Below are 72,089 nucleotides of genomic sequence, written 5' to 3' on the forward strand. Positions count from 1 at the left end.
TTAAATGTTTATAATAAACTATATTTAAGTTATAACTAGAAGCTTAGTTGCTTTGAAAAACAAAATTTCTTGTTTTTCTTAAAATTTTGTTGATAAAAGATTAAAAGTGTAAAGTTCAGATATAGATATAAAATCTAATAAGTTATTTTCTTCTTTTTCTAAAGTATTTAAACATTACTCAAGTACTATATTTGGTAAAATATTTAAAGCATTAATCAGGCTTTTATATATATCATTCACCTGAAGTAAAGATTAACTGAGTTTTATTATTTACTTAAACTTGTAACACATTAATCTAATAGGTTTTGAATTCTTCTTTTACTACTATAATCGCTTCATAAACTAGATGTCATACCAGTAAAATGCTTTAAATTTCGCTATTACAGCTAGTCGTATAAATTAGTTGTTTAAGCTTTACGTATTAAAAAAAACTATTGTATCAATGTATAGTGCTTAAGATGTAAAGGAATATCTATATTTGTTTATGTAATTTAATTTTCATTATTCTTGGATTTAATTTACTTTTAAGTTGTTACCAAAACATCTTTTCTTTGTTTTGTACTGAAATGATGACTGTGCTACTGATGTAAAAATATTAACATTAATCGACTCAATATGTGTGTTTTATTTATTTTAATTTTGCTATTTGTTGTTTTATCTCTAGACTAAAAGATTATTATTTCAATAAAACTATTTATACATTTTGAAAAGTAAAAATTTTTTAAAGTTTTAAAAAGTTAGGAGCATTTCCCTTAAAGTTTAAGGTTTAAACTGTTTAATTTAGTTTTTGGTGGAATAATTAAAGAAGACCTATTTGAAAAGTTAAATCAAAGCTTTTTTTCTTATGATATAGAAACAAAACAATAAAAAACAAAATAATAAAATTAAAAATGGCAAATATTCAATGGTCATGTTTTTTACATCAGCGACATTGTCAACAATTTAGTTCAAAATAAAGAAAATATGTTTTGGTTACATCTTAAAACCAAAGAAATCTTAGAAACATCTAAAATGATTAACTTTTTTAAGCGACCCATCTTCAAAAGTAAACCACAAAGTGTGTGTTTTATTAATTACAAAGAAAAAGCTACGTTTTTTAAAACCAAAACATATTTCAATAGCTTTTACAAAAAGAAAAAGATCATTGAAAACGCTGAGATTTTTTTAATGAAAAATATTTTCTTATCAGTTTATTATCGTTTTATGTGCTTGTATTTGAAAAATAAACTATATATACATTTTATTATCATAAAAATTTCAACTACAGATAAATATTTTGTTGGAAACCTTAAGCAAAAGTTTTTTATTTAACCTTAGAATATTTGTCTAGTGTTGTTGTATAAATGTAAAACTAATTTAAGTTTTCCTTTTATAAATTTAACTCAATCAAAAAATACACTTGATTTTAAGTTTTTTATACTGTACTGGAGGCGACATTGCCCACTTTGGTTAAACCTGATGTAGAACAATACCTAAAAGTGATTTAAAAAACTAACTATGAAAACAAAATATTAAAACAGTTTTTCAAATAAAACTAAGTAAACAACTTCGAAATTAAAGAATACCAGTAAGTCTTTGAACAATGATAACTTAAACAAAAAACTGTGATAAGAACTATAAAAAAAAGTAAAAAGGTTAAATTTTTTCTGTTTGTAATAAATAAGGTTGTAAGTTTAAAACTTAGCTCTCCAAACTCAAACATTTAACATTTTCAATACGTCACAATAGCTAGTGTTCATTTTTATGGAATTAGCCGGCTTAAGTACAATTCATACATCAACTTTTTCCTACTACTAAATTTTTTCTTACGAGTCTCGACTGATTTCTTTTAGTAATTTTCAAAAATTTTAACTTTTACAAATTTCATAGATAATACTTATAATCGAACTATGAGGACAGTTTATAAAAAATGAAGATTATCTTGAACATAATTCGTTTCAATGTATAGAAACTTTGGGCATATATAATAATTTTTGAAACTTTTTGTCAGCATTTTGTTATTAATTTAATTTTGTAAAAATTTATTAAACATTTTTCTAAATTAAAAAAAACTTTACACAAAATCTCATTAAGTTTGACAAATGAAAAAATTACAAAGAATGAAATTTTTGAAATACTTTAATACCGATTTTATTTCTAACCAAAAGTATTTTCATGTTCTTAATTTACACTTTAACAAACTTTATACCTTTAAAAGATATGAACTTTACTTATTATTGAAAACAGTTTAGTTTTAAGAAATTTCATCTATGTTGAACAAATAAGGACAAATAAAAAAAAGATATAGTAAATCACTTTACTTGATAACACTAAATCAATCAAAAGTACATTATAATTCAATTACAAAACTGGTCACCAAAATATAAGCATTACAGCAAAAACACAAAGTGACCAAAAATCTTAGTGTGAGGCGACCATTACACACAGAGGCAAGCGTGCAGATTGAAACAAAAAACACCTGCGCGCTGGAAAACACGAGATAAGAAAGTCGAGACAGAGCATCGCTCGCCAGTCGTCTCCAGTCGTTTTGAAGCGCTTCGTGTAAACAAGCTCATCACTGCTTTCATACTCAACTGACAATCAGTTGCGTTTCACGCCTGTTTATGATTATTTAATTTTCTAGCTGTAGCTTTGTGATCTTCGCCGTCCGGCCGACAGATGGCTTAATGCGCGTAGAGATATGTTAAATTTCACAATTCTCTGGTTGTTTAGAATGTAAACACAATAAAGCAAAATATGATATTAGAGCAGAGATGTTTATGCTTTTTTATAAGTAAGTTCTTTCAAGTTTGATTTTGAGACATAAAACAGATTTTGCTGAAATACAAATTTTGTTGAAACAACGTTTTATTAATCTGCTTTTTACTTCAAACATAAATCTTTAACAAAAAAAGTTGTTGGTTACATTAGGTGTATTGTTCTTTAGTTATAAATACTTAATAAATAGTTATTTTCTTTAAATTGCTTACAAAAACAAAAACTCAGTTTAAAACAAAAAATCATCCGTAAATGTATAAGTACACTCAGTCAACAAATGCGTTTTTAAATTCTATTCATATTAATACAAACGTAGTTGGTTGTTTGGATTCACCAGTAAAGCATTTTTTTGTAAAATTAATTCATACATTTTTTAAATAAGAACTTTTTGTATACTAATACAAATAAATAGTTTATATTGTAAAATATCCTTATAGTTCAATGAATATTTTCATCGATTAAAAAGCACTTTATTTTTTATGGAAAAGGAATCTACTATAGTTTATGTTTAAAGTCATAGTTCATTAAAATTTAAATATAGCTAACAGTAACAATTAAATCTTTTAATAGACTGTTGTAGGATTAACTTATTTAAATCATTTTAGATAATTATTTAAAGCTTTTGTTTGGTTAAATAAGCAACTTAGAAATACACTAAAATAGTATTTATCCATATGATATTTATTAAAGCACCATGAAAGTTTTTGCCTGTCACATGAAACGAAATTTGTACGGTTTGTTTTAACTTTGACATAAAACTGTTGTCGAGAAAAAACATCAAAGGTTAAGAAATGGAAAAACACCATGTTTTTAGCGATAACAAGTTCTATTGAAAACAATTCTTTACAAAACTGATTTTTTGGAATTTGCCTACTCATACAACAAAAAGAAACATGCAAAAATATTTCGAGTACTCTTTCAATTCACAACAAAGTGTTCGTGAGTTTCAGTTTTAATACCAACTTCTTTCACAATAGCTTTAGCCCAAACTTCAAAAGATATTTTTGCTAAACTAGGAAAACAATTTTACCCAATATTATAAGATAGTGTATCTAAACTTTTATGTTGAATATTTAAGTATTAATCGGTTACAAACATATTCAAGTTTTTTTACTGATTTAGTAAACTAGTTACTGATACAACAAACTTATTTACATTTCATTTACAATAATTTTGTGTATTATTAAGTGCAAAAAACATTTGTGAAGATACAATTGCATAACAGTGATTTTAATAAATTAATTTATACTGGTATAAGTAAAATTGAATGGTATTTTAAACTCCTATCCTAAAAGTGTTCATTTCTAAACTTATTTTAGAATATGGTTTATTAGTTTTGTATAAAAAAAGACAACTGTTTTTTTTTTTTGTAAGATTAGTTTGTGTTTGTTTATCTAATTTAAGACTTTACTACCCGCTATTTAGCAAATTTTTAAGGAACTCATTAACTAAACTTTGAAAATCTGCTCTTTAAAGGTATAACTAGATCTTTTGTTTCTATAAAACCTTCTAGACAGTTATAATAATGATAGAAATTAAAAAACCTGTAATAAAAGCCTGGTGACAAAACTTTTTTATTAAAATGTACACTCATTTTTATATTAAATGTAAAACAAAAACAGCATATTACATATGTTTCGCATCGTTAGAACTGGATTTATTTTATTTTTAAACTAGAATAAAAATTACAAACTTAGAAAAATTATAAGACATAACAGTTCGTTTACCTGTTAGTCAAGTTTATTAATCACTGTACAATTTTACACTTAGTTACTTTTGAGATATTGTTATCAATATTTCAACTCTAAAGCTACATTTTTAGTTAGGCTTAGAAAATTGGTGAAAGTCTGTAGTATTTCTGAAAAGATAAAAAATCCAAACTTAAAAAAAAAATAATTTAGTAAACATATTAGAACAGCTAACAAAAACCGCTCTTATTCACTGTATGGTTTTGTTTTCAACTTTAGGGCTGGTTGTGTTAAATTTTTTATTAAAAAAAAGTTGTTAGTGCAGGCATACAATTTGTCTTTCTGTTTTTTTGTTTAGAGCTTTAGAATTGTTGAATTTTTTAGAATTCTAAAGCTTTTTCATTAGGGACGTAATCTTCTGTTTATTATTTACGATAAATATAATTTGTTTTACTTCGTTTAAAAATTTTAGAGCTTTTAAAACTATAGTAAATAAAACAACAAATATGCTCTTTTTTTTTTCATGTAATAAACTCTTTTAGTACAAACAAAAATCTGGTTTTATAACATTTAGTCAATAATATTTTTTATACCATATTTCAAGCTTTAATAAATTTATAGAGTTTCTTTTTAATAAGTTTATAGAAATCTTTGAATTTTACAAGTAAAACGTACTTAAGCTGTTCGAAAGTAATTATATAAAACTTATAATCATAACGTTTATAATTTAAGAGGGGAGAGTAAGTACTAATGTATTTTCGGTAAAAAACTAACTCCTTGTAACTTTTGGACTAAAGTTTAACGAAGGCCATAACCGCTACAGTTTGAGTGTCTGTAAATCAAACGTTTTTAGATTTTTTTTAGATAATAATGCGTCTAATCTTGACGAAGTAATTGTAAAATGGTAAAAGTTTTAGAATCACTTTTTTAAAAAAATTATTTACAACAACTATTGTTAAAAAAAAAGAATTATGAAAAGTTTGTATGGTATACTTCATAATAATTATTTTTTTCTAAAATATCAGTAATTAACATTGTTGTTGTTTTAATTTTGGCCTATAAATTGTTTTTGTATAACTATTTATTATAGAAAGTTCAACAATGAATATGTTTATAATAATATTGTTTATTTAATGACAAATAAAAAGCGCTCAAAATATTTGTCCATAGACCTGGTGTACGAAAAAACCTTTCGGTTATCGAGTCACACACCTCGGATACCTTTTTACGTCTTGTCCATGACTACATTAAAGGACTGTGCAGGACTGCAAATATAATGAGTTAAATAATATAACACGTTTAGTTGTTTAATGTAAAAAAATTAAATCAATTTACTGTACACAAGTTTACTTTACAACTTTTTTCATACTAGATTTCTAAACAGGAGCCCTTCTATACTATATGTACTTAAAGTCTGTACTACGCTATGAATAAAAAGGACAACAATTTTAAAGTCAGTTTTATGTCAAATAATTTTAATATAATTTTACTAATTTACTAATTCATATTTTCTGGTATAACAGTTTATACTAATAAAATATAGTAGTTTAATATAACTATAAAATATTAAATTGTAAAAAATGTTTATTATTTTTTAAGTTGAATGCATTAAAGCAATTTTTTACCTTTAAAAGTAAGTTTAAATAGTATAATATGAACATCATACAAAATCAAAACTATTGATAGTAGAGATCGGTAATAAAGTTTAACAAGTTATGTTCTGACTCGAACTGTATGGTGTGTAACTTTGCTAATGCTTAAAAAAAGTGAATACTGAAAAACCTATTTAGTAAATTAAATCTATAAATACTAAAGCTCGCTACATATACTAAATTACCAAAAAGTTATTTTATTAATTTACCTCTTATAAACTCTTATAAATGTCTAGAAAGTATAAGATAAAATTGTTAAGGTTACAAAATTTTATAACATTAGATTAAAATTTTCAAAATATATTTATTTTATACTAGTTAAGCGCTTATTAAACGTTTCTTTATTTTTTTAAAGTTCCATTTATGATACCAAAAAAATAATTTAACTTTTATTTTCACAAAAAAAAAAAGAATATGAAAATATATTTTAAAACTCTATTTGGATATGCCGTTTTTTGTCAGTAATGTCTTAATAAAAGAAGAAAGATTTGAAAACATTGATTGGTTTATTTATTTAGACTGTCTAATTTCAAGTATTAAATGATTTGCTAAAACAAATCATAAAGGTACAAGCTGTCTAAAGTATTGGATTTCATTTTTGACCCCTGCTTTCATAATTCTCGATATTAATCATTAAAAAAAGTTTTCATTTATGTTATAAATAGACAAAGCTTTGTTTAGCCCACCAAGCAGTAATTTCGACTTGCGACGCATTTTTTAGATTAAGATTTTTTTGTAAAACCTAAGTAATATTAATTTAGAGCTTTTAATTTATTTTTTAGTAAACGGTAATTGTTGTTAAATGTTCATTTCATTAAAATTTTGATTAAAAAATGTTTATTTAGTTAGTTTTAAATAAGCTACTCGGGAAGAAATTATTAACATTATACATACAGTCCGCGAGAGAATTTTTTCTAGAAATCTGACAAGCCGACTAAAAAAGTTGCACTACCCTAATGTAGATTGTATAGACAATGTGAAAAATTACCACTGGGTTTGTTACTCTTAAAAATAACTGACGTCCGATTAATATATTAAAAAATAACTCTTTCTAGACTGACTTTACTAAGAGCTTTATTTCGTTTGAAAAAATTAAAATGATGGCTAATGTTGAACCAGGTAAAATCTCATTAGATGGAACTAGTTTACTTTACCTTACAAAAACTTGTAAAAAAGCTATTTTATAACTTTATAGAAAGTTTTTTTATGAAAACACAATAAGTCTAAAATTCTCGAAATACTGAAACTTAAAACTTGATGACAAATACATTCGACTTAAATGATATAACTTTTAGGAGCTGTTTAAAAAGTTTATTTTAACTAAAATTTTTATTTAGTTTTAAAAAACGTTATATATATGTATTGTTTATTTTATGAATGTTTTGAAAAAAAGCTCTCAAAAAGTTTGGTCTTAGGACCTGGTGTACGAAAAATTCTTTCGGCTATCGAGTCATACACCACATGCTTTAATAATTTCTTACGAGCTAAAATTTTTTTTAGTCTGAAATTTTAAATCTTAAGAAATGAAACAATCAATAAAATGAAAGAATAAAAAAAATCAAACAAAAATTAAATAATTTATGTGTTTACTTAAGAAAGTTTTATTCATAATGTACTCAAAAACTTGTCTAATAAGATAAAAATGAAAATACACTCTAAGCCTAAAACTCAAAAGAATAAACATAGAGTAAATAACATTTCTAGACTTTAAAAATTAACTTTAACTTAGTTTATAAAACGAGATATACAATACTAATAGCAGACATGAAAGTACTTGAAAAATAGGTCACGACTTTTTAAATAAGGTAAGATTCTAAAAAGCTGAAATACTTTTACGTTAAATTTTATCAGTATTTTATGCTAAAAGTTTCAATTCTTAAAAAAATAATATTTGAATAAATGAATATTATAGATTTTTATTACTTTATAAAGAAGTGAACTTGACCATAAACTCAATTTAACTTTTATAAATAATAATATAAAAATAAGTAGTCTAATATTTTTACACTATGCATCTAATGAGAAAACAAAAACAAGAAAACAAATAAAATAAAATACAGTAATAACAATGAATAATAATAACAACAAAAAAATTTCTATTAAATCATTTATTTATTTTTTCTTCTGTATACTTTTCTAAGCCCAAAAATGTAACAATAAAGAAGCAAATAATACTCGCAAACATAAAAAAAATAAAAATCTTTTTAGGTTTCTTCAGAAAATTAGATTGATTGATTATAAGTTAACTGAGATAGTAGTGTTACCTTACCATTTATTTACATACTTAAATATCTGTTAAAATGTACATATATCACTAAATTAATAAATTTTTATATGGGCATACTAGAGAAATAGATATACATGTAAAGAATTTTGTAAAATTTCTGAAGTTAGTTAATAATAGTAATCTTAATAAATAATCTAAAGGATAGCCAGATAGAAAATAATGCAATTTAGACTTAACCACTGTTATAGTAACCATACAAATCAACATTTGAACAAATTTTTTTGGGTATTAAATGAAAATTATTTTTAACTCCCTAAACAAAAGTAAATAAACAAGTAGCAATGATCACTTATGACCTCGATAATCACTGTTAAAGAAATAAGTTCATTCATGGAACTTTCCAAAATGACTTAGATTTTTTGATCATAATAGTAGCTCAGTTCATAATTTACTACCTTAGTAAGCTAGCAACTTGTGACCACTCTTGTTGTTGAATAAAGGTAGGAAGTAATTTGTTCCTAAAGACCTCGTATAATAATTATAGATTTTTTTAGAATTTTTAAAGTAATCATTAAAGCTAGTTGGTAACAAATTACTGTAAAATTTAAACATAAATAGGACTAACTCGTATAAATACAGACTTTCAACATTTTATATTTTTTCGGTTTTCAATTATCTAACACTATCATCATATTTCTTATAATGTATGCATCTAAGTGCTCTGTTTAAAAGAACGTTGATACTATTTATAATTTTTTTATTTACTCTTCTCCAGCTCGAAAAACCATATCTAATATTGCTCATAAACAAAGAATTAAAGATTGAGCATAATGATTTTCCATTTAAGAAACGTCTTGTTTTTTATAATACAGCCAATGTTTTTATAGTTTATATATGTTCTGGCCAATTTAAACTTCTGGCTATAAATACTCCCAAATATTTATAACTATTTGTTTTTTTTATAACTCCTTTACCTATTATTACAAAAAGATCTATATTTTTCTAAAAACTATTTTTTGATTGATGTAGAAGTATTCTGGTTTTATCAAGGTTTAGTTTTAGTTTGTTTACCTTAAGCCAATCTGATATCTTAATAAGTTCAATGTTAAAATTTTTACTGTCATTTAGGTATGTGTCGTTTGTGTATATTTTTATAACAATGCATCATCTGCAAGGTTGAGGACGTTAGCACTAGTATCATTCGGGTGGATTGAAAACTCGGGATTTTTTATTGTAATCTTTTCAAACTAACTTTAAAGTAACGTTTTTCAAATTAATATTCATTATAAATTTAACACCACGTCAAAACATCTACATATATAGAGTGCACGACTACTCAAATTCGGATAAAAACTTTTCTTTTTTTAGTTATTCGTTTATTTTTATTATCACTTGTTACCCCTAACCATTACCCTCGAACAGTATTTTTTTTTTATTAATTATCTTTTAGTTTTCTTTTTTTTAACAATTTTTATTAGTTACTTTTTTTGTCACTGTTACCCCTAACCCTTACCCTCGACCGGTAAAATTTTTTATTGTTTATTTACTTTTTAGTTTTATTTTTTTCAATAAATTTTATTAGCTTTTTTTTACTATCACTGTTAGCCTTACCTTTTACCCTCGATCGGTAGCTTTTTTTATTTATTTTTCTTTTAGTTATTTTTTTTCTTTTATTTTTTTTTTATTTAAAACTTCACTCGTGCAAAATTGAACCTACGTGAAAAATTTTCACTCTTTTAATTTTGTCTTCGTGTAATTTTGACCCGTTCCTATTTTTATTATACATGTTTTAATTTGAAATGTAGCTTATCTTGTTTGAATATTTATATAAATTGAATATCAAAACAGAAGCAAAAATTTGTTCTAATGAAAAGATTAAAGCAGCTTTGTTCTGATTGGCTTAATAAAAAAAAAACGAGTTTTGAATCCACCCGTATTATTCTGTAAGTCACGATTAGGAATAACAACGGTCCTAATATTGAAACGGTCCTAATACTTATAGAAAGAACTTATAAGAGTAAAAATACACATACAAATTTTATGTATAAAAATTAGTTAAAAATCCATTGAAAACAGTCTCATCTCAACTCTTTGAAATAAAAAACAGTGAGAAAGAGATCTTTCGTTTATAAAATAAAGAAAATTCAATTCTTTTTCAAATAGAATAAAATTTTATTCAACACATAAGAGCTAATAAAAAAATTTACTGTATAAACACTTATCTACTTAACTTTATTAATATTAAACTAACTACAATATTGCATACGATAGCTGTAACTATTCTTAATTATTTACTTTAAAAAAAAAATTAAAATTTTAATAAGACAAGATCTTTATAGTTTGTAGTTGCAAAATAAAAATGATATTTTCTTTTAATTGTATCTAAATTGAGAATTTTTAAAACAATTAACCAACCTCAACCGAACTATAATATTCTCAAGAAAAATTACCTTCAATCAGTTACTAAACTATATTATCTGTCTATAAACTTTTATAAAAAAATTCGACTTTGCTAAATTTTTAAGGGAAATCACTAATTCAATGATAAATTTATAAAAACAAGAGCGTAAATAGTTAAGCTTTATTTTATTAAAATTTAAACGAAACAACTTAAAACAAAAGCAAGGAATACTTTCATCAACGAAAAAGATGTTTTTTATTTTCAACATAACTGAACACATTTTATCTTGTCCTTGACATAACGTTATAAGGTATCCAAAATGTACAACTCGATAACCGAAAGATTACTCGTACTACAGGTCCTAAGACCAAATAACTTGAGATATTTTTTTGGTTCAATAAACTAATAGTATCAAAGTTAGAAAATATCTTTATTGAAGTCTTCATTTTTAGTGTCGTAGCTAATAGTGTCAATATTTTTATCAGTTTAAAAACACCTTATTACCAACACTAATAGCACCTTTTCCTTTTATATTTTATCTCACTAATTTTGGCGCATTGGTAACGTGAACTTACTACTTATATTCTATCAAGAACTTCCCAGATATATCTCGTATTCCTCAAATTACAAAAATTTTGTATCCTAAATTAACCAATGAATGACCAAATTTTGTTTCTATCATATCATGAAAGTAAGTCCATTTGTCATAATGATGATCATACGCTCTTACTAATCTTAATGTATTGTCCAGTTTTCTTTACTATCTGACACAATAATTTTACCTTTAAAAACTGTACAAGCTGCATAGTTCTTTTTTTTTTGTTTATACATTTTAGGTAACTCCAACACATTTGTGAATAATTAAACACTAAGAAACTTCTTTTCGGTTTTTAAAAATGCCAACCGCCCAATGCATAATACTTTTCCAAAAAACTACAATTACAAAAGTAAGACCGTTAATCCAGAAATTACTCAAGAAAATTATTATAGCTTTAAATATTCAAATTTTTAGATACCAAATAATCAATAATGTTAGCGTCAAAAACTGCATGATTTTTGAATCGGTCAGAAAAATGTTTTCATCTTTTTTAGATTCTACCAACTGATAAGTCCTCAACTTTAAGTCCGGAAATATATATGGTTTTGCTGCCTAGAAAAACAATAATATAACCATCATTGTGATCACATTGTCTGTTTTGTTACAAACCAGGATACTTATTTCTAAACACTTTATAATTTCCTGAAAAAAATATATAAATTAAAAACTGATTGAAGATAAATTTTTTCATCAATAAGGAAGTTAGTACTTTCGAATAAACATCTGCGATAATCGTTATATATACTTGTTAGTTTGTTTTGTTGTAATTAATAGTTTCTAAGCAGTTTAATGGATTTATATATTTAATCAATATCTTTACTGACTAACACATTGAAAGTATGCGGTAATGTTTCAAACATACGATCAAAAAAAACTTTAAAACGTTGTTTTATTATTTGAACGTTCTCAATTATTTTTTTTTTTTAATTAATTAGACCAAACAATAATCTATAGAAAAATGTATACTTAGAATTCAAATATTCGAAAACAAACTTAAAGTTGTTGTTATTGCAATGTCTGTTTTAGTACAAAACATGATACTTATTAAAAAACATTTAAATAGTCTCTGAAAAACTACCAAGAACTTAATTTAATTTTCAATAAATATGTTTCTTTATAATGATTTTCTTTTCTAGTATAGCTACATCAAATATTTAAAAAGAGAACTTAATAATTTTATATGAATATATAAATTTTAAAGTATTAATATTAATGGGAATAACAATTTATTAAAACGTTAGCTGAGCTAACTTTATAAAAACACTAAAAAACCTTTGGTAGAACTCTACATTCTTAGATGTAGCGTTAGATTTAGGAAAGGTTTCAAACTTGCACGAGCGGACAAAGTTGCACGAGGGGACTAAATTGCACGAAGATACATTTGCACGAGGGTACTAATTTGCACGAAGAATTTTTTACACGAGCAGAAAATTTGCACGGAGACATTTTTGCACGGATTGAATTTTTTTTTTTTTTTTTTTCACAGTTACCCTTACCCTTAGTTATTTATTTTTTATTATTATCACTAGTACCCCTAAGGCCCTAACCCTTACCCTCGGTCAATAACTTTTGTTTTCTTTTTGTTTTTGTTGATTTATCTTTTAGTTTTTTTTTTCTGCTTTTTCATATATACAAATTGACCCTTCGTGCAATTTTGTCCCGTTCCCTCAGATTTTATATTAGTCTTTAGTTTCAAAATTTAAATTAAAAGTTTAGTATTGTATAGTTTATTTTAGAGAGTTATAATGAAGTAGAGTTATTAAATTAAATCTATTAAAATAATAAAACTAACTTGAAGTTTAATTAATTTTGTTGTACAAATCTGAATAATGTATAAACAGATTATTTTTAAAAACTATTCTAATTTATTTCTAAACAAAAAACATAAAACGATAGAAAAAAAAATCTATCATCATAGTTTTATTAATCTAGTTCAAAAACAAAAATATTTATAAATAAGGGGGACGGGTCAAATATGCACGAAGACACTTTTGCACGAGGGGTCACTTTTGCACGAGTGAAACTTTTGAATGACATTAAAAAAGAAAAATAACAACGACCATAATTTAAAAAATCTTACCGATCAAAAGTTGGGGCCCCTTCAACTTGGGGGTAACAGTTATAGTAAAAAAAAAAAAAAGAAAAAAGAAAAACAAAATAAACGTTAAAAAAAAAAACAAAAAACCGAACATAGGTAAAAGTTAGGTTAAGGGTAACAGTGATTGTAAAAAAAAAAGAGTAAGTGAAATTAAGATTAAAAATAATTAAAAAAGTTTTTGACCAAGGGTAAGGGTTAGGTTAAGGGTAACAGTGATGATGAAAAAACAAATTATTAAAAAGAATATAAAAAAAGTATTTGATCAAGATTCAGAGTTAGGATAACAGTGATAATAAAAAAAAAGAAAATTAATTAAAAGAAAAATACCGTGCAAAAGTTTCTTTGTGCAAAATTATCTTCGTGCGAAAGTGACGCTGTGCAAAAGTGTTAATTCGTACATTTTAGACACCTACCAATAAATTAAATGCAAGTTGTAAGTTTTCTTGTATATATTTTATTGTCAACTTTATCAGCAGAAGTTTTAAAACTTTTTAGTTATTGCTGGCAAAATGTGTTTTAATAAACCGCCACAAATTACTAGAGCATGAATTTTTAATTTTTTTTTTTCAGTAAGTATTTCTAGAATTAGAGCAACCCTGGTTTGCACACCTGTAAAGTGTTATATAACAACAAAAAAATATTTTAAACTTTTAAAATATATGTCGATTAGTATTTGTAAAACTATCTGATACTATGGAAAAGACATGTAACCTGTCAATCTTACACTACTACAAATATGTACAAGAGTTTTTTGAGTGTAACATTTTAATTTGAAGCAAAAAACTGCTTATAAATATTCAGTCGTCAATTAGCATTGCAACAAAAGTATTCTAGCAACCCTGCTGTTTGAAGTAAATTTGTTTATGTTTATTATGTTATTATATGAATAACGCCTTTTTAGAGTAGTTTTTATAACTAAAATAGTGTGAATGTGTGATCATTTTCTAGATCGAAAATAAACTTTTTGTTTTGAACTACACTTATGCCTTTTCCAATTAAAACGATCTGGCCGGATTCCGCCGTAAACGTAGATCCTTAATCATAACAGAACTGCTGTTTAAAAGTTTAAATCACAGCAAAATGTTATTACATTATATTAGAATATTACTTATAAGTTAGCACCAAACTATTAATGAAATAAATGTAGCTCATTTCATACCTTAATTTAAAAACTTTATTTCAAAAGCAGATAAAAGCAAAAGTCTGTCCTCAGAGTAGAGGATAAAAAAAATAATATAGTTTAAACAAAATTAAAACAACAGCACAAAAGCATGCTCAAATTTAAAAAAAAAATTCAATAATTTTTATAACTTTAAAAAACTTTTTAGACCGTAAAATTTAAATTTACAACTATAAATAATAAGTTTATAAATATGAAAACATAAACCAAACTAAAAATAAACTTTAATACAGGTTTGTAATATCTTTTTTTAGTTACTAAGATTTTTTATAGATACTCAACGTAACAATTTTTTTTACAATTAAATTAAAAATTATTGAAAAGGAAAAATTGTAGAAACTAAAAAGAAATATCAATTTATAACTCGAATATTAAAGTGCGCAGTTTTTGTTTTTAAACTATTATTTTAAAACTATTTTACTTCGTTTTCAAAGAAAATTATTCTAGAAAATTTAATTTATTTATTTAAACTTTTATTTTTGAAGCCTGACTAAAGTTTTACGGACAAAAACGGTAAGTACAGAAGTTTAAGAAAATTAAATCGGATGTAATATACATGAGATTTTGTTTATTTACAAACATACAAACAATAAAAAAATTTGTATGATTGTACTTATTGTTTTTAGAGGTACAAAAAAAAGACTATACTCCCATATAAAAATTTATTTTAAAAATTTAGGATAAGTATGAAGATAACTTAGAAAGTATATTTTTGGTTCTTAGTGTACTTTTGTATTCTATTTAAACTATTTAACGAATTTAATTTACTTTAATAGAACTGTATTGATCAAAAAACAGCAAAGCTAAGTAAAAAAATAATGATAAAGTTTTCAACTGATCGTTGTAAATGTTTAAAACCACTACTGTTTATCTTATAATTTTAATGTTAAAGTTTTGAAAAGAAACATATATAACCTTTACAACAGATCAATTATAAAATGCTTGATTATAACTTTCTACTCTACTATACCTGTCTTGCAACTTGAAGGCTTATTTTATTTTCAACATGCATCTCAAACATTTACCCTGTAAATCGACCACTATGCCCTCTTATTGTTCCCTAATTAATATATGAAATGGCTGAAAAATAAAAACAACAATAGCAAATTGTATGTACTTGGAGTACAAATGCAGCTTGAATAAAAAAAAAAAAATGAAAAAAAGTTAAATTTTTAAAGTGGCCCACTACTAAAGTAAACTCTAATTCGATGGAAATTGTTTTGCAAAGCAAAAGAACGTTATTTAGAATAACAAAAAAATTCCAAGTCAGCATTAAAGAACTTGAAAATCATGGGTTATAAAACTTTATTTAAAAAAAATATGTACTGAAAAAGCTGTTTGAGCCACAGTAATGCTCGTAATTGCTCAATAGCTGATGATTCTACTAAGCCTAAGGTTTCAGAAGTAAAAAGTAGTTTATATTAAAGTTTCCCTTGATAAACGCATGATAAACAAAAAAAAATAAAAGTTATTTTTTAATGTTGTTATACTACTTAGCACAGTTTTTTACCTTAAACTTTAAACTAAAAATAGACCCAAAAGTGTGTACTTTCAAAAACCTGGAAGAAATTTAAAAACATCTAGATAAAGTTTCTCAAAAACTGTAGGCCACCCTGTAATAGATACTATTTCTAAGGTTTTTATTATAGTTTTTCTATTACCAGGGTTGCCAAAAAACCTTTAATTTTGAACAAAAATTGGTAATTACCTAGCATGGTGTTGTACCAATTTAAAACTAAATTATATACAGGGTTCGTGCGCGTCAGGCTAAGTCAGGCTAAATCAGTTTTTTTGAAAAAAGTTGAAAAACGTCAGGCTAAATCAGTTTTTTTATTTAAAAATTTGAAAATTTCAGTTTTTCCTAGTTCAAATGCTTGAAAATTTTTGGTAAGAAAATATTAAGAAATCATTTTTAGACCAAATTGAAGTGTATAAACATTTCTAAATAAAGATTTAGTTAATAAAGACAAAATCAGTCAGTTTTTGTAAAAATAAATGCTTAAAACCTTATGTTGAATCTCTAAAAAACTTTTATGAATCTTCATTGTTTTGTTTTGACTAGATTAAATAAATCAAAATTAAAAAAATTCATAAAAAAAAATACAGTTTAACCATCACAGTTTAGTAAACAACTTAGCTGTTTGTTTGAATTTTAATACTCGTGTAAGCGTTTCATTTAAAATTTTTATAGAACACAACAATGCACTTGTTTTATTATAAATCTTTGGTTATAATGTTTTTACTTAGTACTTCATTAAATTGAATATTGTGTTTAGTAATATATATTGAATTTTTACACTAGTAATAGATTAGATATAACACTTATTTTTAAAGTTATCACTGAATTTGTTATGTTAAGGGCATAGGGGGGGTCAATCACCTTTTTCACAATTTAGTCTTATTTTATTGAGTTGTAACTAAGCTATGGGTTGCTTTCCGCAGACTTTAAAAGCTCAAAATTTTTTTGAGATAAAGCTGGTTGAAGCCTGAGGCTACAATAGTACTAATCAATACCTAAAATGACTTCTAAAAGGGATATTACTTTGAAAAAATGTCAGGCTAAATTGGTCTCAGTCAAGCTAAATGAAAAAATTTTGCGCACAAACCCTGTATATAATATTTGATATCTTTTTTGTGTAATATGTTAAGTCTAAATGATACTATGTTTTTATAAAGCTCTATAAATGCATAAACAGTTATGTACTTATTTAAAAAGTGAACAAGATAATAACTTAAAGTAAGAGATTGTTTTTGTAGATCAAATATTTTTTATGTAAAACTACAAAAAACTTCTAATTATTTTTAACAGGGTTGCCACTTTACCTGGAAACCTGGAAAAACCTTTAAAAACCTGAAATTTGACAATTTAGGCAAAAATAACCTGGAAAACATAAAATTTTAACATATTTCACATGTTCAGTAGTTAAATTTTGATTTGACTCAAAAAATCTATGATATAAAAAAAAATTTTTGTCATCAATTTTTTTTTTAATAAAAAACATATTTAAAGTAGCTTTACATTATCTTTTCAATGTTTTTATGATATTTAACACAGTTTCTTAACTTAGACTAAACTTTAAACTAAAAATAGTCCCAAAAATGTGTATTTTTAAAAACCTGGAAGAAAATTGGAAAACCTGGAAAAATTTTTGAAAAAATAAGTGGCAACTCTGTTTTAAGGTAAAATTAAAGATAGTCTTTCAGATAATAAGTATTAACATACTATATCAATTAAAAAGAAAAACATTTTATTTTTAGCCTAAAATTATGGTTAAAAAAGACTCCGAACATTATATAATTTCAGCTTGATATTGGTGCAACATCATACTTGGTAATTGCCCAAAAGTCACTAAATAGACCTGTGAAAACTTAATTGTTTTATAATTTTTAATTTTAAAGCAGTGAACTTTAAATTTGACACTAAAAATCTATAGTACAGATTGAAAAAAATTGTCATCATCAAAAATCATTTATTAAAAAACAAACTTAAAAAATCTTTAGGATACCTTGTCAATATCAAAACCTTCTAAAGTGTAAACTAAAATTATAAACTGAAATATACTTGATGTTGTGTAGGGAAGGTCCAACATTTTTACTAAAAATAATATAGGCTCTTATATAAAAGCTTTAAGTACAAAATACAAGCCAGTTTTTATAGAATTAAAAATTCTTATTTTAATTTTGAGATATTGTAATGTTTTTTAAAAGTTTCCAATACAAACATATGGACTGCAAAATTTTTGGAGTCAATTTTCTCAGAAAATTTAAAATCACTTAAAATCTATCTTCTCCTTCATTTTTTGAGCTAGAGACCTCAAACTTTTAGGAAAAGTTCCTTTTATAGTTTCAAAAGACTTTGAATGTTGCAATTGAAAAAAAAAATAAGATAAAAAAAACTAAAAAAAAAAAAAATTCACTAAAAATTTTAATTTTCAAAATAAAAGAAATTTCTGCATTCAATCTTTTAAGAATTTAATAATAGACTTTCTGGGAAAATTTTAAGAAGATGGTTAAGAAATGAAGGACAAGATAGGTTTTTAATGAAATAGTCTTTTTTGCGGTTTTGGTTTGCACTTTTTATTAGGAACCTATTGTGGTCACTAACTTTGATCACTTAATCCCAAAAATTACTTTGAATTTTTTCAAGCGGTTTAAAATGTCTGATAGCTCAGATAAAACTCTATAAAGTATGATAAACTTACATAAATCAAGGTGGACCACCTTATGCTCTTAAGATAGTTTTGGTAACTAAAAAAAATATTTCAAGCCAAAAATACAATATAATAAGCAATAATGAAGAACTACAGTGTTCCAACTTTGCTAGAAATCTACAATGTTCTAAAAATCTCTAGAATTCCTTAAAAAAATTGAAAATTTTGTAAAAATCCCTAGAATTTATCTTATTATATAACCTATATTGTTATTTTGTTTTACAATTTTTATTGTGTTTTAGAGTTATAGCTTGAAATAAAGTAGAGCTTTAAAACTATAACGATTTTAAAGTTTTGAAACAAACACTAGATATTTATTCTTGAGTTGCAGATGAAGAGCAAAAACAAAGAAAATAAAAAGGTCTTAGGTGTTTTAAATAGTCTTGTTGGAGGGGGCAAAAGCCTTTTTAATTTCTTCAAAGGGGGCAATTTGAAAAAAAAGTTTGGGAAACCCTGGTATAGACTATTGTAGTCAAATCTTTGAAAACATTATTCACATAGTTTAATGAACATCTAATGCATAAGCATACAACTTTCTTTTTAACTATTTAGAAGAAAAATGAAGACGCGGTATAAGTAGTACGCCCCAGAGGCAAGATTTTTCATAAGGATTTGAAAAAATTACTAAGGGTTACTTAAGGGGAAGTTTTTTTGACTGAAAGCAACCCTGAACAAATTTAGTAGGTATTAGACAGTATTTTTGTTTGAATATATTTTAGTTTTAATTTTATATTGTGTGAAGGAAATAAAGAATAAATGGTAATATATTAAAAATGTAAAAAGTTGTAATTTTTACTCTGTAAATAGTTTCTTTTCTTAGAATATTAATTAAAAACAAAACTTTTTATTTAAAGTTAAGGTATGCTAAACCTAAAGTAAGTTGTTATTTCATTTATTTTTATTCAATTAAAAGTTTAAAGAAAACTTTACCATTTAGGAATCTTTAATAGTTATATTTTATCCACTACTATTTAATAAGTATTTAATTTTTATTTTTTTGAAATATAATGATATATTTAAAATATATTAATTTATTAAAAATAGTGTACTTTCATTCTCTTTAAAAATCCTTATGTTATTATTATGATAATTTTATATATTCAGGTAGATTAAACATTATTTTATAAGTTTTTGGCTCTTACTACTGTTTAAATTTTTTTCAATAAATACAGGCTGACTCAGGCTAGGTTTTAGTCATTTAGGTTGCCTTATCTATTTGAAAGTGACATAATTGTAAAAATTGATAAATACTGTATAAAATATTCAAGTAAAGTTATTTTGAAAGATCACAAATAAGAAATATTATAGTGTTTACTCCAAGCTGAAATTAAGTACAATATAAAGTTCTAACAAAAACAAGGTCAGTTTCTTGAATATAAAAACAAAATAGATAACACATTTTTTTTACATACACACAACTTTAATTGACAATAAGAATGTTTAGATTGAATTAATTATAAAATAATTGTTTTCACCTTTAAATAAGTTTTTTAAGTTGAGACTTAAATTTTGATTTTTTTTTTATAAATTTAAGTTTTGTCAAATTTGAGTATTATAAGTTTAAAGCAAATGGATGTAGAAAATCTTCAAAAGCAACTTGAACATTGGAAAGCTGAAGCTGAAAAACTACAAAGCTTGTTTGAATTTTTTTCACTTAAAAAAATTGTTTTTTATGTATAAGACTACTAAATAATGTATATAAACTAAATATTACATTGAAAAAACTAACACATTTTTATTAATAAAAAATTGAAAAGTTTATTCTTATCAATTAATTACTTAAATAATTGTTAAATTTATTTAAAGCAGTAAACATATATAACCTTTGTAATTTTTTGTAATAGTATGTGTATATCAGGCAGATTTTTTACAAAAACTTTTTTTTTTTTTGATTTTATACTTTTTTTTGTAAAGTAATGTTTTTCTTTTAGATGTTAACTCCCCTCTTATTTTACTTTAAGTATTTAAACTTGATTAACAGTATTTTTTTTAAGTTTCTGGCTTTTACTATTTGAAAAAATTTTTATATTTGTGTTCTGATGTAACTCACACTAGTTTTTGATCATACTGGCTTATTTGCTTAGATAAGTGGCTGTTCTAAAATATTTTTTTATACCATACTGTTACTACTAAACTTAGTTTTACAATAAAATAAAAAGAATTTCTATTTTTCTAATAATTTCTTTTTATTGCATATAAACTTTGAAAAATTGTGAATTGACATCTGAAGAGTATATTCTATTTATAGATATGATAACCAAAGTGAAGAGTTTGATGATTTCAAATTGTGCAGTGAAGAAATTGAACAAGAGCTCAGTGCTAGTGTTGCAGATCTTGAAAAGGCAAATAAAAATCTACAACATCGTCTAACTGCGAAAACATTAGAATTTGAAGCGCTTGAGGTTTAAATAGTTTTTATTTAGTAATAAAATCAGAATCTTTTAACAGGGTTGCCACTTTACCTGGAAATACCTGGAATTTGACAATTTAGGCAAAAAAAACCTGGAGTTTTAGAAATTTTGAAAAAAACCTGGAACTTAGAACAATTTTAACATTTTAAGTAGTAAAATTTTTATTTGACAAAAAAATAAAGACCCGAAAATGTCTACTTTTAAAAACCTGGAGGAAATTTGGAAAACCAGGAAAAAATTTGGAAAAAACAAGTGGTGACCCTGTTTTGAATAAAATAATTTTTTTTTAAATTTTTTACTTGTAAAACTTTCAAAATTCATTAAGTAGTTATCTTGTATAGTTATACCTTTGACGAAGTTTAAATGGTTTGTGAGGTCAATAGTTTTTTGAATGTTTATATTTCCTTAGAGAGTCAATCCAAAGTTACAGATTAACTCCTTTTTAATTTTTAAGTTTTAATTAATGAAAAGTCTGTGAAGATAATAATAGTAAATAAACTACATTACAATGAGCTCGATCCCCTCCCCTTAGCTCATAGAAAGCACAAAATTTAACCTTCATTAAAAGGAAATTGGAAAAGCTACTTATTTTTTAGATCAGAATTCAACTCTAGAAATATTAAATAGAATTCTAATATTGTTAGTTTTGGAAAACTTAAACTATAAATCTTAATCATAAAGCTATGAAAATTCACACATAAACAATTTTTTGATTTTATAGAGCTCTATACTAAATTACCCTGGCTAATTAGGAATACTCATAAGCTGTATTTGCACTCTCTACTTCACTGGCCCATTTTGTCCTTAGGCAAAAGTTACATCATTCTTCCCTAAATTATCAAAGAAGGATTGTGCTGTAATTGGTTGATCAGTAGTGGCACCACCCAAATGGTAACCAATTTTGTCCAGATAATCATAAAACTCATGACTGTATAGGTTTCCATAGCTACCATTGAATGATTGTAAATAATTTTACCTGCTTTTACTATATTTTTTGGGACAAAGAATTCTGCTGTAATTTGCATTTCTATGTCTGCTAGGTTGATGACAATATCTGCTGCTCCTGGTAAAATATATGAGACTGAGGCTTATGTCCCTTGATGAAGACAGGTAGTGACTTCTGCAGGAGATTCTAAAAGCAAAGATTGCAGCCGTTGTAGTGGAACACGGTATCATATAAACTCTAGCTGGCTAGATGACTTGTACACCATTTATAATTTTTTATGTCACTATTGTCAAATTAAACAAACCTGTATTTTAAAGTTTTCATCTTTCTGTTCATGGCATCTTCACATTTCTTATATGTTCAGAATCAAGTTGATGCTTTGGTTTGTTATCTTGTTTACATGCAACAACACCTAAAATGGTAACAGTGCTTTTTCCAGTCTGTCATCTCTATTGGTCTTCCTTTGACTTCTTTTCTGCATATAGTTAGCTTCAAATCTTGCATTAAAAATGTTGCTTTTAGGCTCACCATTCGTTTGCTACAGAAATGTAATCTTAGTAAAATACTTGCTATATTTGCTTTGAAGTGTTTAGTTTTCCATGTTGCTCCATTAAGTGTATCACACAGGGTTGCCACTTTACCTGGAATCCTGGAAAAACCTGGAATTTGACAATTTAGGCAAAAATAACCTGGAAAAACCTGGAATATAAGAAATTTTGAAAAAAACCTGGAAAAACCTGGAGTTTTGAACAAAAAACCTGGAATTTTTAAGAATTTTTACATGTTCAGTAATAAAATTTCGGTTTGACTCAAAAAATTTATCATAAAGATAAAAAATTTTTGTCATCACCAAAAGTTTTTTTATTAAAAATCTTATTCTAAGTAGCTTTACAGTATCTTTTCAGTTATTTTATACTGTTTAACACTGTTTCTTACCTTAAATTTAACTTTAAACTAAAAATAAACCCAAAAATGTGTACTTTTAAAAACCTGGAAGAAATTTGAAAAACCTGGAAAAATTTTTGAAAAAATGAGTGGCAACCTTGATCACATGATTGTGCTTTTTCTCAAAAATTAGTTTGTAATACAGGGACTAGTCTAAGACTGATCTTTCACAGAATCAGGTTCTTTTAGGTAGGAGATAACCTCTTATTTTTCATATTGATCACTGGTATTTTCACTTCTACCATTTGATTTTCTATTTTGATCTCTGGATCTGCTTTGACAGCCATATAATCTTCCAAAAAACATTGGATATTCGTTGTTGACCATAGGACTTTCCACATTGAACATTGGATCTTCCTTATTAACCAACAGATCTTTTAAAATAAACATTGGACATTCTTTGAACTGTCTTTAGACTTTCAATGTTGAAATTTTAAAAATATTAAAAAGTAAAAAAGGGGTTAAAAAAAAAAAAAAAAAAAAAAAAGGTGGTGTTTTTTTATTAAACTTTTATTTTTTTATAATTTAGAAAAAAAATATGTATTGAAAACATTTAAATATTAGTAATGGACTAACTGAAAATTTTAAGAAGATTGGTTAAAAAATAAAGGAGAATATAGGTTTTTATTTTGAGTTTGAGATGTTTTGTAAATAACTAGAATTTGAACAAAAATCATTAAAAAACCAGGAAAGACTTGGAATTTCAAGCTGTTTTTACATGTAAAGTAACAAAACTTCGATTAGATACAAAAAATCTATCATAACATTAGAAAATTGTTGTAAAATTTTTATTCATTAAAAAACACATTTAAAGTAGCTTTACAAGATATTTTCAATATTTTTATAATTTTTAAGACAGTTTTTTTTTCCTTAGTTTTAATTTAGTAATACAAATGGACCAAATAACTTGTTTTTTAAAACCCTGAAAGAAGTTTACAAAAATCTTAAGCAACCCTGATATATAATTATATAATTATGTTTTGTATTTTTTTTTTAAAGTTGGTTTGTGACTCCAGTATGTATCTTTAGTTCTATTTTCTGTCGATCCTATACTGAGTTATATTGTATTTTCAGTTTTCAAAGTGGCTATATAGATGAGGTTTGATTGTAGGCATACCTTAACATTTGATGTTTAGTGGCATAACCTTTTTTACAGTTGCATAATTTTTGATTGTATCAGTATTGTTGTTTTTGTTCGAGATGTTATAATTTTACTATGTTTAGAATATATGATTTGTTGATTTAGGCATCTATTGAAAATTAACTTAATTTTTTGATTTGATCAGGTATAAGTTTAATTTGTAACTTTATATTTCGCTTTCTAGGAACGACATGAAAAGGCACAAGTTTTGCAAAATGAAGAAATATCAGAACTTAGATCAGAAAATTCGAATCAAAAGAAGAAAAATGATCAACTGATGATAGAAATCAGGGAGTTGGAACAACAAAATGATAACTTGGAAAGAACAAACAGGTTTCTTTAACAAATTGAAAATTGAATGTTATTACTTAAGCAGGTGTGTTGTACACCACTGTATAAATGATTATCAGTTTGTTTTAAATTTGGTAATTTAGTTTTAATATTAATAAGATGTTTTATGTTATGTCCATATTATCAAGCACATTTATATTAGTGAAATAAAATTATGAAAGTAGATGAAACATATTAACTAATATTACTGCTCTATTTGAAATAAAGTTATATTTTAATTGTATCTAATCTGATATTTGCTTGTAGACAAAAATGATTTAAAACTGTATAATTTTTGTAAATAAACAAAAACAGTTTAATGTTTTGTTTGCCTTATGAGTTTTAATTTTATAATAAAAACATTAGAATGATAGTTGCCACCTTGAAGGATTTAGAGCAAAGGTTAGAAATAGAAAGTGAAAAAAATGCATTACTGGAAAGTGAAGTTGTTGAAAAGCAGACGATGGCTATAACTGTTCAAAGATTAAAAGATGAAGCAAGAGGTACAATATTGGTAACTTATGAAGTTTTAAAGTTTTTAATACTTAATCACTGAAAAAACCTCCTACCAAGATTCCTAAATAAAACTAATTTTAAAACATAATCATAAACTTTTGATTAATTTTAGATTTGATATATAAACTAATGTTTAAAAACATTATATTACTGTAGTTTTGATTATTAATAATACTGTTTTGTTTCTGTAGAAAGTTGATTATAAAAACGTTACATTTCAATATACCAACAACAACATTATTTACTAGTTTAAAGTACTGCTTTTTAGCTTAAAAGTTTAACATAAAGTAAATAATTATTTATAATCCCATGAATTTCGAAAGTTTTTTTTCAAAATTATATTTCATTAATAATAATACCAAGTTATACAGTATCTTTCTTTTATTACACTAACACATGTTTAATCCATTAACACACAGAAACATGTGTTAGTGTAATAAAAGAAGGATACTGTTTAATTTGTTATTATTATATATTCTAGTGAACTTGTTTCGCTAGGATCTGTTGTTAACAAATGCTTAGATCTATATTTTGAATAGTTATTTCTTTAATAACAATTATAAGCTGTTAGTACAGTCAAATTTCTTAACCGAAATAATACTATAAAACTTAATAACGTAAATATTGTCTCTACTAAAATATCTGAGAAATATTTTTTAATTACTAATGTTTAATTTTTTTATTGATGATCACAGTTTTGAGTTTTTTATTAACAATAAAACATACATTTCAAGATAAAAGTTTTAAACATCATAAAAAGTATTAAAACAAACATCAAGTAAACAACAACTTCGTATAGTTTTATACAAAATGTAAAATCTGTAATTAGATTCCATCAAAAACGTCTAAAAATTTATCTGTTTGTTGTCGTATTAATATTTTGTAAAATAAGTATTTAATACACAGTTAGCTGAAAAAGGGGGCAGGCGGCAATAGTTTTTATTTAAAAAATGGTGACCAAAAAATAAATCAGGTGATATACATGATTCGATGTACTAGAATTTTTTTTTATGTTGTTTTGTTTCTTTTCTTTCTACATGTCAGTTTCCTGCTAAGAAACGAGAAAGCTCTGTCAAAAAAACCTCCATTCTTTCCTTTATCAGAAAGAGTTTCGATTTTAGTTAAAATGTTAATGGCGTAGTTTATTTTTGTTAAATTAGTCTTAGCTTAATTAAAATATTCTTTTTTTATTCTTTGTCTGTTTCAATAGTTAATTTCGTTAAAAATAGATACAGTAAACTAACTGAAAGTTTAGTCTTTGTTTTATTGTATGCATAATATAAAGGAGGTAGTTTATTAGTAAAAAAATGCAATGTTTGTAGTTATCCGGCAAAAAAAAAACTTGCCCAACATGGCCGGATGAGTGAGGTGGCACTGTATTTAAATTTCAACAATATTAAAAACACATATAGCAACAAAAACGCAGTTAAAAAAGAAGAAACCAAGCTTTACATAGATAAAATACATAATTTTTTAGTCACCAATAATATCAATTTCCGCCTGCCTGCCTAGTGTGTATCATAAAACTATATTCAGGGTTGCCAAATATCCTGGAATTTGAGATGTTTTGAAAAAAATCCTTTAATTTTGAACAAAAATTACTAAAAAACCTAGAATTTTAAACAGCTTTTACATGTTCACTAGTGAATTTTCGATTTGACACAGTAAGTCTATATTGTAAAAATTTTTTATTAAAAAACACAGTTAAAGAAGCTTTAGTATATCTTTTCAATGTTTTTATACTATTAAAACAGTTTTTTACACTATTAAAACAGTTTTTTACCTTAAACTAAATTTTAAACTAAAAATAGACCCTAAAACGTGTAATTTTAAAAGCATGGAGAAAATTTTCCTAAAACATTTGGCAACCCTGCATATTTGACTTATGCTTTAACTAAATATCATACAATTTTTGACTGACTGTTCATAGTTTAAAAATTAACAAAACAAAATCGTTTTGATATTATTTTTACAAATTTTGCATTACATGTTATAATGTTAGAAGTAGTATAATAGATAAAGTTGTAGTTTTTAAACGCTAAGAACAAAAATATATGAATTTTTAGTGTAAGTTTCGAATTTCCTGTAAATTGTACCTAAAACTTCTTTTTTTTTACTTTTCATTTTCAAACCCAGAATACCTAGAGTGAGTTTCAAAATTTGTGTGTTTATCGGGCTGCAATTTTACCTTTTATGGGTTGCATCCTATTTATAATAAATACATGCTCTTAGCCGCAGTTTAACGATTCCTGGTTTAGTGTATAAAAATGAAATTTTGGACCAAAAGAGCTAATAAATAATTCAGAGAAATTATCATTTAAAACTTTTGTCAGTCAAATACTTTCATAACAAGTTAGAATAAACTTAAAGTTTGAAGCAGATTGCTAAAAGAAAAGTGTAGGAGCTAAGTTTCTATTAAGTTAGTCATTTTCAGCCTTTTTATATAGAATAGGGGGTTAGCAAACTGCGGCCCATGACGGGTAAAAGAGCGGCCCGCGAGCATGCAAATGTGACCGCAAAAGAAAAGTTTCGAAATTTACACTAGATATTCTGAAGTTGAAGTGAAAAGAAAAAAATATATAAGTATAATTTACGGTAAATTTTAAACTTACACTAGGTATTCTGAGGTTTTTGAAATGAAAAGCAAAAACTGGAATTATGATTACGATTCGCGAATACTTTTATTTTTGAATACAACCCCCCAAATGCCTGCTGACCTCTCATCTAGAATTTTCTAAATAGAATAATTTTAAAACTTATTACAATCTTTCACACTAGTTTATACTTATTGTCTGTGTTCTTTAATTAAAGTAAAAGCCTAATCTACAAATTCAGAACTGCTTTTAAAAATATACGCTACTCAAATACATTTTAAAATATCAATAAACAGATTTATCAGAAGAATTACACATTAAGGAATTAAAACAAGCCCATGAAAATAAAGAGAATAAAAAAAATCAGTCAAAGGTATGTATCTGAAAAAGGTTTTTTGTAGTAATTATATTGTTACAGTTTTTAAAATTCATATTGTTATTATAAACTTAAACTCGTAATTTGTAATGGTAAGATACGCATAAGGTAAAAATGGATAATAGGTGTCAAATTTGTACGAGCGGACTAAGTTACATGAAGCGTCACTTTTGCACGGGTTGAATTTATTTTTTACTTTCACTATTACCTCTAACCCTTACGGTCATTAACTTTTTTTTTTCTTTTTGTTTTTCATTAATTTATCTTTTAGTTTTTTTTCTGTCTTTATTTACTCTCGTGCAAAATTGTTTCGTATAATTTTGTCCCCTTGTGCAAATTTGTCTTCATGCAAAAGTATCTTCATGCTAAATTGATTCTTTGTGCAATTTTGTCTTCGTTCAATTTTGACCCGTTCCCAAAAATAGTATGTAATACATTGATCAATTTTATTTATTCATTTAATTTTGCTGCATTAATCAATTGTTTACAAGGTTGCCAAAGAACCTGGAAAAAAATCTGGAAAAACATGAATTTTGAGAAATATTTAAAAAAAAAAAGAATTTTGAACAAAACTCATTAGAAAACTTGAAAAAACCTAAAATCTTAAACTATTTTTACATGTTTAGTAACGAAATTTTGATTAGATAGAAATATATATCAAAAACATTAAAAAATTGTACCGTTAAGTTTAATTATTTAAAAATACATTTAAAGTAGCTTACACAGGGTTGCCACTTTACCTGGAATCCTGTGAAAAACCGGAAATTGACAATTTAAGCTAAAGAACCCTGGAATTTTAACAATTTTCACATGTTCAGTAGTCAGGGTTGCCACTCGGTCAGGAAATCAGGAAAAATTTTAAAAAAATTACAAAAGTCAGGAAAAAATGGGGAGTTTTGAAAAAAAGTCAGGAAATTTGATAAAATTAAAAGAAAAGTCAGATTTTGTCAGTTTAAATTTACAAAAGCCTTCAAATGGTAAAAATTAATTAAAAGTCCTAAAAAGTCAGAAAAAATTCCAAAATTTTTCTAGAAATTTACAAAAATATTTAATTTTATTTCCAATGCCTTCATTTGGTGTAAATTAGTAAAATATCCTTTATAAAACTGTAAAAATTTTCTATTTTCATATTTAACAAGTACCCTACTTGAACAAGCAGATTTTGTAAGCTTTTTAGTATTGATGATCTGTAGCAAGGACACTTCCATGGTGAAACTGTGATATATACACAAAAGTTTATCTAGCATAATTTTAGAATCAAAGTGTTTTTTGTTTAAGTAAATAATTGAGTTCTTTATAACTAAGCAGTTAGTTTAGTATTTTATGTAACAAAAAATATGTATACTTTACCTCTTTATAATTTTTTTCAAAGTTGTTTAAATTTATAAAATAAATTATAAGAGAGGTATATGCCAAGATTAAGTTTACTTATTATTTGTATTTTTTCTAGAGTAACTTAAGTTTTGAAAGTAAATAAGAGTATATTTATATGTTACAAATTTTATACTAAATGATAAGAGGAAATATTTTATACAACAGATATATAGTTTACCTTTTTATGTCTTGTTTTTACAGTTGATTAAGTATATTCTTTTTTGATTGATTTTTAATTTAAGGATTTCATATTAAATAGTTTGGGTAGTATTTTATTAAACTAAATGAACAATTTATATAAGTAAAACATGTTTTAAGTAAATACTTTTTATTGTTAGATATTTTTAATTTCTAGGTTATTTTACAACTTATATGCTAAGTCTGACTAAAGTTTAATTTTTTAGTTAGATAAATAGCTTATTACTGGTAAAGAGTAAATTTATTTTTCGTATCAAGGTGTTAGATTAGAATTATTTGTACAGAAAACTATTACCTTATGTATTGGGTTTTCAAACTCAGACTAAGCATTGTTATTTTTATCAGATCAGTATTTAATTGTTTTTTTATATTTTAATTATGCCAAAGTTTACATACTTTAAGAATTCTTATATGAAAGTTCCTAATATGTCGTTTGTTTATCTAGATACATTTATGCTAGGAAATGCTAAAATTTTTTCAGACAAGCTGTGTTTATAAGGTAATAATACAATGCTGATAGAGCTGTTTTTTACAAACATTAATCATACACAGATGATTTAAGTAATGTACTGGAAATTTGATGATAGAATTCAGCAAAAAACTGTTGTTTTTAACATGTATTAAAATTAGATTAAAAGCTTTATATAGTTTTAAGTGTTAGATTATGTATTTTATAATAAGTCTAATTTAAGAGTTTGATTTAGAAAATTCAGGAAAATTTTGGTAAAAAGTCAGGAAAAGTCAGGAAATTTTTCTCAGCATGATCAGTGGCAACCATGAGTAGTAAAATTTCGATTTGAATCAAAAAATCTATTATATAAATAAAAAAATTTTCATCATCAAATATTTTTTTTTTTAAACATATTTAAAGTAGCTTTACAGTATCTTTTCAATGTTTTTTTTACTATTTAACACAGTTTCTTACCTTAAACTTAACTTTTAACTAAAGGTAGACCCAAAATGTCTAATTTTAAAAACCTGGAAGTAATTTGGAAAACCTGGAAAATTTTTGATAAAACGAGTGGCAACCCTGTATTTACAAAAAACTTTGGCAACCCTTTGTTTAGCACAGCTTTGTATAGCTACAGGAATCAGCAAACTGCTGCCGGCGGGCCGCATTCAAGATTTTATTACAACTAATGTAGTATAGTTTTGTTTAAAAAAAAGAATGAATTATCTTTAAAAGGTATCTATCGGTTAATTTTTTAGTTTAAAATATTGCTAATAAATAGGTTTTTTAAAGCACATTGAAATCGTTCTTTTTTGAGCTGTTGACCTTTCTAGTATAATGTACTAGTGTTATGTGTGATATTCTAGTGTTTATAGTCCTTTATTTTAGAATTTACTTCTTTATAAATTATCTTTATGCTAAGTTTTCTATAACTTTGCTCTTCGTAAATTTATATTTGAGATTCAATGAAAATGAAAAAAGTTTTTAATGAAAATTAATTGAATTTGAATTTACGTTGTACTTATAAACATAGTTATTTATTAAATATAATGACTTACTGTTTTAATAGCAGCATTACCAATTTTTAGTATTTGAATAATATATGTAGTCTCTTAAAATACAAGTCTATACTTTTAATTCTACTAGTATTATAAAAATAGTTGTTATCTTAATCTTATAGACACCAATCTCTAGTCCTACAACGCAAAATAAGAAATTGAATAAAAGTTTGTCTTCAAGTCTACTTCAAACACCTAATAATAACAATAAAAAAGAAATAGTTGTTAACAGTACACCTAAAAATAATGGTTTGTTTATGAATTCGTATGAATAAATTAAGTTTTGTTTTATGATTAATTTTTAGCGTTGAGTGTGAAACTTTTATTTTTACTCTTGCAATAAAGCATACAAATTATGTATTACTGGTTTTTCAAACGAAGCATTTTTTAAACACAAGTACAAACTAATATATTCTTATAATCAATACTTTTTAGGCTTCTTAAATGGTCAAAATGAAACATCACACAGTACGCCTCAGCAGTCACCCCGGGTCTATGCTCTTAGCATAGTTGGTGAATTATTAAGAAAAGTAGGGGTAAGTTTGTCTAAATTGTGAATCGAGTTTATTTCAAGTGTGAATCAACAACAAATAAAAATTTTGTTTTCAGTTTTATACAAATGTAATATAACAACTGTTTTATTTACAGACAATATAAAAAATAAACTTATACACTACTATTTGCGCAAACAAAGTTCTAAAAAACTAATTTATCTTAAAGCATTTAATCACTTTAATTACAGCTATTCAAATATAAAATTAAGTTTAGCTCAAGTGAAAATTCTTTTATATGCGATTATTTTTTAAAGTTTTTTTCTACAATCGCAGGTCTCGTATTTAAATATGAATAACTTGAATTCTAAATTAAAGTTATAAATAATGTTAAGAAAAATTTATTGTACAGGTAATGAGTTTTTTATTTAAAGTTTAACAAATATGTAGTGTTGTTAGATCTTATTTAAACTTCCAAAGCATGCATTTATATAAATTAAGTATTTGTAAATAGTATTGTACCGTACTATTGTTCATGAAATATTTATTCTTAAGGTGAAGAAACTTACTTGCCTTTTCTTATAGTTTTTAATATTGTTGAAAAGTATTTTGTTTACATAAACTTCACAACAAACAACATATATTTTTAGTTGTATACTTTTTCAACTTAAAAAAGAAAATTTTATCTGAATTTTTTTGTATTCTATTTTTTTTTCTTAAAATAATAATCTTTTGAGAAACTTTTAATTTAAACTATATAATTTTTACGTAGTTTATGAATTAAAACAGCTTTCGATTTTGTATAAATATTTCTTGTTATGTTTATTTACCCGTTTGAAAACGTAAGAGCTCAAGTTTTATAACTTTGTTTTTTTAAGCTTTTCAGATAGTGGTCGCATAACATTTTAAATCGTCGTAAATGCTTTTTTTGTTTATTGTTTTGTACTTGTAACCTTCACTTTTTATTCTTTTATTTTTTGTATTGTAAGTTATCAAGGTTAGTGCACATAAGCTTAGGTTACTTTTGTTTGAAAAACAAATCTAAATGAATAATTAAGCATTTTTATAAAAACAGGCTTTGGAAACCAAATTAGCTTCATGTCGAAATATTGTTCTTGACCAGTCAACAAAAAGTACTATAGCAAAAATAAATGACAGGTTTTTATTGTTTACATATAAAGCTTAAATGTGTAAGTATAGTAGGAATTCTATAAAGATAATTTATAACACAAGGACATATTGTAATAGTTAAAAAAAAATTTTTTTTATGTTAATATGATAAATAATTTGTTTTGCTGTTAGTTTTTTGTTAACCTAAGTTATCTTGAATTATAACGAATATGTTTTATGAATTGTTTATTATAAAGTCAGTCGAAATAGTTTTTTTTTTGCCTTACTAAAGTTTAGTTCAGGTTTAACGAAACTAATTTAAAACTGGTTCACTTTGAAGTATTTGTTATAAATAAATTCAAAGCTAACCATGAAAACTTAGATGAAACGGTATAGAAGTAAAACTTGGACTTTTATATTTTCAGAAGTTATGTTTACTACTGGTATTATTTATAATAATGATTTATTTGAATCAAGTTTTTCGGTATATATTAGCTATAGAATTTAATTTTATAATTAGTATATGTTAGCTAACTAAGTATATTTTTCCCTTTAAAGTTTCAAACTTGAGTTTTTAAACTAGTACTACTACTATTATTTTTAAAACTAATGTGATTTGTTTTATTTTAGACCTAAGTTTAGTATTAAAGTAAGGCTTAATATAATTCCAATATTTTTTTATATTTGGCAGTGGTTGAACTAAAAATAAAACTAATCAACTTAATTTGCTGAAAAAAAGTTAGTTAGATAGTCTTTCAAGTAAATGTAAATTGAAAGCAATTTGAACTTTGAAGTTACAAAAAATTAAGTTTAAAGTTCATTATTAACAGAAAATATTTATAAGATAATAAAAAAATAAAATTACTTGAAATACCCTTTGTTATTTAAACTTATACGATAGGGCTTAAAAATGGTATTTGCAATTAAAAACTTGTTTTGCAAACTATTTTATCGAGATTATTTATTAAATGTTTGTGAAGCTTCTTATAGACAAATTCTTGAAGACAACTTTAATTCAATTAGTAATGTTGTTTTAAGTTTAGGATTTGAACAGAATTAAATGTTATTACTTTATCAAATTTTCCGAGCAACTAAAACAATGTAATATTAAATGCAAAAAGTACAACTCAATCAAACTCAGTATTAGTGAATATCTATAAAATAAAATAAAAATTATCAAGTTATATGGGTTTAATTAATTTACAAAAAAAAAAGCTTATCACAAATAAGCATACGATTTTCATTAAAATTCAAGTTTTTCATACAGTAATTAAATTACTTTTATCAAAAAGTAATTTACCTTTTTAAACTTCTAAAATGTTATTAGAACTCTTCATGGTGATTTTAGTCTACAGCACCTTAGCATATAAAAACTAAATTTAACCTTTTTGTGAAATTTTACACATTGTTACTAACAAAACTATTAATAATTATATTACATAAGCTAACTGCACATGAAAATTACTTGTTGCAAGATTAACAACATTTTTATATTAAGTTTTATTAATTTTTGTAGTTTTTTATAAAGATTAGTTAATTAGAATATTGTAAAAATTTGAACATTTTAAGTACAATTTTGATTTTTAGAAATAAAACTTGAAATTGTTATTGATTTCTATAATCTTGAATATGCTAAAATACAGCTATGATATGAGTTTTTTTGCTTTAAGACATGGAACAAATATGTTTTTATCACAAATTTGCTCTCTTTAAAACATCTTAAGAAGAAACTGCACCACTATAAAATTCTAAATAACACTGTTGTAAAAATGTAGACAGTTTTAATGCACTTTTATTATCTTAAACTACAAACGTTTATTAAATTTAGTACAGAGATGATTATTTAATAATTATACTAGCAAAGTTTTACATTTCTGATAAAGTTTTAAAAAAAGTGATAAAATATTATACAAACGTATATTAACGTTTTTTGAGTTTTTTAGATATTTTGTAAATAGTTGTAGTTATTACTGTTTCTCAATTCAAACATTTATTTATTTCTATGTTTATTTGTTTTCACCAGTAGTAATATATGTTTTTTTTGTAATATTTATGGGTTTATTTATACTTTTTGTTTCAGCCCTAAAGAAAAAAACAACAACAGTTTTCAAAAATTGGCAAAAGTGTAAAGAAACTACTAGAAAAATTGTTTTGATTAATTATGGAAAGAAAGAAGACTGATCTTGTTAATCAACGATTATTGTGAAGCTAAAATACTTAAAAATACATATTGCAAATTTTTATGTTTTTTCGATTCGACGTTATAATTTAAGGTTGTATTTTATGTTTTTTTAACGTGGTAGAAGTATTTTTTACCAGTTTAACTTATTTTAATTTAATGTTTGAGTTAAAAACTGTTTTTCTAGGTTTATAATAAAAATTGATTATCTAGGTATGTTATTCTTTATGCTACATAAGTAAGCTTTTATTAAATAGAAGAAATATTTAATTTACATTAACAGTAAAACTTCAAAATAAAATTACTTTAAGTACTCGTAAGTATTAGCTATAAATTATTTAAAAAGTTTTGTAGTTTTTAAGTTTTTTAAGAGTACTTCCAGGTATTTGCATTCGATTTTTTATATACATTCAATTAATAATATATTTGTTTCTTGTTTGTTGGTACTTACATTACTTAAACAGCTGAAAACATAATATTTTACATACATTTGAACACCGTAGAATTTTAACATGTTAATGTTAAGTTTTTATTTTTTCAATAATGAAATAAAACAATAAATAACCTATTTTTAGTAAATATAAAGTTTCCAAAACAATTAATTGTAATCTTGTTATAACGTATCTTAGGTTTAACTATTTTAAATTTAACTCCATGATTTACCTTAGTACTATAAAAGTTACATACTTCAGTTTAGCTGTATATCTCATATAAATGTTAGTTTGACTAACAGTATTTTTCAGTAATTTTATACATTGTAAAAACATTACTGTTTTAAAACTAAGTTTTTTTTTCCATTAATGCATACATTCAGATATGTTTTAAGTCTTGTTATTTATTTATTATGAGTTTTGGTTGAAATATTCGCTCTATAAGTGGAACTTAAAATATTAGGTTTAAATTTTTACTGTTACCTCTGTAGGCTTAATGCTGTTAATTTGAATTTTTTATCAACTTTTTTGTTGCTGTTGAAATATCAGTAAGATTATTTACCAACATAGATGCACTGCTAAAACCAACGTTAGTTCGGCCTTTGATAATGACAAAAATATCCTTATAAGTGATGTTATGAAAAGAAATTTTAAATAAAAGTTATCTGAACTTTTAACTTGTACGTTTTGTTAAGTTTGCATTTTAAATTACGAACGCAAAGTACTGAGAGATGTCTCTGCATGAATTTTCTAGTAGCAATTACGAGACAATATTTGTACCGTAGTTCGGAATCTGTTGTAAATATTTTTGTTTTTTATATAGTGTAAATATTTAAAAGAGTTGTATTGATAGCGATTATGTTTTTGATTTATAGACATACTTTTTACTGATTGTTAAGTACCAAAACTAGTTTTGAACTACTTATTTTTAAAGTTTTTCAATAGCGCTTGTCTACACAACACCCGTAATCAAAAGTTTATTTTACCGATGTATCGGTTTACATAGTTACTTACTTATAACCTAGTTTTTGTAGCAAAAAGAGACATTAGACGTTTAGTTTTAATCTTGAAACATGCAAGTAATCAATGTTTCTCTAATGTAGAAAAATAATAAAAATTTATAATCACAATAAATTATAAACAATAGCTTAACCTCCATTAGAGGATTGTGTACATTAAAAGCAAATGCTTGGCAACAGTTAGTGTATATATTTTTAAATTAACTCTCCAAAGTTAAACATCTTTATAGTTTTAGTCAACGCTCTTTTCGCTACGGCTTAGACTCAAACCACCTAACAGTAGAAATTGTGGGTAGCTGTCAAAATTGCACGGAGACACTTTTCACGAGCAGACAATTTTGCACGGGTTAAGTTTTAGTTTTTTTGTTATTTTTTTTACTATCACTCTTACCCTCGGTCGGTAGCTTTTTTTAATTATTTTTTTTACTCTCGTGCGAAATTGACCCTTGGTGCAAGTTTGGCTTCGTGCAATTTTGTCTTCTTGCAATTTAGACCCGTTCCCAGAAAATGTATGTGGTAATGTAGCCAAAAAGTAAAATAATTCACTTAAAAGTATAAAAAACACTTTTGAAGAGGTCTAATCATTATAAACATCAAAGGTTATAATTAAAATAATATTTTTCAATGAAAAAAATCATTGACTTTCTAAATATTATTTTGGTAAGTTGAGTCGTTTTGATAGTTTAATAACAACCGTAAACTAATTAATTGATACCTCTAGTACTTATAAAAAATAGTTTTTTTCTGACATTAACTGCTGTTAACTTTGTTTAGTTAATAAATTTTTTAAAGAACAAATTATAGCAATCAATGTAAATTAAATCGTTTAGCTTTGATTTTTAATTTTTTTAGCTGTTTGTTTTTAAATACTTCCTAGAGGGTTTATTACAGTTGTATTAACAGCAATTTATAACGCTGACGAGTGCGGAAAAAAGTACTTCTGTTTAAAAAAATATATATTAAGGGTAGTTAAAGTATTAAATAGATAATTGCTTCGATATTAAAAAAAACAAATTCGACTGGAACTTTATGTAGCTCTTGCGTAAAGTTCTATCTCCTAAAATGGTGAGACTTAAGTTTGATTCCATTCGAATTGTGTTTCCCAACATATCATTAAAAACTAAATTTGCTTCAGAATCAAGTAAACAAGAATCATTTTGACCACGATTGAAACCTCCATCTGCAATGATTATATTTATAAATCTAGTCACCATTGAACAAACTTATGTTTATCTAAACGAGTGAAGGAAACTTAAGCTGTATAGACAATCAGAATATATTTACATTTTGAACAAAATTGATAAAACAACTATTTAATTTAGAGAATTGTAAAAGAGAATTATCATAAGACTGTAGACTAAAAGAATAATTTTTGTTTAACTAATCTCGTTTTTTCACGTATTGACTGATGACAAAATCACAGTTTTATATCTTGGACTTAAGTTGTCTATTCTTATAAACAACAGAAAGCTTGGAGAAAAGTGTAGTGAGTTTGACGTGCTTGCTGGCTAGTTATAATATCAAAAAGCATTCAATGAGTCGTCAAAAAAATAAAAAAAACGGTTTAAGCTCATAAATGGGTTTGAATTAAGAAAGAAAAAAAATTGAGTTAAAACCAAAATAGTTACAATGAGTTTAAAAAAAGTTCTAAAAAGTTGATAAACAATCTGAGTACCACCGTTCAACGACCGAGGATTTACAGACAACCAAAGTTCACAAATTTAGAGCCTTTGTAGATCTTATAAATAACTCCTCCAAAATAAGATAGTGCGTAGAATTTTTAAATCCATTAGATTTTTCTTACTTAAAATACAACAAAAATGATTTTTTTCTTTTGAATAACTGATCAGAAAAATATAAGAATGTGAACTTTTGGTATTAAATCACTATGTGTTAGTTTACTAATAGTGGAAATAATAAAACGTGTCAGAATGATTTATTCGATAATAGATTAGCATTAATGAACTTAATACCAGACTTCGAAGAGACTTACGGATTCAAGAACTAATAAAAAACTATTTTTCATGGTAATTATGTTCTGCTCAGCTCATAAGATGTTATTAATACAAAAGAAAATTTGATCAGATCCCATGTACATATAGCTTTGGATGTTACTTTGATAAAATTTTAATAATAGAGTTGAAATATGTGAAAAACTTATTTGTGCTCTAGGATACTTACTGTATATTATCAATTATTTAAGTTCTAAACTAAAGTTAGTTATGACCCGTTTATACTTTTCCTAAAAAACACCCTGTGTATTTGAAGTGTATGTATTTGAATTAATCTAAATAAATGACTCAAATTGAAAGAAAATGATTATAAGTTGTGTTAGATCTGTAAATTTAAGATCCGCTTTTAAAATAAAAATATAAATCAAGGTAAAGAAGAAAAAATATCTAAAATAACAGTAATGCGATCTATAAAACGGGTATGTGTCAGAAAAGCACAGCGTCACTTTAGCACGAAATAGTTTCAGATCTTTTAAAAGATGATTAAATACTTAACAGTTTTTAAGTTAACAAACTAATAAATGCAAAAACTAGTTCCAACACCTTAAAGAGTATCGCATTAAAAAAATCTAAATAAAGTTTTTGCAACTTTTATAACCTTCATTTCAATTTTTATAAATTTTAAGGTATAAATATTTTATTATTATAATTTTTTTTTTTTAAAGCTCTAGATATAGTTTTTTTATTTGACTCATTATATAAATATTAATTCAAGTCGTTTTTTCAAAAACTAGTACCAATTTTACCTAAATATACTCTGATATGCTTGAATTTTCGAATACGCAACATTTTTGTTTTTGTTTATATTCTTCACGCATGAATAAGTTTTTAAACAACAGTATAATTAACTGGGTGGGTGTCAGAATGACACAGCGACAAAATGACACGGAGCGTCACTTTGGCACGGTGCGTCACTTTGACACGGCGACAAAATGACACGGTGCGTCACTTTGGCACAGCGACAAAATGACACGGTGGGTCACTCTGGCACGGTGCGTCACTTTGGAACGGAGAGTCACTTTGGCACGGCGACAAAATGACACGGTGGGTCACTCTGGCACGGTGCGTCACTTTGGAACGGAGAGTCACTTTGGCACGGAGGGTCACTTTGGCACAGCGGCAAAATGACACGGTGCGTCACTTTGGCACAGCGACAAAATGACACGGTGCGTCACTTTGGCACGGTGCGTCACTTTGACAAGGAGGGTCACTTTGACACGGCGACAAAATGAAACGGTGTGTCACTTTGGCACAGCGACAAAATGACACGGTAGGTCACTCTGGCACGGTGAGTCACTTTGGAACGGAGGGTCACTTTGGCACGGCGACAAAATGACACGGTGCGTCACTTTGGCACAGCGACAAAACGACACGGTGCGTCACCTTGGCACGGTGCGTCACTTTGGCACGGAGGGTCACTTTGGCACGGCGACAAAACGACACGGTGCGTCACTTTGGCATGGAGGGTCACTTCGGCATAGCGACAAAATGACACGGTGCGTCACTTTGGCACGGAGGGTCACTTTGGCACAGCGACAAAACGACACGGTGCGTCACTTTGGCACGGAGGGTCACTTTGGCACAGCGGCAAAATGACACGGTGCGTCACTTTAGCACAGCGACAAAATGACACGATACGTCACTTTGACACAGCGACAAAATGACACGGTGCGTCACTATAGCATGGATAAACAAACTTATAAGCAAAACTAAACTTTTTCAGTAATATAACTTTTAATTGTAAAACTTTGATAGTAATTAGTTAAACAAAAGATTTATTATATTTTTTCCAAACTATAGTAGCTTGATACATTTGAAACTATATATGATACAATGCTTTAAAAATTAAGTCCAAGTATAAAAACAAAAATATTCTTAAGTTTTATTTTTTACGTTTCGCAACTTTTCATATTTATGTAATGAATAAAATTTAGTATTTTTTGTTAAACGTTTATTTAATTATTATCAGGAATTGTTATAAAAAATAACTAAGATTTAATTTTATACAGTGTTATTTCGTTGTAAGAATAAGTCATGCGTGTTTTAACTCTAGTTTTTGAAAATACAGAGTTTAGCTGCTTTTGTAGTATCTAGCCAGTTATATTAAATATGTTTAATATTTTAACCTAGTAGTTTGTTTAAACATAAAAGTTTTATTATTACTGTTTTTTAAACGACAAAAGGTTAATGCTCGAAAAGTTATACCAAAGAACATTTCAGTTATCGAGTCGTAAATCACATGCTTTAACAATCTATTACGTGCAGTTAAAAATAATTTTTTTTAAAGTTAAGTCCTAAATTTCCAAAAACATACAAAAAAATATTCAACAAAAGTTAATAACTTAGGATGTTTATTAAAAACTCTGTATTGAAAATGTATAATAAACTTGTCTAAAAGCAAATAATTAAAATAAACGGTCGTGGAACCTAACTTTTTGAAAAAGTTAAAAATAGTATTATGAACAGTTGAGAAAAAATTAAGAGTCTGATGCAACCATTCATGCGCATTTATAAATTTATCACTTTTAAGAAAATTAAGCACTAGAGGTTATACAACTGGGAGCGGGTCAGAATGACACAGCGACAAAATGACACGGTCGTCAAATAGACACGGTGCGTCACTTTGGCACAGCGACAAAATGACACGGTGCGTCACCTTGGCACGGTGCGTCACTTTGGCACGTAGGGTCACTTTGACACGGCGACAAAATGACACGGTGCGTCACTTTGGCACAGCGACAAAATGACACGGTACGTCACTCTGGCACGGTGCGTCACTTTCGCACAGAGGGTCACTTTGACACAGCGACAAAATGACACGGTGCGTCACTTTGGCACAGAGGGTCACTTTGGCACAGCGACAAAACGACACGGTGTGTCACTTTGACACGGAGGGTCACTTTGGCACAGCGACAAAACGACACGGTGCGTCACTTTGGCACGGAGGGTCACTTTGGCACGGAGGGTCACTTTGGCACAGCGACAAAATGACACGGTGCGTCACTTTGACACGGAGGGTCACTTTGGCACAGCGACAAAACGACACGGTGCGTCACTTTGGCACGGAGGGTCACTTTAGCACAGCGACAAAATGACACGGTGGTTAATAAGGGAGGGAACGATTTGTTGTGAAACTTCAATCTTCATTGGTATGGACAACGATCTTGTTTTTCTAGGAAACTTTTCGGATTCTTGTCTTCTAACCGGTTTTGTAGAATCAGCAACATTCACATTGATTAACTTTAAAAACAAAGACCGCAGGAATTTTTGATTGTTACTTCATAAAATAAAGTGAAACACGTAATGTTTATACCTTCTATTGTCCATCGTTGTACTTATAAACAACATACTTATTTTTAAGCAGTAGCAAGGTGTAAGGTGTGCTTAAAAGCTGTGCTTAATAAACGACAAATAGCTATTTGTATCAAACAAAGTTCACAAAGATGCAAAAGCAGCAACTTTTTTAACAAAATACGACTGCCAAAGTTAAAGGGAATTTATTTTTGATTTCTTTCGAATGGAAAAACTTAAACACAGTTTTGACCTAGAACTTGATACGAGTAATAAAAATTAAAAAATGACTTGCCATTTTACGACTAAAAACATAAAAACTCATATAAACTTATTTTTTAAACTTCAGCAACATTCTGATTTAAAAATTACAATCTACATTTTAGATCAATCATTTAGCATATCAAAACAATAAACTAGTAGGTGTTAACACAGAGGATAATTTGTTTTATAAACTAAAACTCAGACGTTATCGAAAACAACTTTTCTGCTGTTGTAATTCTAAATTCTAATGCGGTTCTTATTTTTCGATTTTATGCTTAAAAAAAGTGATACTTGCGCTCTTTTGACGACTTAATAGCTGACAATTTTGAACTAAAATACTGCATTTCCTGACGATTTACGTTAGTAGCAACATCTTCAAAAAATCATTGTGCACTTGACTTAAAAGATCGAAATTTTACGCCTCTATGCGACTTTTGTTAGTTGCAACATATATCGTGCACTTAGAAGTAGAAGTATAATGCTCTTTCGCAAATAAAATTGTGCACTTAACACTAAAACTGCATAGATAAAAGTATAAGTACAAATAACCGCAAATAAATTAGTTTTTTTAGCAAAACATTCCCTACATCAAGCATCTCTTTAAATAAAACTCAATAAACCACTATTACACACTTGTAATAGACTATTGTAGACTTGCTTTAACAAAGTACAATTTTTTTTACTATTATAATACTAAAACTAATAGTATAAATGCTATTTAATTCCTTAAATGCAAAAAAATACTATAATATCTGTCATACTCTAAGTTTAATTCTTTATATTATAGGCAACAAAGTTTTGTAAAAATTAAAACGACTTGAAGTATTAACTTTATTAGAATTAACTAAATTGACGATAAACTTAACATTTAATACACTATTTTTAAGAACAACTAATTTTGATTTATTAGGACTCAAGTTGTATAACCTCTAGTGCTTAATTTTCTTAAAAGTGATAAATTTATAAATGCGCATGAATGGTTGCATCAGACTCTTAATTTTCTCTCAACTGTTCATAATACTATTTTTAACTTTTTCAAAAATTTAGGCTCCACGACCGTTTATTTTAATTATTTGCTTTTAGACAGGTTTATTATACATTTTCAATACAGAGTTTTTAATAAACATCCTAAGTTATTAACTTTTGTTGAATATTTTTTTTTGTATGTTTTTGGAAATTTAGGACTTAACTTTAAAAAAAATTATTTTTAACTGCACGTAATAGATTGTTAAAGCATGTGATTTACGACTCGATAACTGAAATGTTCTTTGGTATAACTTTTCGAGCATTAACCTTTTGTCGTTTAAAAAACAGTAATAATAAAACTTTTATGTTTAAACAAACTACTAGGTTAAAATATTAAACATATTTAATATAACTGGCTAGATACTACAAAAGCAGCTAAACTCTGTATTTTCAAAAACTAGAGTTAAAACACGCATGACTTATTCTTACAACGAAATAACACTGTATAAAATTAAATCTTAGTTATTTTTTATAACAATTCCTGATAATAATTAATTAAACGTTTTACAAAAAATACTAAATTTTATTCATTACATAAATATGAAAAGTTGTGAAACGTAACAAATAAAACTTAAGAATATTTTTGTTTTTATACTTGGACTTAAATTTTAAAGCATTGTATCATATATAGTTTCAAATGTATCAAGCTACTATAGTTTGGAAAAAATATAATAAATCTTTTGTTTAACTAATTACTATCAAAGTTTTACAATTAAAAGTTATATTACTGAAAAAGTTTAGTTTTGCTTATAAGTTTGTTTATCCATGCTATAGTGACGCACCGTGTCATTTTGTCGCTGTGTCAAAGTGACGTATCGTGTCATTTTGTCGCTGTGCCAAAGTGACGCACCGTATCATTTTGCCGCTGTGCCAAAGTGACGCACCGTGTCGTTTTGTCGCTGTGCCAAAGTGACCCTCCGTGTCAAAGTGACACACCGTGTCGTTTTGTCGCTGTGCCAAAGTGACCCTCCGTGCCAAAGTGACGCACCGTGTCATTTTGTCGCTATGCCAAAGTGACCCTCCGTGCAAAAGTGACGCACCGTGTCGTTTTGTCGCTGTTTCAAAGTGACCCTCTGTGCCAAAGTGACGCACCGTGTCATTTTGTCGCTGTGCCAAAGTGACGCACCGTGTCATTTTGTCGCCGTGCCAAAGTTACGCACCGTGCCAAGGTGACGCATCGTGTCATTTTGTCGCTGTGCCAAAGTGACGCACCGTGCCAGAGTGACCCACCGTGTCATTTTGTCGCTGTGCCAAAGTGACGCACCGTGTCATTTTGTCGCCGTGTCAAAGTGACCCTCCGTGCCAAAGTGACGCACCGTGTCATTTTGTCGCTGTGTCATTCTGACACCCACCCATACAACTTGAGTCCTAATAAATCAAAATTAGTTGTTCTTAAAAATAGTGTATTAAATGTTAAGTTTATCGTCAATTTAGTTAATTCTAATAAAGTTAATACTTCAAGTCTTTTTAATTTTTACAAAACTCTGTAGCCTATAATATAAAGAATTAAACTTAGAGTATGACAGATATTATAGTATTTTTTTGCATTTAAGGAATTAAATAGCATTTATACTATTAGTTTTAGTATTATAATAGTAAGAAAAATTGTACTTTGTTAAAGCAAGTCTACAATAGTCTATTACAAGTGTGTAATAGTGGTTTATTGAGTTTTATTTAAAGAGATGCTTGATGTAGGGAATGTTTTGCTAAAAAATATAATTTATTTGCGGTTATTTGTACTTATACTTTTATCTATGCAGTTTTAGTGTTAAATGCACAATTTTATTTGCGAAAGAGCATTATACTTCTACTTCTAAGTGCACGATATATGTTGCAACTAACAAAAGTCGCATAGAGGCGTAAAATTTCGATCTTTTAAGTCAAGTGCACAATGATTTTTTGAAGATGTTGCTACTAACGTAAATCGTCAGGAAATGCAGTATTTTAGTTCAAAATTGTCAGCTATTAAGTCGTCAAAAGAGCGCAAGTATCACTTTTTTTAAGCATAAAATCGAAAAATAAGAACCGCATTAGAATTTAGAATTACAACAGCAGAAAAGTTGTTTTCGATAACGTCTGAGTTTTAGTTTATAAAACAAATTATCCTCTGTGTTAACACCTACTAGTTTATTGTTTTGATATGCTGAATGATTGATCTAAAATGTAGATTGTAATTTTTAAATCAGAATGTTGCTGAAGTTTAAAAAATAAGTTTATATGAGTTTTTATGTTTTTAGTCGTAAAATGGCAAGTCATTTTTTAATTTTTATTACTCGTATCAAGTTCTAGGTCAAAACTGTGTTTAAGTTTTTCCATTCGAAAGAAATCAAAAATAAATTCCCTTTAACTTTGGCAGTCGTATTTTGTTAAAAAAGTTGCTGCTTTTGCATCTTTGTGAACTTTGTTTGATACAAATAGCTATTTGTCGTTTATTAAGCACAGCTCTTAAGCACACCTTACACCTTGCTACTGCTTAAAAATAAGTATGTTGTTTATAAGTACAACGATGGACAATAGAAGGTATAAACATTACGTGTTTCACTTTATTTTATGAAGTAACAATCAAAAATTTATGCGGTCTTTGTTTTTAAAGTTAATCAATGTGATTGTTGCTGATTTTACAAAACCGGTTAGAAGACAGGAAACCGAAAAGTTTCCTAGAAAAACAAGATCGTTGTCCATACCAATGAAGATTGAAGTTTCACAACAAATCGTTCCCTCCCTTATTAACCACCGTGTCATTTTGTCGCTGTGCTAAAGTGACCCTCCGTGCCAAAGTGACGCACCGTGTCGTTTTGTCGCTGTGCCAAAGTGACCCTCCGTGTCAAAGTGACGCACCGTGTCGTTTTGTCGCTGTGTCAAAGTGACCCTCTGTGCGAAAGTGACGCACCGTGCCAGAGTGACGTACCGTGTCATTTTGTCGCTGTGCCAAAGTGACGTACCGTGTCATTTTGTCGCTGTGTCAAAATGACCCTCTGTGCCAAAGTGACGCACCGTGTCATTTTATCGCTGTGTCAAAGTGATGCACCGTGTCATTTTGTCGCCGTGTCAAAGTGACCCTCCGTGCCAAACTGACGCACCGTGCCAAACTGACGCACCGTGTCATTTTGTCGCTGTGCCAAAGTGACGCACCGTGTCTATTTGACGACCGTGTCATTTTGTCGCTGTGTCATTCTGACCCGCTCCCTAATTAACTAACATTGTTATATGCAGTTTCACATTTTATTTTTGCTTGAAAAGATCGCAATCTCTTGCCACCGAAACCGGTCGCGAATAAAATATACAATTTGCATAAATCTATTTAAACCTTCAAAACAACAAAAATAATAATAAAGCTAAATGGGTAGAAAAACTGTTTAACTAAGTTTATTTACCCTTCAGGTAGTCTATATATGTTTTTTTATAACACAAAGATAAGTGTTAAAAATACTTGCGAGACGCCTGCATGTAAAAATGAGAGGAACTTAACACTTTATGTATTATGATATTTAAAGCTAAATGTAGCTTAAAATAAAATAATCATATTTTTAATATACTATAAAGTTATGAAAGCTTGTAAAAAACAAAGGTAAGTAGTTAAAACTTTTCACCTTTTGTTTAATATTTACGGTTAAAGTTTAACCTTATTAAAACTGATTCAGAATTAAAAAAAAAAATTAAGAAACATAATGCTTATATATATGCTCGGTTTATAAAAACAGTTTTGTGTTAAAATATGAAAGTAAAAGTATCAAAATACTTTGGTAAAAAGATATACAGTAAAATAAGTTAAAAAGTTTGTAAATTCACTTTTTTCTTAGTTTTCATTAAAGCTTAAACTTGTAACGCAATTAAAGTTTGTAAACTTTTAGTTTACATGTTGCATAATTTAACATAAAAGTAAAAATTTTATTTAAGCATAGAAAAAAAAAGTGCAAAAAAATTCCGTGGTAAAGTGACGCCGTGCTAAAGTGAAACTCTGTGCTAAAGTGTCACTCCGTGCTAAAGTGTCACAACCGTGCTAAAGTGTCACTCTGTGCTAAAGTGACGCCGTGCTTTTCTGACCCTCTCCCCTATAAAACAGTATGTCTTAGTTAACATACTACGTGGATAGAATTTTGTTTAACAACTGCAATATGGGTACTTTAAATTTTTAAACATTCAAAACATCAAAATCAATTTAAGTTTATCTTTATAACTGGGCTTTACAAACAAAAGAAGTTGTTACATATTTTTAGTACAACTTGATCGTTTTATTACACTTATATTTTTACGATATGAAATACTCACGAGCCTTGCAAAAACCACTTCTTTTTTGTTTGTCTTAAACAAAAAATTTTTGGACTGTTGTTATCAATTAATCATTATAAATTACAAAAATTGAAGCTAAAAAAAATTTTTTGTTTATGTCTTACAAAAATATGAAAGTAATAAAACTCTGTAGGAATACTATAATTTTTTAGTACTAATTTTATTGGTACAGTGCTTCCTCGCTTATCCGGTATTTGCTAATCATGATCCTCGATAATCCGACCGGTTATTCGAGAAGTAGATTTGTTTTATTAAGCTAAAACAAATGTTTTATTATAAATACATATCTAATTTGTTTTCTATATTTAAGCAAGCAGTTTAAAGCTTCGTCGTAGTTCTTATATATTTTTTAAACTTTTCCCCCGGATACCAGAAATATTTTTCAGATGAGTTAACTTCAACTTTAAACAAAAAGAGTCGTAGTTCATCCTATAAATAATAAAATATTGCCTGTCTTCAGAACATTTTAATTACCTACAGAAAATTTACTAAGGTAATTTTATAACAAAATAAATGTTTTTTTTTAACTTTCTATTTGTTTATTAGCTTATGATGTTTCTTTTCAAGGTAAAAATTGTTTATTTCTCCTGGAAAAATTAATACTGTAACACAATGCTTGTGGTAACTCTTTGAAACAGTTTAGTATAAATACAATAAATTAGTAGTTTTTAAACCTTTTTTAAACTACTGCGTTTGACTTGTTACTATTTTATTCTGTAAACGACTGAATCTTCAAGCTAAAGTATAAGATACTTTAAAGTTTTATTTAATCGTAAGAAAACTAAGGTAGCTTACTGTAATTTTTAAAGTGTTTTATTCGTTAAGTTCTTCCCGTTAGTTACATATTTTAAACAATTTAGTAAATTGTATTTTTAGAGAGTCTTCGGTTCATAATAAAAACAACCTTTAATGAAAATTGATCCGTAACTATTTTTACTGTGTGTAACTGCATATTTAAAAAATTGTTAAAATGCTATCATTAAACCTCTTTAAAGAATGAATAAAAGTTTTTTATTACCTACTCTCTCTGCGTTTTGTCATCACCGAGCTTTACTATTTTTTGTCTAATTTTTTAACTTTAGAAAAGAGTTTTTGTTTTAATGTTATCAGTTTTTTTGATTAAATTTAAGCACTCTATTTACAAAATTTCAGTTAACATTTGGATTTTTTGCTAAATAATTTATTTGTGGTATTACTTGTTTTTGTAATAAGTACTTATTAAAGAATTTTTTTAGCTAGCTTATTTTTAAAAAAATATTAATACATTTCGTACTTAGTTTAATGCCTAGTTTCCCAGACTTATTTATATAACCACTCACTTAACAAAATCTTAAGAAACAATCAGGCCCCTTTGTTAGATATCGCCCTTTTACTAACTAATTAATTATTAGTTGATAAGGCGCACTAGTTATTGGTGATAAGCGTATAGCATAGGTCGCAATAGCTATACAAATGAACTGCTTGTTATTTTTTGTAGCTTACACATGAAAACCCAAAGTTAAGTAAAAATATTGGTTTTTGAATTAATTGGTGTTTGCAAAACGATCTACAATGAATGATCTTAGTTTTTTAAATGTATAATTTTTATTTTTTCATCTCGGTCAAAATTCAATTCTTAAATGAAGAGGTTAATTTCAAAGTATTTACGATTCTTTTGCATACCTTTTTATTTTTGACAACAGAGTTAACTACTGATTGTTTGTATTTTTAAAATGTAAAGTAAAGCAACACTCGTAAGTTAAATTTTACCTAGTTCGTGCTTCATTGCTATCTTTTTAAAGTTTATTTTGATTTTTTAAAAATTAAGTACAGTGTAGTACTAAGTCTGTCAATACATACTTTTTGATATTTAATTTCAATTTTAATTTGACTATGAAAAATACTTTTAAAACTCTATTAAATTATTTAAGTAATATGTATAACGTTTGCTTTGATTTTAAACTTAAAAAGTGTAATAAAAGTAAGATATAAACAATTCAACAGTAAATTAATATTGTTGTACTAAAAACTATAAAATATAGTTTAAAATATAGTTTAAAATATTCATAATGTCTACTTTGGTTTTTTTAGATTTACATTTAACCTTTAACACAACACATTTAAAGTGGTATATAAATTTTACAAGTAGTTTTACATAGCTATTTCGATTTTTGAGTAAAAAAAGATTTAAAAATTTATTATAATGTGCTATATTATAATGTACAGTTTATAAAGAAAGTAAGATTTAAGAGATTTTATTTTAGTATAAAGGTCAGTTTTTATAAAAAAAAGAAAGTCTAAAAGTGAACAAGCTAGTCGAGTTAATTTGTAATTGTATCATGTACTTAAGTAGACAGGAGCACACTGGTGATACAACCACAAAAAAGGAAGCTGACCTAGTTCCTTCCAAACATTTTTTGTTCGGTTGTAAACCTCTATAGTATCATAGTATGCATCATTTTTCCAATGTCCTCCGGTATGTACTAGTTTAAAAGAATCAGCGTTACCGTCCAGAGAAACCATGTTTCCATTACTATGAAGTTTGCACATATCAGAAGTACGACACCATGTGTTTGTATTTGGGTTGAAAACATAGACCTAAAAGTAAAATAAAACTTGTTAATAATAGTTTGTTTTTTTAGTCTTCTTTGACTTGAAATAAAAAACTTAGGATTGCTTAAAAAAAAATATTGTTGTTAATATTATTTAAATAATTAGTACAAAAATACATTACATATCCTACTTAGTAATAAATAAACTACATACAATAAAAACCCTAATTCAAGATAACAGTTGCGATTATACCTTTTAGGGCACTAAAAAATACTTTGATAAAGTTCGTACTTTAATTTAAACTAAAATGATATTTTTAACTTGAAAAAAGGTTATTGCAATTATACACTGTAAAAAAATAAGTATTTTATACAAGCACAATTGAAATTTAAAAATTGATTTTTTTGTAAATTAATTAATTTTAAAATGTATATAAGTAATATTACACTATCAATGATTTGAAACGTTATAACTATCGATTAACTAATTAAGTCGGACCAACTTTTTTCGTGTTATCTCCAGAAACAAAAATTTGCGTTTGATCGGAAGAAGTAGTTGAAGTTGGTGCAGATAAATGTCGAGGCACATTAGGAGATCGTAATACTTGCCATAAATCGCTTGATGGATTGTAAATTTGTACAAAAATATTGCGGGTCTGAGTGCTTCCGATTATAATTAGCTTACCATTACAGGCACTTGCTGTGTAGTTGAACATTTTTCTGTTAAGTTACTTGTTTTTTCATTTAATTTTTTTAAAATATTTATTGCCTAACTTTTTGTCTAAGACAGGGATGTCCAACCTATGACCCGCGGGTATAGTTTGGTTCGTTTAATTTTTTGAAACGGTTCTTTAAACTCTTGGCTAAATAGTTTAACATCTTGTATAAAGTAAAGACTTTTGATATAGATATTTTCATTTCCAATTTAAAATATTGTTTATAATGTTGTAATAGTACAAACAAACTTTGTCCAAGTACTTTTTTCTTTATTGTAACTTTTATTGAACTGAACTATTTAATAGAAGCTCTGGTGGGCACGCGTAAATATTTGTGTTGGAAATATGGCCCGACACTATAGTTTATTGAAGGACAAAAATAGCGCTCAAAGTATTTGGTATAGGACCTGGTGCACGAAGATCCTTACGGTTATCGAGTCGCACACCACGGATACCTTTTAATGTCTTGTACAGGACATTAAAAGTTAAGACATATTCGGTAAAAAGAATTTTTAAAATTTTTGCCTAAAAAAACTTTTATTGTTAAAATGTCTCAGAAAAAGTTATAACATTAAATTTCAAAACAGTGTCAATTATAACAGATAAAGTTTGAGTACTTATCTTTATATTCTTGAAAACTTAAAACTTAACTTTAAAAGAATAAAGGAATTATGAACTCTGATTTGAAGTGACGAAAATACGATAAAATTCTTTGTACAGCGTTGTGAAAATTTATTTCAGTCTTATAAGTAATTTTTAAAGAAAAAAAATCTAAAAATTATACATAAAAAGTAAAAATGTGACCGAGCATAAAGTAAGAGTTTTTTAAAGGGCTTTAACAATATTTACTAAATTACGGATAAACTTTTTTAAATTACAGCATCTTAAAAAAAATCAATTGTTAGAATCAGTTAGATCTTATTTTTAAAGATAGCGTAGACGTGATCAATGTTTTGATAACATATGAATATTAAATGACTATCACTTAAAAAAAAGGGTTAGTTGCTAGAAATAACTAGCGTAAAGTTTTCTATATGATGACCTTGTAATAAATCTGACTCCACATTTTTCACAATTAAATAATTTATACATGTAAACTTATGGACTTTAGAAGCTTTAAAAATTAAACAAAGGATAAACAAGTAAATTATTTTCAACTTGAACTATCTGGAAGCTTTATACAACTAGAATAAGTACATAAAACCTTCAATTATAAAACTATGTCTTTATGAAAAACATACATTTTTAGTGCTAAAAGATAGTCCTAAATAGTAAACTGTTTGAATAAAACTTATAGTTTACTAGCGCAACCTCAATCTACGGTCTATTATTAAAATAGAAAAATTGTCGATCACTAAAAATTTTGTTGAATATGATAAAGCTGGCTAATAGTCCTCAGAATAGATTAAAAATGGTTTATTTGTAAAAAATACGAAATAGAAAGTAAACATTATGAAAGTTATAACTAAGGAAAATAAAAATAAATTTAAACTATTTATTGGTTATGTGATGTCCCTTTTTTTATAAAAAGTTTACTTCATTTCTGGAAGTACAAACGGAGACAAGCAGTGTTTTATGAGGTATTTAGGCCTATCATCTTAGAAAAAGTTCTAAACCATCCATAACTCACATAACATGAGACTTTAGATTATAAAATCTTTAAACATATTACAAAGAGCTTAAATAATTCTTAGTTTTTCATTGAGGTCTTAATATTGCCTCTCTTTTGTTTTTAATTTTTTTGAAAGTTTAATTTAATTTTTTTCGTATTTTTTCTGGACTATTAATATGTACTGATTATAAAAACTTTAAAAACATATAATTTTTAGCTAATTCAAAAACTTCCAGTTCAGTCTGTATATATTTAATCTGATATAACTTAAGAAACTATGAATCTTAGTTTATTGCCCCACCTAGTATGGTTTTAAAAAAGTTTTTGTTGACGTTATTTTCATTTGTTTATAGTATAAACAATGAACTTCACCGCACGATCAACAACAACAGCATCCGAGACAATCCTACGACCGGTTTCGTCCTTATTAGGACTCATTAGGCAGGAATAGTCGCGAGAAACCGCTGTTGTGATTCAACCAAGCGGGATTAAGTACGAAGTACTGAAGCGACCGTTTGTGGGTAAAGTCCGAAAAATTGACGTAGGCAAATCTTAACAGCCCAACGTCTTAGACATTGTCAGCTTAATGTGAGATTTTACTCTCCACGCTCGTTTTATTAGTTTTAGCCAGTATTTATTTCGGCCATCGTCAACAAGTTTATTTATTTACATTTGTTTATAGAAAAATTAATTTATTAAGATTAGTTAGTTAAAGGTGATAAAGAACTAATCTATATTAACTAGTTGGCTTACTTTGGTGCATGCTGTTTTATCTCAGTCCAAGAGTTTTTATGTTGGTCATAATACTCCACGTCTATGCTCGATTTACTAGATGATGCCTGACTTCCACCGATAACAAACACTCGATTATTTAACTGGCATGAACAATGAAACGATCTAAAAAAATAAAACGTCACTATCAAAATATTACAAACTTTTACCAATTTTTAAGCTTTAATTTACATAGTTTTTTTAGTGGTAACAAAATACTATTTTCTTTGACTTTTCTTTCCAGACCTTTTTTCGAGTAAAAATTAAGTTTAAACCATTAAAATGTTCTAACAATTTCAACTTTTCAATAAGCATAACTTAAATTAATTTTATTTTGATTTTATGTTATGAAGTACTCCGAATTTAAGTTATTTTAATTATTAAAAGTATTTGTTTAAATTCTATTGTCTCAACTTTTATAGTAAATTTATAGCACATTATCAATTAATGGTTATAAGTAAGTACTCTACATGAATAAAGTTTGTTGTAAATGTTATTTGTTATTAACTTGTTTACTAATAAATGTACGTTAAAAAAATGTTTTTTTTTTATTTTTATAGAAAACACTTATCAATGTTATACTCTTTACCTTTTACCTACTTTTTAAAGTATATATAATTTATCAGAATTAATAATGTAGAATGATAATGTTATAAATTTAATAGAATCATTGTCGGTATTTAATATATAGAGTACTATTCAAAATGTAGTTATCATATATGGTTTGTATTATAAAAGATTTTTTTAATAATTTCAACTAATTAAGTGTCTAAACTGCTTAACATATTTTATTCATTAAGTTATTCTAACAAACACTTTGCATTTTCAATCAGTTTTCAAGATTTACATTGTAATCCTAGTTGATTAAAACCGAAGATATATTTTTTTGTTACCATAATAGTGTTTTTTATGTTTAAAATCTCTAAAAATAAACGCAAGTAAGTAAGGATCTATTTTCTTTTTCCTTTTTATACCAGTTTAACTTTAGTTTAAATCAGGTTAATACTTTATAAAAATACTAATAAGGTTGTTATAAATTAAAAAATTTCGCTTTAAGCTTACGCATGTAACTCATAATTTTTTAAGCACTTTTTATATTATTCAAGAACTTTGTGGTAATTTTGATTAACAAACTAAGCATAAACAGTACTAATATATGTAAACTAGAAAAACTTTAAACCTGCACTTATTCATATCTGGAATTCGTCGCCAACTATCTTCTTTGACGTCATAATGCCAGCATCTGTTTATAACAAAATGTTTGCAAGCCGTCGTTGATGAACCTCCTAAAATTTATTATTTGTAAAACAAACTTTTGAAGATATACTCACAATGTTGACTGTTTAAATTAAATTACTGTAAAAGTAAATAGCTAGTAATCAAAACTTTAGATAATTTTAAAAAAATTTACTTTAAAAAACAGAATCAATTAAGTTATGTCTTATTTAAAATTGTGCAGAACTTTTCTAAAAATAAAGTTTATTTACTTAGTTTTATTCTTGACTGTCTAAGATCGATAAAAATATTTTTTAACTTGTTTTTTATACTACAGTTATACAAAACTTGATTTTTTTTTAAGTTTAGCCTTTTATAAAAAACAGCTTTAAGAAAACTACTAGAAGTATTATAAATGCTAATAAAACTTAAATTTTCAAAAGTTTTCTTTATAAATTCAAACTCTATTTTGATATACTTGCGAACATACACAATAAAGAAAAAAGATAAGTAATTAACAAGTTGTAAATTTTATTACTAGCACGGTTAAATAGATAGCCTTCTCGCAATAGAGTTGGATAGCTTTTTTTTTTTCTAATGTTACGTTATTACTGTTTTATGGTGCTTATTTAAATTATTAAAAAACTTCTATAACTTACTTATGGCACATGCAACGGGTAATGAAAAAATAAAAAACTTTGGTACACAAACTAACAATGGTATTATTTAGTTTCGTTAAAACGAAAATATGTTTTGTAATTAATAGTTTTCATTGGAGGAAACTTATAAACAAGTTATACTTGACTGTAAATGATAGACTTTTTTTATTACTTTTTCTTTATAATCCAACGCTAGACTAGGCATCTAAACCTCGGATACTTAGACTAAAATACGAAAAGAGACGATAAAAATACAAAAATTCGATTTTAGAAACAAATTATGTAACATGAGTTAAAATTTATAGTTTGACATAAAATCATCAAACTAATGAATAAATGAAAAAATGTATACACATAGAAAGCATACGCACTTCATACAGTAAAGTACAATACACTCAATTTAGACATCTGCAAATTAGTTTTATACTACAAATTTTACTAAGCATTTTAACAAAACACAAATTTAGCTTGTTCTTATTTAAGTTAAATAAATGTAGTTTTATAAATTGAGTAATTGTCTTAGCGTCGTACAATAAACTTTGTTTTTTAGTAAGTAAATAAATTTAATACTTACTTAAAATTCATTTGACTAAAATGTATACACATAGAAAGCATACGCACTTCATACAGTAAAGTACAATACACTCAATTTAGACATCTGCAAATTAGTTTTATACTACAAATTTTACTAAGCATTTTAACAAAACACAAATTTAGCTTGTTCTTATTTAAGTTAAATAAATGTAGTTTAATAAATTGAGTAATTGTCTTAGCGTCGTACAATAAACTTTGTTTTTTAGTAAGTAAATAAATTTAATACTTACTTAAAATTCATTTGACTAATGTTTTTTAATTATCGTTTTCATAATAAAATAGTCAACTTATATGAAAAACTGTGCATATTTTTCTATTAGATACTCATAACTAATATTTCGATTATATTTTTAGATGCAAAGGCTAAACAGTAAATTTTAGTATTTTCAAAACTATACAAACCTTGAAATGTTTCAGTTACAGTAGTATTATAGTTTCTTAGTATTACAAAGTTTATCAAAATTGTTTGAACATTCTATTAAATTACTTAGTTCTAAACGAGTAGCACCATTTTTACAATTTCACTTACCAGTAACTATGACATCACTGTTATACTTGCTGACGGAAAACCCTCTAAGACCCCTTTCAGGCCAACTCGACTTAGTTACCCAGTTCCCCTTTCGTTGTATGTAACATACACAATTAGGTTGAGAAATATCACCATGTTCTGCTTCTCCTAAACTCAAGCCTCCGATCAAAATAATGCCTTTTTCACATCGATCGTAGATTTCATCTTTTACTGCAGTACTTAGATCTTCACTACACTTTTCAACTGGACTCCAACACAATACTTTTCTTATCTTTTCCAATACTAGCTGCTACTTTATAAAGTTTAGTTTGCAATTAACTATTTTTTATGGGCATTTAAATTTGTACTTAAAACATGATTTTAGCCTTTGATTTCAATTACTATTCATCACATGTTAGTTAGTAACAATACAGAAAAATACTGCAAACTAAGTTACATAGAATTCTTAAAAGTATTTTTTTTATGTCTATCAATTTTCCTATACGTTTTCGAAAATAAAACTAATTTTTAAAATAGTTTTACTTTAGATAGGTTAAAATTTAATTCCACTTTCTTACTGAGGTTATTTATATTTTACTATAACAGTTTGTATTCAATTTTTTTTTTAATTATAAATCCACAGAAATCTTAAAAGTTTACTTTTAATATACTTCTTACTTTTATGTTTCGATTTGATTGCAAAAACTGATTATGAACTAATATCTGAAGTAGTGTGTTTGATGGTATTCTTTTCCAATGAATCAGTTCAAAAATATTTTCTGCTTCTTTTAATCGTACTGATATATCATTTTCTAACCATGTTAAAACAGCTTCTAAATTATTTTCCTAGATATTAATAAACTTAATCAACAAAAAAATTTAAAATTTTGTTTAAAAAAAATCAATTTTAATTTTTTTATACTACTATATAGAAAATAAGACCAAATTTTCAAAAATAGTAAGTTATATATTTAATGAGTTCTTAAAAAACCATTAAATTACATACAGTTTCTATAAGGAAAATTTTTCAAAAAAAGTATTTAGTAAAGTTTTTTTAACGTATAACTATTTTCGTTATTTATTAACTATAATACATACAATTTTTATAAGATAGTGACCCTTTTGTTAAAACACGATAAGCATAGATAAAAGCTATGCATAGGTTTTAATACTATAAGAATTACTTCTACAGAACACTCTACGATCAGTATTTTAGTTCTATACTATATGTTATTAAATCAAAGTGTGCACTCGCGCATAGTAATGTGCATTAAAAATGTTTTGCTGTGCACAGAAACTAAACGAAATTTACACTTCTTAGTTCTTCAAAGTTAATTTTCGATAGCTATTTACAAGTTTTAATATGTTATTTCAAATTAAAAAACAAATAAACCACAACAAAATAGTTTTTAGTAGAAAAAAAGTTTAAATTATCTAGTGTACATAGGACTTTCCCTTCAAACAATTACTATGGACAACTTTAGAAAAGTTTGAGATTAACTTCTACAAAATCAAATATAAATACACCATATTCATTGAACGATAAAAAAACGCTCAAAATATTTGGTCCTAGGACCTGGTGCACGAAGAACCTTACGGTCATCGAGTCGCACACCACAGATAACTTTTAATGCCTTGTCCTGGGCATCAGAACTAAATACAATTTGGAATTTTTACTTAATGTCATGTTTCTAAATGTTAAATTCTGAGTAATCTTGGTTATATTATAGTAAACAAAATACGAGTTACCATTGAAACTTTTATCAAGCATACTTTTAAACTAGTTCATAACAGTATCTTTCTTATTTCTACTTAAAAGTTTTTTAAGTTGTTTAAACTTGCGTAAAAATCTAACAGATAAATGTCAAAAATGCTAAAAACTAATTTAAAGTTTATTGTAGTTTTTTGAAAAATGGTTTAATTTATTTTTTAGTATCACCTCATTATCTTGATGGCTCACAGGTTTTGAAAGAACTGCTTTTAAATCGTCAGCATCAACTTTGCAGCCTTGATCGCGCTCTTTCAATAGAACATCGTGCAAGTTATTCACTAAAAATCTTTCTGCTGATAACTGTTGCAAACAAGTCAATAAACAACTTTCGTTAGACTAAATTTTAATAATTACTTCTAGTATAGGAACTGGTTACAAGTATTTGCGTAAGTTAATTAAAAAACAATTTTCCAAGAGTTTAATTCAGAAAGGCAAATAGAAAAACAAACGACATTTAGAAAAGTAATCTTAAATTAACTCTTAGAAAATTGTCATACGTTTTTTCATCACTAATAAACTATTTTAAAAGCTTAAAATTGTAAACAAGTTTATTTACTTACTTTTAAAGGATAGTAGTTACTAAAATTTGCTAACTTGACAATATCTAGACAATTTGTAGCATCTATTTGATTGTGTACATACTCAACACAAATATCTACAACCTGAAGCAAAAACTTACTATAAGTCTACTTGTCATATCATAATATTTGAAATAAAAATTATTTATTCATTTTTTTTATGTAAATGATATGAAGGAATATTTACAAGCTCGCAAATAGCTGAACTATTATTTTACTTAATATTTTATATTTTTACTATATGTCTTTTATTTTTATGTTATTTTTTTTTAGTTTTTAATATTAACAATTATGCTACTGAGATAATTATGCAGCACAAAAATTAGATTAAATAATATTTTTTAAAGAAGTTATATTGTTTTAAAACGCAGCTTTATACCTAACATTTGAACTTTTTTATCAACACATTTCTAAACACTAAAACCTCTAAAAAAACTATTGTTCTTATTTCTTTTGAAGCTAGTTTAATATATCGTTTCATGTTTGTAATCTATCAGTGTTTTACTCGAAAAAAGTTACAAATCAAACAAATTTACTTTTGATAAAAAAAATTAAACAAACATTACTCCTAGTTTGACTGACACAACTGTTTATTGTGAAAATATCTGTCTAATGAATCCTAATGAGGCCCAGGTAACCAAATGTCACATGGACTATTGTTAATAGTCATGTGGTGCAGTCTAGTCTTTATATACAAACATTAGAAAACATTAACTTAAAACAAGTACTAATTGTTGTTTATATTCTCATTTGTTATAAAAATAGCATAACTTCGTATTTTAAAATAAGTTAGTCAAAAATTTAAAAAAAAATGATGGCTTATTGTAAAATATATCCGATAATTCAGGTTATAATGCTATACTTTTAATTTTTATAAATACTACAAATGTGTTTTGTACAACAAAAATAAAGTACTAGTTCATAAAACTTTGGTCAAAGAAATTATACAGATAAAAAAGACTGAATTTGAAAAATAAAATGCTAACGTACTTTTTCAAACTCATACAAAGTTGCAGAAGCAAGTAAACTTTCTACATTAGTCTGATTCAAACAAAGCTTTCCCTTGTACACGAAATTGAGTATAATTTTTAAGTCTTCATTTGGTATGTTCTGTTAATGATTTTATGATAATAATAATATAAAAGGCAAAGTGTATGAATTAAATTTCTAAAATTGTTAAATCTCAGCTTAAATAAGGCATATTGAATGACTCAAGTTGCGAAACTAAAAAGTATTATTACTACAACCATTCTAACATATAATAAAGTAGGTTTTAGATACTGGTAAATTCATTTATTGAGCAAAAGTTTAAAATTTCAAGGCAAAATTATAAACTAAACTTTCTTATAATACTAATTTCTCAAATATACTTTTTTTAAACATAACTAAGCAAAGAAAGGCTTTCAATTTTTTAGTTTGGTAACTATAACAGACAAAAAAGCTCGTCCAATAAAATACTTGACTCAATTAGTTATCATTATACAATTTTTTAGTAATGAACATTATATAGTTTTTGAGAAATTATTAATGAAAGTTTTTTTATTTTATAAATTTAGTGTTTCAACTGAACTTTAGTTTGATAGTATCAAAATAAGCTAGTCTGCATTCTAGAGTTTGCCAAGACAAGCGCTCAACGCATTCTTATAAAAATCTAAACAAGCTTCATGTTCCTTACTGTTTTGAACACTAACACGAGCATGATAAAAACGTTTTGAAAATAAATAAGAATTTTTCTAATCACTAACATTTATTTCACACTGGTTATCGAAAGATTCTCTCCAACCTCCATCTATAGTAGCCCTAAAAAAACTTGAAAATAAGCAAAGTACAGAGCGATGACATGGAAATCTTTCACCATTGCCAGTAACCAGAGTATAGTCACACAAATTCGGACTGACAGTTCTCATTTTATCAAGTCCTTGCAGCAAACTCAGAGAATGATCCTTGATGTCTGAGTATAAAAACACATCCATTTATTTGTATACTGGTAAACTCTGTATATTTGAACTTATCTAACAATCTATTTCTGCCAATGTTTTTAATGTATTACTGCATTGTAGAGTTTTATTTTTTAATTAGTTAAATTATACACAAATATACTGAGTTTAAGCAAGGCAGTGTAAAATTATTTATTTATATAAGATAAGTAGTTATGTATTCTTTTTTTTAAGTTTTACAGTAATCATACCTTGACCAATTTTGGTATAGAAAAAATCGCAAATGTTACTTATATTTATAGTAAGAAAAGCTTTACGCAAACAATCTAACTAAAAAAAAATTATAGTTAACAACGAACAACTATATAATATTAGTTTGTATAATTACCACGATAAACAGTTAATCTGAAAGTTGAATTGAATTTTATTTCATAGAAAATAAATCTAAAGTTTTAAAACTTTATAGTTTTTATTAAGTGAAACTTCGAATTTAATAACTTAAAAATTTAAGTATAACACTATAAAATACTTGATGATATATATTTAAACTATTAACCTGGACTTTTTTTTCATACATTTAGGGTATGAATTCTATGGCGAAGAATATCTGAACAACTACGAAGCCTTTTCAAGTAAACTTGTAAATAAAATAACAGTCTTAACAATGAAAAAATGTATGTAAAAGTTTAAGTGGTCTAACCCCTTACTTAACACTGTATCATATATAAACTTTCTCGTTTTTACAATAAACAGTTGTTAAGTTAAAAGTAATTTTAAACAAATTCTTAATTCTGTTCAAGCATTATAAAACAAAGAATAATTAATAATGTCACTGTTAGAAACTTTTTTCCTTTATATACAGTTTGACTAACTAAAATGACCCAACTTGATTTTTTGTATAACTACTTATAGTTTTCTGTCGATAGATTATAAAACTTTATCTAAATGTTTTTAATGCAAAAATATCTATATACTTTTTTTTAAGTAAAACATTTATAGTTAAAAACTTACTCTAAGTTTTTTTTTTTTTTGTAAAGTACTGTCATTTAAAGTAAACTTAAGTATTTTAAACGAGCTTCGCAGTTTAAAACGTTACCAATCACCAAGCTGCGAGATATGTTACGAAGATAAAACGTCACAAGTTATTTTTAGCACAACTTAAGTCAAAAAGTTCATTTGAAATACTATTGCTCTTTTTTATTTTGCAGTAAAACTACTATTACTTTTCCAAAAAATTATATTAAACTGATAAAAGAGGTTGTAGTATAAAATTTGTATTTATTTATTTATAATATTTTCCAACAATGTTTATCCGGCTTGTTTGGAGTTGCTTCCCGCTTGTGAAACCATGTTTTAAACAATATTTTTTGACTTTAACACATAATTATATACAAGTAACACTTAAACTAAGCGAAAAGACAAACACAATACATACAGTTTAAAAGATCTTAATTGCATTATTTTTAATTTGATCAAGTCCAAAAGAATACAGTAAACTAAGTTAATTTGAATTTTAAAATCTTATCGGAAGACGTTTTCGTTACTTTTTTTAATCACGCTAAACCTTTACTTGACTAATAAAGGATTATAACAAATATGTTACGCAATTTTAAAACTGTAACAAAAAATCAATTTCGTCAGATCTTGTTTTTAATTAAAATTGAAAAGAAATACAACAAAAAGTCATACAGTGTTGTTTATAAAAGTAAGGTAGTGAAAACTTTTTAAATTTGTAAAGTTTTTTTTCTAAATAAATCAAATTTTTCTATAGAAAGTATTATATTTTGCAAAAAAACATTAAGCTTAAAACGTACTAAAGTTTACGTTTTTCAAAATAATCACTTTCATTACGATTTTTGTTTAAGTTTTTGGAGTTTTTCATAATTTAAGTTTAAACATAGAAAGTAAAGGTAAATGTTGTTTTATAAAAAAAAAATATTTACGCTGTTACTAGATGGGTTAAAAAAATAACAGTTTTATTAGCTTTTAATTAAATACTTCAACATTATCAGTATAAAGTCAAAATAAAGTAGTAAATTTAATATTTTCTGCTTAAATTTTTTGGCTTGATAGACCAATAAGAACTAGACTTTTTAACAAGAAGTTTCAAAAACTTCAAGTAAATATATTTTTTCCTAATTAGTTGATATACAGTCTTAATACTTTTTTATTAAGTAAAGCTGACGTCTTTTTTTTAAGTAAAATACATTACTTGCAAACAAGACCTCTGAATTTTGTTAGTATAAAGAATAATTTAAAAGAAAAATCTTTATAGACCTATATCAACGAAAAACTAGGCAAAATTAAATATTACTTCACAATTATTCCGTCAATTAATCATTTTATTAAGTGATAAAAAAGATCACCTGTCTTGTTTTCATTAATACTGGACTAGTAAGGAAACTACTCGAGCGACTGAAAATACATTTTAGTTCATGCAGCATTCATAGTCTACTAAAATAAATAATTTTAAACAAATGTGGTGTTTAATAAATAGTTTAACGTTTGTATAAATAAAGAAAATCAAGTTTTCATACAATTTGATCAAACATAAAAGTGAAAGTGAGTGTAACTCGATGGCCGAATAGTCTTTTTATACACCAAATTCTTTAGCTAAAATTTTTAGATTTGATTTTTTGTCGTCTTCAGTAAGCTTCTATCTACTTAAGTGAAAAAAAAGGGTTTAACGAAAATTAAATGGTCTTATAAAGAAAACCAAACGTCAATAGATAACAGTTGACTAAAAAATCGATAACTACATGACATATAATAATTAAGTTTTATAAAAACTTTTTGCTACAGATGTTTCGCTTGAAAAAGTTTTTTTTTACATTATTGTTTTGAACATTAAACATATTATTTAGTAATGAAAACTCAAATCTCCCGGGATATCATAGCAAGAAAGCAATATTTACTTGAGAAACTTTTAACTTTTTCTTATTATATTGTAAAAGTTTTGATAGGTGCTAGAGTTAATTGATTTAAAATATTATGTTTTAGAAATTAAAAAAAAATAGAAAAGCATAACTTTATATTAGTGACCTACCAGGTCCGTCTTTAATAAAAAAAAAACAATCATTTAAAAGTGAAATCAAAAAGCTATTAAAAACTAAATAAAATACAAAGTATATTGTAAACATATACAAACGTTTTATTATTGCTATAAAAGCTATAAGTTTTTTTCATTAAAAATCATAAGGTAAATATTCAAATTAATTGCATATTTTTTCCTTAAATTTATCAATATTAGTGTGTTGACTGACTCTGAATTGCTAGTCTTTATAGGAGAAAAATCCAGCTTCAGCGACCTAATGCTAATCGTGTTTAAACAGAAATTAGTCTTAAAAGCTTAAATAAAAAGTTTTTCAATTTCTAATACCTAAACTGATCTAATTAATTACTGAGCGAGTTAATATTAGGAAGAAAGACAAAATTTTTAAAACAAAAATTGATTGTAAAGTCAAAAAGCTGGCAGGAGATTTAGAAAAAATAACTAAACTAGCCTATTAAAAAATCTCAAGAAAACATACCTGAGTATGTTAAACCCTGTTGACTCATAACCTTTTTCCTTTTTTTTTTAAGAAATACCAAGACTTTTTAAATTTAGTTTTTTCTCGAAAACTAACTAATCTTTATATACTTTATTCAATTTTGTATGACTAAAATTAAATCGATAATAAGGTCTTATTCATCGAGTTTCAAACAAACTTTTAGTATGACTAAAGCTTAACAAAACAAGTAAAACACATTTCCAAAGTATTACTTTTAAGTCTTTTGTATATCTAAAACTAAATTTAAAAAATCTAGAATTTGTAGATAGCTAGTAATAAGTGAAGCATGTAGTTTAGATTTAAAAAAAAAGTTTGAATGTAAGTATGTAATCCGTCATAAATACTGCAACAATACCAATTGGGATCAAGTTTTTAAACTGTTTAAAGAGTTTGTTTTTTAGTCTTAATAATATTTTATTAAAATTTTTGTGTACAATTTTTTTTAATCAAATTGTAGTTTTTTACTATTAAAATGTTGTTAACAAAAGAATTAAGCATTAACTTGGATGATTTGATTGTTTAATTATTAAATAACTAAAATATAAATAATAATAACAATTAAGTAGCTTTTAAAAAACTTTCATACTAAAAGAATAGCATATTTATTTATAAGCTTATACTTTGAGAAAAAAAAAATTTGAAAAATTACTTTAGACAAGGTCATTTTTTTGATATTTATATACAAACTTCTATGCTAGACATATTATTATTAAGTTCGGTATTAATATCATCAAGCTAAAAAATAGCAGTGGCTACAATACACAGTACAATATTTAGGACTTATAGGTTTTAGTCACCAGGAACAAAAATAGCTGAATCTTTTAAATTAATGTACACAATATCAGAGTTTTGAAATCTACGAAAATTTAGATAAAAACTACTAGTATATAAAAGAAGCATGTTTAAACGTTTCTGTAATAATTTTATAAATGTTGTGGTTTTTTAGCGTGATTAATTTATATTGTCAATTTTTATTTGCTATTAATTTTTCACTTAATCTGGCCCGTTACTCATAAAAGGCCGCTAATCCCTTATATTAATAGCTCTAAAAATTTAGTAATACAGATTAGAATTTTACCTTGATTTTAAGTTTACAATCGTCTTTCAGTACCTTAGTTATTATAACAACTAAAAAGTTCTCAACTGATAGAAGACTAATGAATAAAATTCAATTAAATAAAACTTTTTTATGTATAATATTTTTTGTATAAATGACCTTTTAAACCTTATTTAAATGATCAAAAATACATTTTGCAATGCGGAAAATTTTATCTCAAAGTTTAACTTGCTACGAAACCTTTCAGGTGCCCTTACAAAACCTTTAAGCATCTTTTAGAACTTAAGTATGATAATAAATACAGCCATACTAAAATAAAAACTTTTGTTTTTGCTTAAAAAATTACTTTTTAATCCTAAAATTTTCCTAAGAAATTTAATATGAAAGTATAGGAAAAATTTCAAGCACCACTCTTTCAATATAACTAAATAACAAACATATTTTTACAAATTTTCTGCTAAATTTTAATTAAAAATTTTAACTGTATACATTTCAAAAGATATATAAACAGTTTCTAAGACTTCTTCTAAAACTAACAAACTTTATAATTTTTCATTTACCAATGACTTTTTTAAATCATATCATTAATTGTCTTGTAATATAAAAAAAGAAATCAAAGCAAATTTCTCATTAGAGTAAAATTATACACAAACCTATACCTGTTAAACACTATACAGCAAAAAATATAACTTTATTATGAAGTAAAACTTTTAAATGTACTATAGTCACTGTAATTATTTTATGTTAAATGTAAAACTATTTTTATTTAAAACTAAAAGTCTAATAATCACTTAACTATATGTATTAAAGTAGTTGATAGCTACATATTATTTAAGTACAATTAAATTTTTATTCACCTACTTTACTTTCTAAATGTATTTATTAGGGTACTGAAAGAAATACTTAAAATTAAGGTACAGTATGGTGAACTTAGACTTATTGGAAGTGTTTTAAATAATTGGCTGTCATTGTAAAACATGAAATTTTTTTATTCTAAACATCTTTATGGTTAAAAAAAAAGTTTCAACAAATTTAGTATGCACATTAACCAACATATTTTTTACTAAAACAAACTTATAGATAGAAAAAAATTGTAGTTTAAAATTTTTGAGATTATACATTTTTAAGTTTTTTAAGTTTTATAAAAATCTATTAAGTTTAAAAACCTTGAAAAGGTCATGCTTTATTAAAAAAGTAGCTTACATTGTGGTAACTTAATAATGCTATAAAAACCTACAAAAAACATTTAAAAATAAACAATTTTAAAAGCTTTACTAAACTTCAAATTTTAATTTTTTATATAAATTTGTATTAAACATGATATTACAAATTAACAATGTAGTAGAATCTCCTTAAAACCAAATATTCTCTATACCTATTGTTTATTTCAAAATTCAGTCTAAACTAATTTTTATCATTATTATCATGTTTATTTTTCATTTCTCTAGTTCGGATTACATTTTCTAGTTTTTCAAATTCATCATGTGATGCCTGACCCGCTTTATCAAGAACCTATGAAAATTAAAATGTAAAAAATAACATATTCATTCTAAGTTACTTTCAACAATTAAGTATTAATAATATAGCCACTTTAAAATACATAAAATTATATATAAGTATTAGTGTCAAAAGGTAAGTGTTAAAATCTATTTTTTTACGTTAAAATTAGAAAACATACTTCAATCTCAGTACTTTACAGTACCGTATGATCAGTACTTATAAATTAATGAAATCTAATTAAACAGGGTTGCCAAATGAATTTTGGCAAATTTTCTCCGGGTTTTCAAAATTTCTTCCAGATTTTTAAAATTACACATTTAGGGTCTATTTTTAGTTTAAAATTAAGTAAAAGGTAAAAAATTAAGTTAAATAGTATAACGACATTGAAAAGATATCTTAAAGTTTCTTTAAATATGTTTTCTAACTAAAAAATTAATTGTACGATAGATTTTTTGTGTCAAATCGAAATTTTACTACTTACATATAAAAATTGTTTAAAATAGATTTTTCCGGGGTTTTTTCGCCTTGATTGTCAAATTCCAGGTTTTTTCGGGATTCCAGGTTTTTTGACAACCCTGATTAAAGTTTTAAGAATTTTGAATAAATGCCACAAAGCTGTAAAAACTTATATTGATATTGTAATTTTCAATGAATTTTTCTCAAACAAAACTCGTTAAAACACCAGTTTTTATTTAATTTATATTCTTTAAGGGAAAAAACTTTAATCAGTTTTTTAATATCTTAAGTTTAAGATATTTTTTAAGGGAACGGGTCTAAATTGCACGTAGACAAAATTGCACGAGGGAACTAAATTGCACGAGTGCACAAATTGCACGGAGCCAGATTTGCACACAGCCAAATTTGCACGAATTACATTTTTGCATTTAAAATAATAAATTAAGAAATAATAAATAAAATAGAAAAAAAACTCAAAGACAAGTATTATAATAAAATAAAATTACTGACCTAGGGTAAGGGTTAGGTGTAACAGTGATAGTAAAAAAAAATAAAGTTAAATAAAATTTAAAAAGAAACTTAAAAAAAAAATTACCAACCGAGGATAAGGGTTAGGGATGGTAAAAAATTGTAAAATAAAAAATAAATAAAATAGTAACAAAACTAATAAAAAAATTTAAAAATAATTAAAAAAAAAATTAACTCGTGCAAAAATGTCTCCGTGCAATTTTATTTCGTGCAATTTTATCCCCTCGTACAAAAGTATATTTGTGCAATTTTGTCCCCTCGTGCAATTTTGTACGCTCGTGCAAATTTGACAGCTACCCATTTTTTAAATAGTAACAAACATTTTAATTTTCTTTTATTAACGGTTTCCTGTGAACTTCTTTTGGGTAAAGATAACTACTAAAATAGCAACTTCCTAGTTTATATTCGTGCTTTTAACATTTTGATTAAAGTAAATACTTTTTCTAGTCATCATTTGTTATTTGACTCATTGACCAGCCATTTTCTTTCTAGTTTTAATTTTTTATTAGTGGTGATTTAATACTTTTGTAACGGTAGCTAAAAATATCAATACGAAATACTAGTACTCACTATCATTTATTGGAACTTGTTAAATTTCTTCTTACAAGTATGATGCTTTAGCTTTATATGTTGGTAAAAAAATTGCATATAAGATAATACCCTATAATTATAATATATTAAAAATAAAATGACGTAAACATTTCAACCAATTTTTATTACTTGTTTTAGTTGTTATAAAAGTTAAGATGACCAATAATTGTATCTTGACTTTGTTAACATATCTACCAAAAAAAATCTAAAAGCATTTTGAAAACTTTGGATATATTTAAACATTGAACACAAAAATTCAAGGAAAAAATACTACTTGGTTTCAGTTTAAAACTAAAATTCTAAAAAATTAATCTATTATTAATAAAAACAGCTGTGTACTTATAAACCAATATCATCTCCTTTTTGCGTTTATAGCTTATTTATCTGTTAACAAATTATCTAAGCATTTTCCTAGACAGTACCTATACAATAACTATTTTTAGAGCTTTTTTTAATTTAACAATCTTATATAATATCCATTAACGTGGTGCTGTAAAAACTGTTTGTTTTAAGATGAACAATTTTGAAGCTTTTGTACAAACGTTGATTGAACAAGTATTATTCAATAACTCTTAGACTAGAGCTGTGTAAAATAAATAAACCGCTAATAAACTTAACCCCATAAAAGACATAATAATTATTTTTAAGTACACTGATGTTTTTATTAAGAAAAAAAGACTTCTTTTAATGTTTTTTTAACTAAGCATTTTTCATAAAACCTTCCAATTCAAATATTTTCAATGATGTTGTGACCCCCCAGTTTATAATTAACTATTAAAAAATTATTTAAAAAGATACACTTTTTATAAATGTATAAATTGTTCATATTCAAATCGTGCCATAGCTATTTAAACTAGGCATAGGATACTTATTTTTGTATACATTTAAATCAAATATTTTAAAAGAAATTGTTTTTACTTTAGAAATAATTAATAGTAAAAACGAATATACCTCTTCAACTGATGTTATTTCAGGTATGTAAAACTTCAACATATTTTGAATACCACTCTTAAGGGTTACTTGTGAAGAAGGACAATTTGAACAAGATCCTTAGAAAAAAATAGTAAGCTCAATGTAGTAAAATTGTTAAATAATTTAATAAATATTGTGTCTAGTTCATACTGAAAAAAATACTGTAAACTGATATATAAGTTTCAAATTTTTAATTTTTAGATTATTATATGATTTATCAACATTAATTTATAAAGTAGTAGTCTTTATATCAATAGTACCAAAACTATAAGAGCGATACCATTCACGTTAATAAAACATTTATTTTTAAGTATAAATTTGTTGTGCAACAGTTAGTTTCACCCACTTTTAATAATTATATTGCCCTCTTTCGTAAAATCGCTCTAAATAAATGAATAACAAAAAAAGAGTTTAACTCACATGTTGTTTTTGAATACTAATTAAAAATTCTATAATATGTTTTGTAACAAACAAGGTATATTAACCAACTATATTGTCCATATGGTTTTGGACTTCACAACAAAAACTTTTATAACAATTTTAGAACTAATTTTATAACTTTATTTTTTGAAAAGCTTTTGTTTTACCCAAAATTTGTTGACACTAAGAAAATATTATCTTTCTAAATCCGATAGAACTCCTTTATATTTAAAACTTACTAAAAAAAACCTTGTAATTGAAGTTGAACCACACCAGTAGCTTCATCAAACCCTACATAAATTATGTCCCCACCATCTTCCATCACGGTTGGTCTGATTCTCGTATCAAGTAACTCTTTTATCATAGCAACTATTTCATCATCGTCGTCATCAACAACCGTGTCTGGTGATGGAGCTGATTCTGTAACAAGAGAATTATCAAAAAGTGCAATAGTATGTTTATAAGATATTCAAAAGTAATTTTTACAAAAATATAACTATACTTTTATTAAAATTCGTTTTAGAATAAGATACGTTTTTAATTACTTAATTTATAATGTAAAATAAAAAACTATGTTTATAACTAATTTTAAAAGTTTTAAACTAACACTAAAAGTTAAAACATGTGAGAGTTTTTTTTTTTAAGAAATATATTTACCTTCAAGCATTAAAAAGTTTAAATATTTATGGTTCTCAACAAATTATAAAAAAAAATTCCCCAGTTATTTTTTAAAGTCATGTATAGATAAAAGCTTTAATTAGCGTGAGTCATTGCAAAAAGCATAAAGGTACCTATTCTTAAAAAATAGTTTACTTGGATTTTTTGGGGGAAAAAGCAAAAATAAAATAAAATGTGTGTACTGTAAATAAATATATAATAGAACTTAGCTCAAACTTGTACTTAAATCAAAAATTATATTGATACAAAATCCACCTTTACTACTATAAACTAATAAGATAAGGGATTTAAATGCTTTGAACAACCACTACTGTAACAATGTATTTAGTTTAAAAATAAGTCAAAAATTCAAAAATATAACACATGACTATTTTTACAAATACAATATTTTATTTGATTATGAAACCTATTAACTAATGAAAAAGTACAAAAAACTAAACTAACATATTATCTTACATGTTGAAAAATAATAACTTTTTTAACATCAACTGTACTTTGCAACAAAATAATAATAAAAATAATTTGGATTTCATATTTTTGTTTCTAAGCTAGCTTTAATTTGAGAACAACTGAATTTGAGAGATTTTTGAACATTTATTTCGAGTGTTACTTGATAAATAAAATTTTATTACAAGCCTTTTCATTAGAATTCTTTTTATAGTTTTCCATAAGTAATAAACTAGTTAATTAAATTATTTATTAATAAATATACAAGAGTATAACAAATTAAAAGAGTCAAGTTACCTGTTAGAATAGGTAGATTGGACACACTGAAAAACTCCTGAATGACTTCATATATCTCTGGTTTTAAAATGCCCCAGTTAACATCTTCATTCGATCTTGTTACTGTGATGAAATTAGGTCCAAAAAACACAGATTTAACCTATAAAACATAATTACTTAATTAAGCTAAACCAGGAATGTAGCTTGGTATCTTATCTTCAAAAAAAAAACTTTTTATTAATGCTTGAGCTTATAAAAACTAAACTTATAAAATTAATCTTAGTTAAGTAGTGCTAAGAAGTTACTTTAGAATACAAAAGTGCTCTTTAGAGTTTTTTATATGAGCAGTTCTAAACAAATAAAATTTGATTAAAAAAAAATTAGTTTTGATTTTAATGATTTTAGAAGCTTTAATTGATAAAAAAAATACATGCAAAAAGTTTGAATGCTGGTATACAATTTTTTAATTAGCATTAAAATATTATTTAAAACTTAGTTATAAACCCATGCATGAAAAAGTTCTAAAGTAACTATGCCTTAGGTATTTACAGGGTTGCCATAAGCATTTTGAAAAAAAAATTCCAGGTTTTTTGAAATTCTTTTAGATTTTTGAAAGTACCAGTTATTTTTTTAATTTTTGAAATAAAATTAAATTCAATTTAAAGGTAAGAAACTTTCTTAAATATTATAGAAACATTGAAATGATACTGTAATCTTACTTTAGTTTGTTTGATAATAAATAAAACTTTAAATGATATAAAAAATTTATTGTATATGATACATTTTCTAAATCTAATCAAAATTTCATCATTTTACATGTAAACATTTTTCAAATACCAGATTTTTCAACGTTTTTTATCCTATATATTCAAATTCCAGGTTTTATGGTAACCCTGATGCATAAGCAAAGTCAATGTTATATAATAAATACACATATAAATATATCTATTTTTAAATAAGTATTGGTTTTATATATTTGAACCTATTAAATTGTTTCACCATGAAGTTATATAGTAAAAAATTTAGTTTTATAAAAAAAAAAAAGAAAGTAGCAGACAGGTTCAGTAAAATTGTATTTGAAAAAATTAAAGATATTTTACTAGTCTATAATTTAGTACCCTTTTGATTGTACAATTAATCGACAACTACACTAGGAATATATTATGCTTGTATAAAACAAACAACTCAGAAAATATTTTCAAACACAGTACATTAGAATAAAAAAGGGTACAGCAGTAAATAACTTTACAGAACTGAGCTTTTATATTTATACTCTTTAACAAGAAATAAAATGGTATTTGCTTAAAACTAATGATAGTGCAAAGTATTTAACATTTTTACTTTTACTATGTATAATTATAAAGAATACAAAAACAAAGCAGAAACATTTTGTACTAAATATTCTAAACAAAAAGAAAACAAATAATATGCTTACCCCTTCAATTGAAAATAATCT

General features: G+C 25.8%; 3 protein-coding genes across 3 annotated transcripts in view; 1 reads left to right on the forward strand and 2 right to left on the reverse strand.

Annotated features, from left to right (window-relative positions):
• The first annotated feature begins 20,309 nt into the window (after nt 1-20,309).
• LOC145829698 (nuclear distribution protein nudE-like 1) lies at nt 20,310-35,413 on the forward strand. The gene is made up of 9 exons (XM_082937555.1): nt 20,310-20,449; nt 21,061-21,214; nt 24,440-24,588; nt 24,952-25,088; nt 27,992-28,068; nt 31,275-31,401; nt 31,588-31,688; nt 32,719-32,801; nt 34,834-35,413. Exons 1-9 carry the CDS (start codon nt 20,382-20,384, stop codon nt 34,880-34,882), a joined length of 945 nt encoding a protein of 314 aa, XP_082793681.1. The 5' UTR covers nt 20,310-20,381; the 3' UTR covers nt 34,883-35,413.
• A 13,917-nt stretch (nt 35,414-49,330) lies between these two features.
• On the reverse strand, nt 49,331-60,242 carry LOC145829351 (kelch-like protein 30). Its single transcript, XM_082937117.1, has 10 exons — nt 59,966-60,242; nt 59,211-59,330; nt 58,203-58,304; nt 57,811-57,942; nt 56,550-56,717; nt 55,893-56,181; nt 54,076-54,181; nt 52,878-53,021; nt 50,300-50,516; nt 49,331-49,842 (listed from the first exon to the last, which is right to left on the reverse strand). The coding sequence occupies exons 1-10, from the start codon at nt 60,191-60,193 to the stop codon at nt 49,582-49,584; spliced, it is 1,767 nt and encodes a 588-aa protein (XP_082793243.1). The 5' UTR covers nt 60,194-60,242; the 3' UTR covers nt 49,331-49,581.
• Nucleotides 60,243-65,641: 5,399 nt separating this feature from the next.
• LOC145830188 (NFU1 iron-sulfur cluster scaffold homolog, mitochondrial-like) overlaps nt 65,642-72,089 on the reverse strand; it is a 6,919-nt gene continuing 471 nt past the window's right edge. Inside the window, exons 1-5 of the mRNA XM_082938102.1 lie at nt 72,069-72,089; nt 70,655-70,793; nt 69,482-69,652; nt 68,792-68,889; nt 65,642-66,277 (exon numbers count right to left, since the gene is read on the reverse strand). The exon at nt 72,069-72,089 is cut by the window's right edge and continues 471 nt beyond it. Coding sequence (XP_082794228.1) covers nt 66,170-66,277; nt 68,792-68,889; nt 69,482-69,652; nt 70,655-70,793; nt 72,069-72,089 — 537 coding nt within the window. The 3' untranslated portion in view covers nt 65,642-66,169. The remainder of the gene's footprint in view (nt 66,278-68,791; nt 68,890-69,481; nt 69,653-70,654; nt 70,794-72,068) is intronic.

The sequence above is a fragment of the Thalia democratica genome, chromosome 2 (genome assembly GCF_965202585.1).
Source record: "Thalia democratica chromosome 2, ktThaDemo2.hap1.1, whole genome shotgun sequence".
Lineage (NCBI taxonomy): Eukaryota > Metazoa > Chordata > Thaliacea > Salpida > Salpidae > Thalia > Thalia democratica.

Coding starts and splice junctions, on each gene's coding strand:
- LOC145829351 (XM_082937117.1), bottom strand. CDS start 60,193: ATGGATGTGTTTTTATACTCAGACATCAAGGATCATTCTCTGAGTTTG. Junction 57,943..58,202: donor GTAACTACTATCCTTTAAAA/GTAAGTAAATAA, acceptor TGTTTGCAACAG/TTATCAGCAGAAAGATTTTT. Junction 53,022..54,075: donor CCAGATATGAATAAGTGCAG/GTTTAAAGTTTT, acceptor TTATTTTTTTAG/ATCGTTTCATTGTTCATGCC.
- LOC145829698 (XM_082937555.1), top strand. CDS start 20,382: ATGGATGTAGAAAATCTTCAAAAGCAACTTGAACATTGGAAAGCTGAA. Junction 24,589..24,951: donor AACTTGGAAAGAACAAACAG/GTTTCTTTAACA, acceptor TAAAAACATTAG/AATGATAGTTGCCACCTTGA. Junction 31,689..32,718: donor AATTATTAAGAAAAGTAGGG/GTAAGTTTGTCT, acceptor TTATAAAAACAG/GCTTTGGAAACCAAATTAGC.